Here is a 72,089-nt window from a genome sequence, read left to right on the forward strand (position 1 = left end):
TCACACTTGTGGCGGTATTCCGAGAGGTGCATTCTGGGCAGCTATCCCACAGAGCATCTCTTCTCTTCTGCTGCTCAGACGGGAAGGCAGAGGGGGTCACGAGGCAACCCGGGTCCTGTCCCAATAACCCGTGATGTATTGCTTCACATCCCAGAAATCCCTGTGCTTCCATCTGCATTTGGTGCCATCTTTCAACCATTTGTGTACTGCACACTCTGCCTCTTCGGCCTGCAGGAATGGATCCCAAACTGTTGGCCAGTATGCTGCTCACTCTGACTGAGATGTCATGAGTGGCAGTGGAGTTATTCCTTCAACTACAAAGGCAAGAGGAGTGCTACACTGATCTTGCCATACGTAGTAGCTATGACAAGATTGCTTGTGGCATTCATGGAAGTGCTGACCACAGTGGAATGTCACTTTTGGGGTAGGGAAACAAGCACTGAGTGGTGGGATTATATTGTCATGCATGTCTGGGATGATGAGCTGTTGCTGCAGAACATTCACATGAGGAAAGCCACATTCATGGGACTGTGTGATAGGCTCAGCCCAGCCCTTCATCGCAAGGTCATGAGAATGAGAGCTGCCCTGCCACTGGAGAAGCACGTGGCTATTGCACTGTGGAAGCTGGCTACTCCAGACTGCTACCAATAGGTCACTAACTAGTTCGGAATGGGGAAGTCAACTGTTAGACTCGTGTTGACAGAAGTGTGCAGTCATTAATAGCATCCTGCTCCAAAAGACCAGGACTCTGGGCTATGTGCGTGACATTGTGGATGGCCTTGCACAAATGGACTTCCCTAACTGCAGAGGGGCAATGGCACAAATATTCCAATTCTGGCACCAGACCACCTAGCCACAAAGTACATTAATCGCAAGGGGTATTTCTCTATGGTTCTCTGGGCACTTGTGGATCACTATGGGCATTTCACGCATATTAACACAGGCTGATCCGGAAAGGTGCATGATGCATGCATCTTTCAGAACACTGGACTGTTCAGGAAGGTGGAAGCAGGGACTTTCTTCCTCAACCAGAACATCTCTCTAGGTGAAATCAGAATGCCTCCTGTGATTATGGAAGACTCCATCTCTCCCTTAATGCCATGGCTTATGAAGCCATACATGGGGCAACTTGACAGCAACAAGGAGCAGTTCAACAACAGGCTGAGCAAGTGCAGAATGACTGTTGAGTGTGCTTTTGGCCATTTAAAGGCCTACTAGTGCTGCCTATATGAGAAGCTGGACATGGCTGATGACAATATTCCTATACGTATAGCCATGTGCTGTAAGCTCCATAATATTTGTGAAGGAAAGGGTAAAAGCTTCACTTAAGGCTGGAGCACTGAGGCTCAGCACCTGGAGGCTGAATTTAAACAGCCAGCAACCACGTCTATTAGAGGGGCATAGTGCAGGGCTATAACCATCAATTTTTAAAGGATGCCTTTTGGCTCTCAACCTCTTTTATTCTGTTGTTTAGTCAGATGCCTTTTTTGGGGGCCTCTTACTTTTGAGATATACATTTTGTTTAAGGTTTAAAATAAGCATCTGAGGCTTTTCAGGGCTCCGTTTACTTTTAATAGAATAAAGAATGTTTTTTAATAAAAGACTTGTGTTCGTTTGAAAGCAAACAACTAGAGGAGAGAGAACAAAAAAATCCACATTAGTACTGAGGGGTTTGGGAGGAGGTAGGGGTCCAGGGATCATATTCAACCTTCTCCTTTGGAGTACAGTGCAGTGGGTACTGTACTTTAGCAGGACTAAACTGCAGAGGGATGGGTGTTGAGTGCAGTGGGTACTGAAAGAGCAGAGGAGTGGAATGCCACCTATACAGACTGGACCCAGGAGGTTGATAAGCATATGCTGGCAGTGTTTGAGGGGGGTGCAGGGGAAAGTTTTGTGACATCACAGAGCTGCTCCGTTTGCAGTGCTAGTAGTGGCTGGCATGTCTCCTTGGTACTCCACAACATTTAAGAACCACTCCACATTCTCCTTTCAGTCCCTCTTCGCCCTGTCCTGCCACTCCTTCAATTCTCATTTTTTGGCCGCAGAGTACATAAACTCACACAGAAAGTCTGTAGTTCTTTGGGGCTGTTTTCTAATTCTGCACAGCCATTCACCCAGCAACAACAAAGAAGGAGGTTGGGCTCCTAATGTCATCTCTGTGAAGACAAAACACAACATTTTACAGAAGCAGTATTGTTTGCAACACAGAATAGATTCAGTGATTTAAAACACAGCCAGTACTCATACACTTGTCACCAACTGGATGATCCAAGGCAAACATACACGAGCTACAACATCCCCAAAATGGTGAGTAGCTGCAGGGGCAGGGGAAATCAGTGTCCATGGACCCTACTGTACTCTGGACTTGTGGCTCTTAAGAAGAGCCAGCACTGTGTGGGTGGGTGTGGAAGCGGGGTACTGATAATCATTCCTGTCCCCACATTTTCTGCAGGCTGTGTTCATTATGGAAGCTATCTTGCTACTGAAGGTGAGCAGGGAAATCAAGGGAGAGTCTTCGCCAAGACTGCAGCTTCTGCCATGGCCCTTATGTGGCTTGCCTGTGTACAGTACTGGTCCCTTCCCCCTCCGCCCCCGGGATGGCACAGGAAAGTTACTGTTAATGGGACAAGAAACAAAGCAGCTCTGCAGAAGAACCTGCAGCAGCAGATTTCCCAGTAGCTCCATGAGAGTTTCCTGGAGATCCTGGAGGCAGCTTCCCCTGAAGTGAAGGAATCAGACATCTTGTTTGCCACTCAGATTAGGCATGTTGTGGTATGTGCATCATACAGAGCAGGGCTAGCTCTAGGGGTTTTGCTGCCCCAAGCAAAAAAAACCACCACAGACACACACACACACACACACACACACACACCCCTCTCCAAGAGCACAACTGCCAAAGCAAAAAATGCCCTGAAATTGTGCCACCGCAAGCACATGCTTGGTTTGCTAGTGCCTAGAGTTGGCCCTAATACAGACACAAGTCTGCTACCTGCAACCCTCCTGCTCCCAACAACTTGCTTCAGCAATTCCCAAAGTCAAATCCACATACCGGGGTGGCTCCTTCTGTTTGCACTTTGCTAAGATCCAACAGTTGTGACTGGCTAGCCTCCTCTGGGGTGGAAAAGAGTTCCTGCCTGCATACAGCTGACCTCTGGTTTGTCCCCTGCCTCTGGTTTGTCCCCTCCCGCTTCACATCCTCATCCAAATTGTCTCATCCTGGCTCAGTCCATTCTCAACTGGCACACAATCCACTAAAGTATTCACAGTGGCCTTCACAGTGGAGGTGGGGCCTTTCCATCATGCATTGTAAAATCTGTCCCTAGCTATCATAATTCCTATGGCTGAAGTGCAGCCAGGACTGGACAGCCTCCTCTCCCCCCCAATGCTGATGAGGTCCAGCAGCTAGGTATTGCTCCAAGCAGGGGTGGGGAAAAGTCACCTGCTGTATGGAGCAGACATGGCCACCTGGAAAGGTGCACTGAGACCACTGCACACATCACAGAATAAACAGGAAGGTGACTTTCAAAATTCCAAAGGAATTTATGGGGTGGGGCTGATGGTTGGTCACCTGACCCAGGGCAATAGAGTTCAAACTGATGACCAGAGAGGTGAGAACAGGTATTGTGGAACACCTTGTGGAAGCCAATCGCAATGATGTAATCAACTACAGTGTCTACACTGGCGCCCCAGTGCTGAAAGCTGTACGCCTCTTGTTAGGGTCATTTTTAAAGCATTACAACTGTGCAGTTTCTGCACACTAAGTGGCTTGGCAGTGTGTACACCTTATGAGTTATAATGCAGAAAGCTGCTTTACCATGCAGAAACTTACCAGTGTAGACAAGGCCTGAGAGAAGTGCACTTGTGTCTGAAGGCAGAGATCGGATTACTTCTGGGCATGGACAAAGCTTCCTCACAGTAAGGGCAGCTGGTAGCAAGGTACCTCATGATCCTGCCTTGCCTTAGGAAGCAGCCCAGATCCAAACAGCTGTACTTTGAGTTAGTTGCATTATGTTCCAGTGACAGTAGACCCTGTTCATGAGTAATAGCACTTGTGCATTCTCCTACTTCAGTGGAACAAGACACATGAGTAACAGTTTGTTTGGATGGATGGAAATTTTAAGTGCTGTTATTGCCTCCCTGTCACAGTTTAGTAAGGTCAGTAGCCATACATTTTTCTATGTCCTGTTCATCCTATTGTGTAGTGTTAAACTATTGAGCTATTCTCTATTTCAGGTGGGATCATTTGCAGTTACCTGAACTAGAATATCAGAAAAAGAAACCCTTTCAACTGATGACAGACTGTTGAGGAGAAAGGTAAGGCAAAGTACATTTGTAAAACACTTAAAGAGCTCTTGGGATTTGTTTTAAACATTTGTTTCTAATTTAACTAGATGTAGGGGTCCCTGCTTTATTGCTTAGTATTTGAATAGCAAAATGTAAAGAGGAAAAAAAGTGATAGGTTACCACTACAATTAAAAAAGTTAAACTGTTGATTCCAATAAAGAGCAACCAACTTCTTTTGTTGAGGGTGGGAGAGAAGGAAGAGATCAAGCTGATTCTCTCATTAAGGAGAAAGCAAGTTATATAAATTAACTTCACCAAAACTATTCTGGAATGAATTACAAGAGCCCACCTAAAAGATGATTGAGAATCAACTGTCCACAGCCATGAAGGCAACACAAGATATGAAAGGAATATTTTGTAAATGCACAAAAAAAGCCACCATACACACACTACAAACAGTATGAGTCTACTAATCATATCTGTTACTTAAAATATATGCACTTTAGTCTGAAGTCTCAGTTCTCCAGTTGTACCAAAAAGGTACAAATAGGGAGGCATATTTGCTTAAGGGCATCTATAGCGATGCAGCGACAACTCACCAGCATGGTGCCTCCCACTGGTCAGCCTGGGAATTAGCTCTCTAGCTCCAGAGCACCCTCTGCTGGCTAATGTCCTGCTTGTCCATGTCCTTCCCAGATCCCAGTGCCCCTTTACTTGGAGTGCTGCCCCCTGGCAGTACCCCCACTTTCTGGGTCTTCTCACCCAGGGGAAGCCTCAAACCCTCTATCCCCACCTTGGCTCAGTCTATGGTTACCTCCAGTCACCATCTAGCCCCCACTCACTGGGGCAGACTGCAGTGTATAAGCCATTCATCGTTGGCAAAGAGGAGGTTGGACCTGCTGCCTTTGCCTAAGCCCTGGGCTGCAACCTCTACAACCCCAGTACCTTGTTTGGCCTTGCACAGGACCTGCAGCCTGGGGAGTTGTCAGGCAGGAGCTCCTCTTGCCTTTCCCCAGGCCTGCTTTGTTGCCTGCACCCTCAGCTCCCAAGCAGCTAAGTCCTTTTCCCTCTGAAACTAGAGAGAGGAAGAGAGAGAGAGTGTCTAGCTACTGGCTCATAGCCCTTTTATCAGGGCCAGCTGAGGTCTGACTGGGGCATGGCCCAGCTGTGCCTGCTGCCCCAATCAGCCTAGCTTTTAGCTTGCAGTCCCAGCCCTCTCTCCAGGCTGGCTGTAACCCTTTCCAGATCAGGGAGTGGGTGACCATGCTGCTACAGCACTTCAGGCAGCATCATCTACTAAATTAGGAGAGAGAGAGAGAGAGAGAGAGAGAGAGAGAGAGAGAGAGAGAGAGAGTATGGTGACAGGCACATTAGAAGTATCTAGATACACGTTTATATCAAGAGAAGGCAGGCCAAGCAAAGTGTTTTAACTCCACAGAAGCGCAAGGAGCTATCACATACAGTTCTAATAGACCTAAATGGAAGACACTGTGTGAGATATACACCAAAGAGGAGCATAGTGTGATATAAGTCTTGCCAGCTTGATACTGGAATATAGCCAGCTGGCAAAGCCTCATGTGATGCAAGTCTTCCCAAAACTGTCATTTAACATTTTGAGATACTAGGCCACCCTGTACAGATATCATGCAGTAAAGAATTTTATAAATGCTTTAAGGTTGGATTTAGCTATTCCTCAGTATGCCATATAAGATATCTACCATCGAGTCAGAAGAGAAAATGTATAAAAGTGGCTTCAGGAAACGAGCTTCTCTATTTATGCAGTCATGACTGAAGTACATCATCATCTGCACACCTTCCAGAGAAAGCAGTGCAACATAGCCAGCTATTGAGTGGTAATCTCCCCTCCCATTTCTAGCCCTGAAGAAAAAACCCACTACACTCAAGATGGAAACAGTGACACTTGTTTGTAGAATTGCTGTCATTTGCCCTTAAATGTATCTTGCCTTTCTTGGCTTGTTAGCAGGTGTGGCTTAGGAGAAATTCTCCATTTAAGAGGTGGCAACATAAGGAATTTTTGTTTTGTTTTTAAGAGTGGTAGTTGTTTGAAGGTATTCAGAGTTTAAGAACATTAGAATAAATCCAAGGGCCACAGATAAGTGCGCGTAAAGCAGCTAAAGTGAATACAAGTGAATGAAATTTATCACTAGCGCTGCAGTTTCATATTGCTATCACTTCTACATAGAGTGCATATAAGTAGAACTTGGAAAAGTGTTCATGTGTTACTCTACCCTACTAATGCCCATCCCCTGCATTTTAAAGAACAGTCTCTGTATTTTAATGTTAAAATTAAAAAGTGGTACTAAGCTGTACCACCACTTTTTTCCTAATGATTTTCCTTATTAATCCCCACCCATCCTTTCCTTCTCCTCCACTTTTCTGAACTCCAGTAAACGGGCCTAACTCAAACTGGCAAGTGTTTACAGAATCAGGGCATAAGCTTGTGGTACCACACAGGGCCAGCTCTAGCCATTTCGCCGCCCCAAGCACGGTGGCACGCCACAGGGGGGCACTCTGCCGTTTGCCAGTCTTGTGGCTCCGGTGGACCTCCCGCAGGCATACCTGCAGAGGGTCCGCTGCTCCCGTGGACCTTCCGCAGCTCCATGAGAGCTGCGGGACCAGCAGACCATCCACAGGCACGCCTGCAGGAGGTCCACAGGAGCTGCCTGCCGCCCTCCCGGCAACTGGCAGAGCGCCCCCCGTGGGATGCTGCCCCAAGCATACTGCCCCAAGCACACTGCATGCTGAGGCCTGGAGCCAGTCCTGGTACCACAAGCAAAATCTTGAGCTTCAAGGCAACAGATTCACGTCTTAGACAATAGTTCACACAGCCTTTTTGTAGAGTGCTTCAAATTTTATTTAGGAAACCTGTATAAATCTGGCTAATGCTTATTCACCTTTGTAAAGTGCTTAAGTTTCCCCAGGTGAAAGGGCAGTGCTGAAGTGCCCAACATTAGCCCCCATATCATATGGAGAAAACTAAGGCACAAAGGTTTAGTTAGATTGCTAAGGGCTACTGTGACTGGATTAGGAACTGCCTGTGGTAAAAGACCTACTGCTAGATTCTTCTTGTGTAAGTACTGAATTTGTTATTGCATGTTCACATGAAGCAGCTCCTTAATAAAGTGATAATCCTGTTCAATAGTAATTGCATACTACTATCTGAACCAGGTTTTCAACAGCCTATTGAGTTACCCACTTTGCTGATATTCTCTGCTGCAATTTACCATAGCAACTTTCAAAGTAAAATTAAACAGTTTTAAGTGACCTATTGTACTGCTCATTACTAAACTTCGTTTTTGCTGCATGAGGCAGTACAAACCATTAAGTTGCCTATGACCAATTCCCTAAGGGACATTGAGAGCATCTGTTTATAGGGGACATAGACACCTAGCTATTGCACTGCTTTGTCACTAGGCCCTATAGCACTTTCCACAGCAAAATTTTGCTAACTATAAAGCCTCCAGTGGTTATAGTAAATTTTTTTCCCTTCCCGCTCACCTGTTGAGTTGCATTTTCAGTTTTGGGCAATGTGTTAGCTACAGGATGCTCTTCAAGATTCCAGGTGTTTTAAGTTTCGTGTTCAACAGCTTGCCGAATACTTTGCTATAATTTAGGGCTAAATTCCACACCCATGGAAGACAGTGAAAAGCATCCACTTACTTCAATGGAAGCAGAAAAACAGCCCTTAGAAGTTTAAGCGAAGAGTGTATTTGTTCCTCCTCCCTCCCCCCCCCTTTTTTTAAAAAAAAAAAACCAAAAAACAGAACCATTGCCTGGATGTTCATCATGTCTAATTTTATGGACCTACCTAAGGTATCTATTTTGAACTATAACTATTTGAAGTAGATAATTTAAGGATTAGTTTTCTGTGCTGTATTTTAACCACGTAGTAAAAAGCAGGTCTTCATTACATTTTTGACCACTTGCAAATGTGAAGTAGTGTTTTCTAATAAGAACAAGCTTTTTTTTAAAAAAAAAAAGTTTATTTTATACACCCCATACTAACAACACATTTGAAAGTTGGTGGTTTAAAATCCATCTACCTTTTTGGAGATTTTAAAGAAGGTGGTATTTACACTAAAGCAACTGGAGAGTTCAAGTTTTTCCTATGGGGGGAGGGGGAGAAAGATGAGGGGAGTACCCAAGTTTGCTTGTAATTTTCTTATACCTCAAGGAAAAATAGAACCTTTTAGTTTTTCCATTCTTCTTCGTTCTCTGACCCAGTCTCCTCATCTGCAAAACGAGGATTAGAATATATTAATCGTTTGCCTAGTATGGGACATTAAGAACTTCCATCATAGTTTCACTAGAATTGCTAGCTGATTTGTATTGTAACTAAGCTAGACAGGCATGTGTTTCATTATTGCTGTTTCCTAAAACTTAAATTACAATACATAGTTCCTCATTTAGTAACTGCTTACAAAAACTGATGTGAGTGTGATATAGGGCCTTCAGGACTACAAGGGTTTCAAGTTTATCTCCAGATGATTCTTCCTGTAAATCAGTCAGCCTAAAAGTTACCAAGTCAGATCATAGGCAACAGTGGCAGTCCATGGAATTAAATGTAATACGAGTAATTTTACAAGCTAATTCAGTATCAAAATTACCAATCCAAAAGTCAGGGAGAGAGGAGGGTAAGCAAGCATGAACTGGGATATTAACTTATATAGTGTATTTTCAGGTCAGATGCAGTAGTTCTCAATTACTTGCACCAGCCTTTTTGGATTCAAAACGCATGTTTCCCTCTATAGGTCAGATTAATACTTGTGACCTCTCTGCATTCTCAAATTACAAAAACACCCACTATTGACACTATTAAAGACTTTGGTGGTGGTGGTGGTGGGAGACTATCAACCTGAGTAACCCCATTATACATAGGTGCTGGAAATAGGGATGCAGGGGAGCTGCAGCACTACCTGGCTTGAAGTGATTCCTATCATATACAGGGGTTGCAGTTTGGTTCAATGGTTCTCAGCACTCCCAGTATACAAATTGTTCCAGCACCCATGCCATTATATGAGGGACAGATGCAGGGAGAAAGAATAGTCAGTATGGGAGATTTGAAAACATTTGGAATCATTTCTAAAGCCTCTGTCTGATAAAGTTGTACTTCTATGCAGTGATCACAACAGCAGCCTTGGGGGCATAACAATACATAACCATCTCTAACTTTTGGGGTATCAGTAAGTGGAACAATTAAACCTATAGGCAAAGTGTGATTGCAAGCAAGCACTAAGTCACTAGATCAGAGGTGGGCAAACTACGGCCCACAGGACCTTCCTGCCTGGCCCGGGATGCTAGCACCCAGCCCCTCCCCAGCTGTCCCTCCTCCCCCACAGCCTCAGCGTGCCCTGCTGCTGGCACAATGCTCCGGGGCTGCAGGCCTGCAAGCTCCTGGGGCAGCACCGCTGCAGAGCCTGGCCTGACCCAGTGCTCTGAGCTGTGTAGAGTGTGGCCGTAGTGCCACCAGCCAGTAGTGCTGCAGGCAGTGCGATAAGGGGGCAGGGAGCGGGGGGGGGGGTTGGATAGAGGGCAGGGGAGTTCAGGGTAGTGGTCAGGGGTGTGGATAGGCGTCAGAGCTGTCAGAGAGCATGGAACAGGGGAGTTGGATGGGACAGGAGTCCTGGGGGTGGGCCGTCAGGGAGCGAATAGGGGGTGGGGGCCAGGCCATGTCTCCCTCCCCTAACTGGCCTTCCATGCAGTTTCCAAAATCCGATGCAGCCTGCAGGCCAAAAAGTTTGCCTGCCCCTAGACTAGATGATCCAGACTACAAAGAGAACAGGAGCTGAGGTGAAAGATATACTGTTTGGGTAAGTTCTTCTATCCTGCTACTACTATTGCTATATTCTTAGCCTGACTAGGTCAATCAGGAGTTCTCATTAGACTCTTTTTAAAAAACTTGTCTCTGCTCAGCTCTCTTTTTAAAAAGCTATCTAAATAGACTTGAAACAAAACGTTAAATTTGGTACAAATAATTACTTGCTTTAGTGTTGCATTCCTTCCTTTTCCTTTGCCTATACTTGGTTGATGTACTTGGTTTTTGATCACTTTCCTTATAAATATGTAAGCCAGAAGTTCTCAAACTGTGGGTCAGGACACTAAAGTGGGTCACGACCCTGTTTTAGTGAGGTTATCAGGCTGGCTTAGACTTGCCAGGGCCTGGGTCAAAGCCAAAGCCTAAGCCTGAGCCCCACTGCCTGGGGGAGGGGGGGAGGAGGGGGTGGGCAGAAAGCCCAAGACCAAAGGCTTCAGCCCTGGGTGGTGGGGCTCAGGTTACAGCCCCCACATCTGAGACTGAAGCCCTTGGGCTTCAGCTTGCTCTCCCCACCCCAAGGCAGCAGGACTTGGGTGGGCTCAGGTTTCACTCCACCCTCCTGGGGTTGTGTAGTAATTTTTATTGTCATAAGTGGGTCAAGGTGCAATGAAGTTTGAACCCCTGACGTAAGCTATCCTATCTCAAGAACACCATTCCAGCAACACATTTTTGCAGTTACTTAGTAGGCATTACTCACCAGTTCATGAAATAGCCTCTGTAATAGATACTGGACTACTATTTTAAATTTTGTATTAACTGTTATCTGCAAGTAATTCCCCAAATCCATGCCCACCTCTGTCAGAAATCCAGACTAAATGGATACAGTGAACCTTTTAGAACCAAACTGAAAAGACTGAGCACAGTAGTGTTCCTCCAACTACTATACCAACAGACACTTAAAATTTTAGAGAAAAGCACAATACTAAAGTTTTCTAAGCAAAGAAAATATTTTATAAGCCTACCTGAAGAGTAAAGGGCCTTGTACCTCTTCTGAATAACATCCTTAAGAGCAGCTACTATTTCTCCATCGTTGGGTGACTGTGGTGATGTTGGACTTAGTCTCACCTGTTTAAATAGGAGTGATCATTTAGACTTGTATAATGGAGCTATTAAAACCAGAAATATGGAGTTATGTTTAAGTTACTATTTATTAAGTTGGGCAAGAATGTATTTAGTAAAGATTCAACACGTTCTTTAAGTGTATTATATGATGATTAATTGGTTGGCCAAAATAAGAAATAAAATCTGTTTTAGTTCAATAACTCTGCATTAACTTTGGGTCAGTTTATACAGTATTTGGGAGAGTTACAGCTAGAAACCACATACCCTATTTCAAGCCAGTCGGGTAGCTGTACCATGAAGCTACTGATCTTTGATTGGGTAGTGGAGGTGCAGGTGAAATCAAGACATTGGTGTTCATGCCACTGGTAGGGGATACAGAATTAGTTATTCCTTACTTGGACTTTGTTCCAGGTCAAAAGCCAGGCAGAACTAGTTCTTACTCAATATAGCTGATCTGTACTCAGTGATTCCAATTCAGCTTCAGATGAATGCATCCTTAGAAGGCAGCTTAGGATTGAATACAGTAACTCCTCACTTAATGTTGTAGTTATGTTCCTGAAAAATGCAACTAAGTGAAATGATGTTAAATGAATCCAATTTTCCCCATAAGAGTCAATGTAAATGTGGGGGGTTAGGTTTTGAGGAAATTTTTTGTGGGCAGACAAAAGGCATTATATAATGTACTGCGGTGGGGAGGTGCTCCTGGCTTACCCCTGGGGCTCAGGGTTGGGGGTGCAGGGTCTGGGAGGGAGTTAAGGTGCGGGAGGGTGCTCAGGGCTGGGGCAGGCAGGAGGTGCAGAGCACTTGCCTGGGGCAGTGGGTGTGCAGGTGGCTCTGTGCAGCACAGCACTGCCCCCATGGCCACAATTCTGGGAGATGCCTGCCACTGGCAGACAGGGCCACCCGGAACCCCCTGTCGGAATGTGGCCCTGCGAGCACAGGCTGGAGGAGCAGGGGCAGCCGTGCAGCCAGCGGCCAGAGAAGCAGCACTTTCCCCTTCAAAGCGCCCCTTCTCTCTGGCCACTAACTGCACAGCTGCGCCTGCTCCTCCTGAGTCCTCTGTTCCGTGCTTACAGGGCTGCATTCCGAAAGGGGCTTTAGAGCTCCAGGCCAGGCCCGGGGCCCCCTTAGCCCATGGCCCTGCAGCCCCAAAAGCCTCTGCATTCCAGGTGACCCTACCTGCTGGGGGGGGTGAGGGGGGGCAGCTTCCCTGCTCCCTCCCTCCCAGAAAGTCCTAAACACCGCCAAACAGCTGTTTGGTGGCCAGGGAAGTGCTGGGAGGGAGAAGGAGCCGGAGAAGAGGAACTTGTAAAGTCAGCCAAATGATGTTATAAGGGAGCATTGCACAACTTTAAATGAGTATGTTCCCTAATGGAGCAGTGATGTAAAGCAAGAGGACATTAAGTGAGGAGTTACTGTATATCCCAAATAGACACTCTAGGACAGGAGGAAGCAAACTAAGCTTAGCTCAAGTGCTTGGAGCAACTGCTGCTCTTTCAGAGATAAAAGGTTGTCTCTGATGCTCCACGCCTCATCTTCACTGGTTTTTAACATGACCAGTGTATAAAACTAGGTGTTTTCTCATAAATGTCTAGCATCCTGGGAGGAGTTGTTCCTTCCCTACAAAAGGCTTTGTAATACAGAGAGGGTTGATAATTTCACTATAAATACAAATATACCAAGCCTATCTGCCCTCCTACTGCCTGTTCTGTTGTAAGAGGATTTAAGTCTTTCTGACACCTTACATGGAGCATAGACTTCACTCAGAACTACACAGTTTAGGAGATTTTCAGTCAGCCATCCACCACAGAGACCTGGAATCTTGTGACATCATGGACATTGGACGAAGAGCCTGGACACTGGCAAGAGATACAGTATTTCATGTTAGGACCTGGCAAGGCTGCCCTTTCCATCCACAGTACCATGTGGTGTTCACATTCGAGTCTCCATTTTACAGACAGCCCTTGATACTGTCACTGAACAAGACAAATGAAACTTTGAAACAGGACCACTGCAACTCCTAGCTTTTTGTTGTCCTTTCTGACCTATTGTAATACATGCTACTAACTGTGATCATGAAAGATGTTCATTTTACTAGGCAGTGACTACATAGACAAACAAATGTTTTATACAAAGGGCTTTTAAGGCTTTGGAACTAACTATTTGTAAAAGTTTCCAAATTAGATTAGCATAGTTCTGCCAAAAATACCTCGCAGGATTATATCAATAAACTAGCACTGAGGATTATGGCTATTAGACTCTGTTACTTAACTAGGAATTATGATTAACAATCTGTTTAAGATTTCTTCTGAGAAGAGTTTTGCTTCAACATTAGAAAGTCCAATCCAGATGTGAGGTGGGAATATTACTATTTAAAGTTATTTTTAGAAAGTAATTATGCTATAAGCATCTAATGTTTACATTAAAATGTTACCAAAATGAAAAACCTGATCAAAAAAATCAATCATGATGCACATATGTGCATCTGGGATCACTGTTTATTTAGTTTTAGGCTAAACAACTCATGGGAAATGAATTAATTTGGAAGAGATGCTTTAAGTGAACTGACCCAACCCTGACCTTTTTCAAATTAGGATGAAGCTTCCACTCAGTTATTGGATAAGACCACAGTTTGTCCAATTTTAACCTCAGGATGGAAAATAGCTAGTACACACATTTTTCCCAGATTTGAGCAGTAGACTCATACTTTGCCTTTAAGAGCTTATGAATTGCCTCAAATAGAGATTCAAGTATTTCCTAAATACAAGAAAATATTACCTCTCTATCTGCAGTAACGGGGACACTTCTGCTTTCAGATAAGCTTGGTGTACTTCCATTTATAGTGAAATTACCAACCCTCCCTGCATTACAAAGCCTTTTGTAGGGAAGGAACAACTCCTCCCAGGAGGAAAGATGTTTAGGAAGAACCATCTAGTTTTATAGACTGTCCACGTTCAAAACCAGTGAAGATGAGGCTTGGAGCACCAGAGACAACCGGCAGTTGCTCCAGGCATTCTAACTAAAATTAGTCAGTAGTTTTCTGGCTTCAAGGAAGCAGTGGTGATAGTTGCCCAGCCACTAGGCTTTAGTAAGATTTAATTTTTTTAAGCACAGGAGAAGAGAATCAAAACAAGCTTCCACATGCCAAGGCATTTTTGCTTGTGTAACTACTAGAGCTTAAGCGTCAGGGCTCACTACTTGCCATTTGCTTAGACATTTCTCAGTAAGCATCAGCAGTAAAGTAAAAAAAGGTAATGTCACCAGTGTATGTTTTGTTAATGCAAATTTTTGCATTACTGAGGTTTTCCATCTTGACATGCAGGAATTTGTACAGTACTGTTTCATCAGTTCTCTTCAATTGTGAGTTATTTATGTCAAAGTCAAAACAAAGCCATAGTCTATGATCCAGTTTAACTCTTCCCCCCCCATTTTTTCTAAAATAGCAATACAAGAACATAACAGATCACAACAGCATGATTTTTTAAATGCAAAACCCACCCAAAAAAGCAAAATCTATAAGAAAGTACCATCTCCATCTGTGGTTAGTTGGAGACTGGAACACTTAAGGAAGAATAGAATTATTGTAGAATTTAAAGAGCCCTAGAGGACTCCACCTCCACATGCAGAGTTTTTGCGAGGTCAATCCAGAAGTTGCATGGCTCCCCACCTACATTCCAATACAAGTAGCAAGCTGTGGTTCAAAGCATTACTGAAAAGAAAAAGGAACTAAAGCTTGGAGCACAGCCAGACAAGCATTAGCAGCTTTCAATGTAGTATTCCATTGCTAACGCTGTATTTTTCTATTACCTACAGTAATGGAAAATAGTATGCTCACCACACAGGAGGCAAGGACATTGATATGGCTTTTAATCAGGCTGCAACTTTATTCAGCAAATTGCATCCAAGGTTCCCACTGGGGGACAGTCCAGCAGTCAGTCACTCACACTCCATTGACCTTTGCCAATTCTTGGGGGCTCCCACCACAATGGGAGGCAGTCATCACACTGGGATGGTCTCTAGGAACCAACACTTGCCCACTAGCCTCCCTTCCCATTCCAGGGGTTGTGGTAAGAAGGGACCTTGATCCCCCAGCCAGCACATTCAAGTCCATTAGTGGGATGGTCCCCCAGAGATACAAACCCAGCCCCTGCCTCACCTTTCCCTTGGGGGTTAGGCACAATGCCCCCTCTCATATAGATTGCCCTTGCAGTGTTCACTGTGTTGCTGATTTAAGCTCCAGATACAAAAAGGCAAGTTTCTGCCCTGGGCACCTGTCACAGGGAGGCACCAGGATCAGCTTGGATGCCTCCACCCCACTCTGCACAGGCTATCTAGAAGTTCAGCCAACCTAATACTGAGATCATCCAGGATGAAGTCAGCACCTATATCAGAAGTGCACTCAGTCTCCTTGATAAATCTCAGCTGCATGCTAATCTGATACTTCAGCTACCTTGAGACTCCAGCCATGCTGATTCTTTAAAACTGGCTTTCCTCTGGGCCCTATCCCACCTTTTTTTGTGGGTGGGCAGCAGTCCACCAAATCCTGTGGGCTAGAGTGTCCACCATACTATCCTCACACCAGGGAACAAGTCAACCGGTAGTCCAATAACCCACTTAGTCTCCCAGATCAGTTGGAGCTCATGGCACATTCCTAGGTGGATAAAAAGGATGTCTGGTGTGTCCTGATGGAGCACCAGGCTATAAAAAAGATCCATGGGCTGATCCCACCACATGCCCATCTGCTGTGCCAAAACACAACTCCATCCAGCCTAAGACCCAGCTGCAAGGCCCTTGTTGAATTATGCGCTTTCTTGTAAGCCCAGTGCACAATGCTGTGCACCCAAATCCATATCCTCAGCTGTAGGCATGCACGGATACATTCTGTATGATAGACATGGGGAAGGAAGCAGACACCGTGAAAGCCTGTGGTGATTATGGCCCATCAACTCAATCAGCTTGCCCTCAGGCAACCACAAAGAACTTTGAACCTAAGTCATCTGTGTCCTATAGCCTGGACCTCTGGATGAACCCATGTCCAACTGGGTAGCTGCTATTGAGGTCCCTCTATGGAAGAAGTGGGAGCCATAATCTCTCAGTGGCAAGCTTAAGAATGACAGCACCTCCCACAAACTAGAATTTGAACAAGGGACCCTCACCAGGTGGCCATTGAGCCACATATGCCTGCAATGTCCATATAGGACACAGGTCACTCTCACCAACCCCAATTTGATCAGTTTGTGATCTGTGCACCTTGAGCTGTACAGTCTCACCTCTCCACTGCCTGTCCTGTAGTTCAAGAGCCTGCCCCAAAGAGTCTCCTTTGGCACAAGGGAAATAACTTACTGACCCAGTAAGCCCTGAAGAAAAAACAGAAAGGTTGCTTTAAACAGTGCAGCCTCACCCCTCTAAATGGCAAACCTGAGGAAGAGCCTGAATTAAATTGCCTAAGGATCTGCAAGATAATAAAATAATAATTGGAGATATACCAATCTCCTAGAACTGGAAGGGACCTCAAAAGGTCATCAAGTCCAGCCCCCTCCCTTCACTACACTAGCAGGACCAAGTACTGATTTTTGCCCCAGATCCTTAAGTGGCCCCCTCATGGATTGAACTCACAGCCCTGGGTTTAGCAGGCCAATGCTCAAACCACTGAGCTATCCCTCCTCTTGCTGGCTTCTTGACATTGCTCCATGTCCTAGCAGCCTGGGTTCAACCCTCCTGCATCCTGTGACTCATGAATCCCTAGAACACGGTCTGGATGACCTGCAGTGAGACCACCACAGATAATCAGTTACCTAAAGCAAAACCATGAGCCACCAAATTTGGGGATTCTGGTATAGACCTATCCCCAGTAGACCTTCAGAGCTCCAAAAAACCAAACACACACACACCCCTTATCAAATGTCATTGTGTAAACTGAAAAAGGTGCCTGGTGCACATGGTCCCTTGGATGTGGATACTGTTTCTAGCACCCAAAATTCCATAGAGCTGCCCACCTCTGTTCTGGCACTTCCTTGGCTTCCAGTTCTAGTGCTCTGAATCTGCTGCCTGCAATTGAGAAAGCAGCTATACTGCTGTTAAGCCCAGGCACATGCTTAGCAGCAAAATGAATAGAAATCGGTATGCAATGTTTGGTAATGTTAATTGTTAAATGTCTCTTGACAGGAGAAAAAAAGAGAGAGTGTTTTGAGAGCCGTAGTCACAAAGAATTCCATGCAGATGGACTCACTCCTTCCCTCCCTGTGAAGGGCTGCTGTGCCCTGAGAGAAAGAAAATTGTCATTTCCCTAGGGCTGTGGGTGAGACACAACATACATCCTGCCCTTAAATCGTTTCAGCAAGAGTGGAGTTAAGTACATTCCAGCTCCTGTCAGGCAAGACTAAGGAGAGAGACAAGCCTCTGTTCAGAGCACAATGTGCACATTTCAAAAGCATAGACTATTTGGGGCAAGTAGGACTCCATCCCAGAGGTGGCTCTGCTCATCTCAGAACCTCATCTGCATTCTCCATGCCACCTGAGGGCACACAAGAAGAGATATAGAAAACATTCCAAAGATGAACCATTTCCCCTCAAGTTTCAGGAAACCGGTAAAGAGTGTTCAGTTCATCCAGCAAGTGACTGGTGCACTCACACTGTAGCCAGTCTATGGGTTCATGAAACACCTAACTGACTGGAAGAATTCTGCACTGTCACTGACTGACATGCTTGAGCATGACTGCTATGCAAGGACAGAGACAAACACTCAAAGCCATAGTCTAATAATCCAGACATGGGATGATGGGTTAAGTTTCCACCTACACCAACACCTGGTCTTCTGGCCCCAGTTAGAACATGGGCTCGGGGGAGCTGCCTTCAGATTCTCCCATTCAACAGACCAAACTGTGGCCCTGCAAAGCTGAAGGCTGCACCATGCTTTGGGGACCTGGCTCAGTCTCGTGAGCTCAGAGACAGAGGTACATCAGGGGCTACCATGTTTAACCATATCCCCAATATGGCAGAGATTCTAGTGTAGAGGTGGCTTCTAACTCAACAAGAAGAGTTGCTTTAGCTTTAGAAGCAAGGGTTCATTGAGAGGAATATCACCAGTGAAACATTACACCAGCCAAAATAAGGTAACAACCATATCAGTTCTGTACAACCTCTCCTACAAGTGCCTTCCCTGAGTCCATATCATGTCTGCACCCTTAGATTCCACACTCTCCTTTGCTCCAGTTGGGATGCACTGGTATTAGTCATACTTAGCTTCTCTTATGCTCACTAGTATGAATTAGTACTGGTTAAAAAAAAATATACTTGCCGATTTCAGCTGGATTCCCTTTCTGATCTGACCCATTAAATCCTCTTGATGCAAAGTAATTGGGGTCTTTTCAGTCTTTACTTTATGCAGCTGTGGTCCTCTCAGACTGAGAGTTGATTTATATAGACCCATTGGTGATGCCCTTTTAGAAGGAGACAAAGGAGGTGGCATTGGAGGTGCTAGTGCAATGACAACTGAAGGGACATGCCATGGAGGTAACAGCACTTTTGATGTAGAGGGAGGTGCTAGAATTGCTTTGAGTCCATCATCTGCTCTTAAAACTGGAGAGTTTAGTTCAATACTAGGACTTATGGTTGAACTTTGCTCTGAAGAGGATGTAGAATGAAGCAGAGGATGAGAACTGGATCTTGAAGATGTGGCTGTAGAAAAATGAAGTTATATATTAAACCTACGAGCATATCTGTCTCAGATTGGGTAGGAAATCAACCTCAGCACCTACTCTTGTTTGGCAGAGGATTTCACTTATCAGAAATCTTAAAAGAAGCGGAATTCCAAGGCACTTATCCCATATTTTGTTGTACAATGCAAGGAGGTAGGGATGAGACATTATACAGTCCTAGAGAAAGTCTCAGCTATCTAGCTAATAATACTCTTAATATAGCTAGTCTACTAAGTGTGCCCAGAGTAAAACCTCAAAATGTGAACACTTGTGTATTTTAGGAAAGCTTAAATCCAATCTTTGAGGCTTGCATTGCTCTCACCCCCCGCACACTATATGCCTCAGTATGCCTCTAAACAAATTCTGTATTAAATATGGAAGGAACCTTTAGTTACCTCAGCCTTATATCATGTTTTACTTGCCTTTGTAACAAGGCAAGCTTGTAGATCCTACTTCAATCCAGTATATTACTGTAATGAGTTAAATGCTAAAATACTAGCAAAGTGGTATCTTACTTAAGCTGTATCTAAGTTTAATTTGCACTAATGAATTAGTACCTCTTATCTGGACCTCTTTCTGTACAGCTTCTATTCCTCCTCTTCTCTCAATTGTTTTAAAGATCTTTTCAGAGGTTCTCTTGTTTTTTAGATGATCGTCTGTTACACCAGCCTGAATAAATAGCTTCTTCAGATCTGAATCCAGGATAGTCTACAAGATGATCAGTAAGAGTCACATTAAGCTAGTCCTGTGACAGAACTAATCTCAGATCTTTTCCCACTCATTGACCTTAAACAGTGCAATACAAATGTATGTGTTTCCCTTCCTGTGGTTTCATGGGATGGAGTATTAGGAGATTTCAGCAACTATTAGAGGCAAGCTAACATTTCTTAAAATTTAAGCCAATTAACAAAAAAGTTGGGGGGAACTAAATGGTAAACCTGGCTTTTCAAACTGAGTATTCCCATTAGTCTCCAGATTACACTGAATGCAATACAAGTTTGTGTAAGCCTTCACTAAATGAAATCTTAAAGATAGTGGAATGTAAACTGATTAATAAGTGTAGCTCTATGCTGAAGTAAGTTCATGTTTCTTGTTAGTTCCTTGGCAGGAGTTGAACTTTTTATAGGGTAAAATAGTTGAAGTGACTATTCAGTCTTACAGAGACCTTTAATAAAAGCCATGAGAAATAAGCTTTCTGAAGTGTGATTTATTAGATCTACTGTTGCCTTTACTCTTAAGCTATGTTGCTAAGATGAGTCTTAAGTTTAAACCTCTTAGCCACCCAATTTTAAGTGGATTTTATCGTTAAAGAAAGCCACTCTCACAATTCCATTTTGGACACTCTTCAGCAAGACAGAAGAGGCCTTTCCATTTCGTTCCTCCCCCCCACACACGCCTTTCCTTACAAATTAAAAACTTGTGTTGAAGAAAGTTTCATCTCAAGGAATGCCAAGTTGCAATCCAGTGCAATTTTTAGCTCATGATCAATACTGAACTATTAAGAGTTAACAGAAGTTAACTCTTCATTCTAAAACTGTTCTACACAAGCTGAAGCATTATCAGTTAAGTTTGATAGTTATATTGGTAAATACTTACAGCAAAACCAGTTAGTGGATTCCATCCCATGTGGCCAAAGTGCCTAAGGAGAAAATATTTGTTCATTTTAGCACCACACACTGCAGACATAGGATTCAAGATTAGTAACAGTTGTAAATAAATTAGTCAAGTCACCACCATATACCTTATTTGAGACATATTGAAAATATACAAGAAGTCAGTTTCACTCAAAATTCTAGAATGTCAAGAGTAACAGCTGTATTTGAAGTGATCATGGAAACTTCACCACATGGCCCATGCACAGAAAATAAGAGGCCTTAACATATGATGCACATATGCTGCCTCAGGAATAACTGAAGAATAAGTTTAGATTATGGGTGTATATCCCTATTTTGTCTACTAGACTTTTAGTTGCAACATTTGTTTTGGAGTCTAGCAAGTCCACTTTTTTTTAAGTGGATTCATTTTAACATTATGGAGTGACTTGAAAAGTAACATTCACAAGTTATGGTACATTACAGTAGTCCTAGAAAGAGCCACAGGATATTAAGTCCTTCTGTGCTAACTATAGAGGCTGCCACAGCTAACAATCTCTTTATTAACTCCTTCCATCTTTAGTCATTTTTCATAGACTACAAAAGAAATCAAGACGAAGTGGCAGATTTCTAGTCCCTTTCCCCAAAGTCTCTAAACACAGTGTCAGGCAATAAAGAACAATTCGGATGTGTCAGGAGCTTTTGGGTCTCTTTAGTGGTGTCCCTTTATTTAATATAATATATGGAGATATACCTATCTCAGAACAGAAAGGGACCCTGAAGGGTCATTGAGTCCAGCCCCCTGCCTTCACTAGCAGGACCAAGTATGATTTTGCCCCAAATCACCCCCTCAAGGATTGAAGTCAAAACCCTGGGTTTAGCAGGCCAATGCTCAAACCACTGAGCTATCCCTCCTCCTAGCTATAACAAAAATGTCCTCTTCAATAATCTGGCCAACAGAAAAAACTGACACTACCTATTTTTTGTTCTCTTTCTTTATGCTTTCCATTGTAGAATCCTTCTACAGCATGATTCATGCAAAATCCTTGAACAACCCAGTCCTTCATGTATCATAGTATTGAATACCAGAATGAGCAAATACTATGCAAAGCCCTTACTCGCAAACTGTTGCAACTTTAGAGAAATCACATATACCACAAATAATAATTCAAAAGAGCTACAGTAACTTCAGCCCTGTTCTCCCTATCAGACCAAGGTGGAGTTTAACAGCAGTTTTCCAGGATCTAAGCATATCTCAAGTAGATATTCTCTTTTAGAAGAAATAGATGCTCAGTATCTCCGGTCAGTATTGGCCCTATAGAGGGTTCTCATTAGTGAGCCAGGGAAGGACTTAAAGGGTAGTAATAGTCTGCAGTAACACAACTGTATCACTTCTCAACTGGTATTTAGGCAATCTGACAAAATCAGAAGTAAACAGAAACAGACATGTTAAGTAAAACCAACAAAAGTTTGAGGATGAAAGAAACACTGATTTATTGATCTTTAATTATGGTAGTTTATTTTCTACAGGTGGCAAGATAAGCTTGACCAAATTCTTATATCTTTGTAACTTCAGCTTCTCCACTACCTAATACATCTGCAGCTTCAGACATGTACAAGAAAAGGTTAACAAGGGTTTAAGCATATTCCTGAAAAGTAAGAGCTTTGTATTATAGGTTACATTTGATCTTCCAGTTAACTTCCCCACGTTGCCTTCTATTGAGAAAATGATATTATTTCAGGTCTGAACAGAACTAATTCAGGGCCAAAATTCTCAAGAGCAACTATAGATTTTGGATGCCTAACCTGATCATCCATACAAGGGGCCTAATTCTCAGACAGTCCACCTCTTGGAAAATTGTGGCCAAGGAGTCCTAGATTCTAGTCCCACTTCTGCCATTAACTCACTGTCTCTTTACATCATGACTGCATGCAGCAGTTTGCCATCTGTACAATGTGTGCGTTATTTACGTAACAGCACTTTCATAGACACCCATAACAGTCTGAGGCACTCTGTAAGAGCCAAGTATTTTACTTGAAAAGCTCATGTTCACTATTATGCAGAGATTGCATGTGATTCAGTTGGAGTAGACATTGTACTTACTAGCACCCAATGCCCATTTATCTATTGGCAGCCAGCTTAAAGTACCTGAAAATTTGGAAGTCTAGTTCCTAATCCTTCCCTAGGATACAATAAGGACAGTACTGAATAAGAAAAAGCAATTTTGGATATTTATTAGTAATACAGAAAATGTTGAAAAAACAATTGCTAGTTTTGTTAAATAACTGTGATACCTAAACAATTTGCAAGCTAGATAGATATTTTTGTCCCACTGGGTACTACACTGACCAACATAAGCCAATTTAGTATTTCATCCACAAATAAGAGCTCTTTCCTCACTTACGTGAAGTTGCTTGGATAACTAATGTCATCTTTATTTAGTTTGTTTCTTTTGGGTTTTCCTTTCCATTTAATCCTCTTTTTTGTTGTTTGAGAAACATAAAATGGAGATGGTAAAATTCCAGGATTAGGAGAAGTTAGACTTGTCTGAGGTACAGGTAATGATGATGGCATCTCAAACACAGGTACTGAAACAATGGAAGAAAAGTTAGTGTATGTGTTTGTATAGAATAAATATTTTCCTCTTGTAATTTCAAGAGTTTTCATTAACTTTAACAATCCCTGCTAAGTCTGTTAAGGAATGATTATATCTGTGATACACTGGAATCATATTACCCAGTGCAGGTTTACTATTATCTGTTAACGGGTTAAAAGACTGCCTCCAAGTCTGAAATAACAGGATTATCTGTGCTGAATTTTCAGCTCTTTCCTTCTACATATTCTTTTAGGTATAAGTTTTAAAAGTATAATTGTTAATATAATTAGTTTTCAGTTGCCCAGTTCAAGACAGGGACACCACTTACATTTTGATGGTAGTACAGGTCTGCTTTCAACAGGAGTACACAATTTTCAGTATTTGAAAACTCAAGATTAGCCAGCTACTAATAATACCAAACTATATTTTTGATTTATAGTAGTTTACTATACAGCTAATAACAGAAAGGAATTCACACATACAAAAAATTAGAAGTGTAGTACTGTTCCCCTCCTACCTGCTAAAGGTTTTTGGTTTTATAGAGGACAAAAAGCACCTGCCCTTTCTTAATGTAAATTCAGTTTAAATACAACACACTTGTTAGAGACAGCAACTACTGAACAGAAAAGACTGCTGGTAGTTCTTAACCATATGTTTCTCCCCACAGCATAAAGTCTTGACTATAGACTCAGTAACTAATACTAGTTTCAAACACAAAACTAAAATATATGTTCTTCTTATTATCAATTATCCTAGTTAAGAACACAGAATGAGTCACTATCTTATTTTTTTAAATTACCAGAAAAAGCAACATTTCTTAAAAATGTCATGTTAATAAAATCAAAGCAATACTAATAGTCTCTAAAACCCTTATTTTCACTTTTCTATATTATTAACACACTTTATTACCCAATTTTCATTATATAGAAAAATCTAAACAAGATGACCTGTCAATTTCCTGTAATAACCAATCTCTGTCCGTTGTTAATGTAGTCCCTAATCTTGCAATCACTTACACATGTACTTAACTATAAGCATGTGAAGAGTTCACAGAAGTCAAAAGGATTACTCACATGCTTAAAGTTGAACATCCGCATAAGTGTTTGCAGGACTGAAGCCTTAGTGTATCCCATAGTAGAGTGAAGAGTAAAATACACCTTTGAAAAGAGATTAACTAATATGTGCAATTGGTGCAAACTACATATGCACAAGTGGTTTCCATTTAGAGAATCAGTAAATTAATGTGGCATAAAGTATTAGGTGCACAGACAAAATAGGTGCACAGATATTTGTTGTCTGGGGCTTATGACATAATAATCAGTATACTCTGACTTTCAATCACACTTTTAGAACCTAATCTAAAAGTACTATAGTATTCTATTGTAATGGTCTATGCTTAACTTTACTTATATAAATAGGCCTATTGACATGCATAAATATTTATAGAAAGGTGCTGGATATCACACATATCTCCAAGTACGTAGATGTCAACCAGTGACATGTAATGTGAGTATGCCAGGGCTCATCAGGTGATGACAGGAGGGATAGCTCAGCAGTTCAAGCATTAATCTGTTAAACCCAGGGTTATGAGTTCAATTATTGAGTGGAGGCTATTTGGGGCAAAAATGTGTCTGGGGACTGGTCCTGCCTTGAGCAGGGGATTGGACTAGATGACCTCCTGAGGTCCTTTCCAACTCCCAAAATTCTATGATATATGGACTGGTTCAGTTTGCAAGTTATGTCTGAAGCTTTATATCAGTTACATATGGATCACTTGTTTGATTTCTTAGCAATTATTATTTATTTTACAGAGGGCCATTTCCATGTACCATGGCACATTAGAACAATAACATTCTGAACAACCCAAACTAAGACCTAGTCCTGCAAACTCTTCCAAGAGTAATCCCAATGAAGTCAATGGAAGAACACACATATGCATAAATATTTGGAAGATCAGGTCCCAAATGTTCAAAAAAGGACACTGATCTTGTGATCCTCAGTTTATGGGTGCCCAACATGAGACAGTCTGTGCTTGATTATCAGAAGTACTGAGAACCTGTAGCTTCCTTTGACTTCAATATATAAATGTCTCTAATCACATATACATTTGTATATGACCAAGTGGCCTTTAGGAAGCATTTACAACAGTTCAGAAATCAAAGTAAAAACAAGATCTAAACTGTGAATGTACTCAAATAAGTAGTTTAGTAAATAATTAAAACAATAGAGAGGAAAAGAACTCTTTATTTGTATAGGAGGAATAAAAAACAAGTGAATTCCTGATTCTACGAACACCTAAACACAAACACAGGATGAACTTTAAGCAAGAGACCAAGTTCTTTGAGCTAATAAATTACAAAAAAATCCAGCACCTTGATTTACAGCATCTCATACAAAAAGCTATTGAGTATGATTGATAACATGGTTCTTTTTGTTTTAACCCTTTGTGATGACTCCATAGCAGAGTGTATGTACTCTGTACCTAACAAGGGGAAAAACAAGTTATAGCGCTTTTCTGGAAAAAAGTTTAAAAAAAATTAACACTGCAAAGGGAGTGTGGGAACTGTCAATCAAAGAATTCGAGAGGTTCACAGCTGGGCTGCATAAGGAAATAAGGCCTTATAAAAGGAAGTCTTTAAGACTTTTAAAGCCTTTGGCTTCAACAAGGTCCAACTTCTATTTGCTAAAAGTATTTTTATTTAAAAAATCTACAACAGATTTTTGTAAAAGGTAAGAAACTCTGTATTTGCTCTACATAATAACTTAGTATGTTTGTTTTGTATTCATTTATCTGTATAATCCAGTGTAAATTCCTATTCTAAATTTCTCTATTTTGAGAGAACCTTGAAATTGCCCCTCTCCCACCCCTAATGCCTGCTGAGATTTCTATGAGCCTCAGTGTGTTATGGCTGTCCAGGTGTATGTATAGAAGATAGGAGGGACTTGTTTCTAACAGTGTACAGAAAAATAGGTCTTCAAATAGCACTTTAGCACTACTTTGAAATAACAGCATTGTATGTCATGTCTGAGACTCCAAATGGTATGTTGCAACCTCCACCCTATAAATGATTCTGTTTTGATGCTGTTGTGTATAATTTATGAAGTGCTATATCTTTTTTAAAAAGTACTTAAAATGTATATCATACATAATTTAGACTAAGGTATTCTAATGCACTAATCTATCAGGTATCTAGATATGATGTAAACAAATGTATGAATATTGCTTCCAAAGACTGTATTCTTTATCTTGATGCTTTAACTATTTTCTTTAGTGGTAAGTTCTCTCTCTGTTTCCTTGATGCTTGCTGTTGAAAATTATGAAACTGTTCATGGAAGTCTTGTGTAATGGCTTGTATGTCATAATTTATCTTTGTATTCCAATGTGCTACACTTAACAGGTAACATATTATCCCATGTCTGCATTCTGTATATTGTGTATAATTCCTTAACTCTATTAATTATGTAAACTGTGTAGTGATATATGTACACGAAAAAAGCTTAAAGTTTATTCTTACAATATTTTGTCTTCAAGGTGTAACAAATTGCTATGAAATAAATACATCTAGACTAATTTTCCAAATAGCGAAACTGAGGCAGAGAAGTGAGTCATTTATCTATGGCCAAAGAGACTCGTTCTTTAAACCAAGATGAAAATGAAGGATTTCTGGACTGATTTAGTGGACAGACAATTGCTTCATGCCTACACTACTATTATTACAAGATTTAATGCTTCATGATTTTTCTTCTCATTTGCACTGTTTCTGAATAATTTAAAATAGTTAATCACAGTGACTTGGGCTATGAAAAACCCTGTATTAAGTAAGTTTGAAAATGTCAACACCATCCTAGCTTGTTTTGAGGTCAGACAATACAAAAGTGAATGAAAAGAAAATTATTTAGATAAGCTGATCACAAAACATTAGCCTTGTCTCAGTCTTTTACATATAAATATATCAAGAATTTCTCTGTCAGAAGTATATCTTATCAGTCTTCTGATATTGGAGAAATGAATAATTTTGAGTCATAAATAGACACTGTATGATCAGCATATCTAAAATTGTCCTAGCATGACATAGATTCTATCCAAGTTTTGCCTTTAAGAGTTTTTTTCATTTAGTAGTTCATAAAGAAGAAAAATTGTTCAGTCCAAAAAAAAAAAATTTAGGAACATGTGACTGTCAGACAATGCACATGCCCCAGTTTTTTTATTCTATCTCACAGTAAGTCACAATGTCTGGGGTTTAATTTTGTTTTGCTGAGCAGCAGCATCTGGTTTTTGTTCTGTCCCCATCCCCTCCCAAAAAATTAATACATGAATCTGTACATCCAGATAGTACTACTGTCAAGGAAAGTCACATCCCAGTGCTGATAGATACATATGTACACATCCCACATGTGATTGTATGTCAAGTATAGCTTTTCGCTACTCTGAGGGTCTCATTCTGCTCATTAGCCTGTGCAATCCCATTGATTCCAGTGAGTGCTGAAGATATACAATCAAAAAGAGTAGAGATAAATTGGATTCCAGATTCATTTAATGTGGATTTTTGTCTTTGTTAACCTTAGAAGATTTTCTGGAGCAGCGCAGAATCTTAAATCTGTATTGGTAAAATGGTGCTTACAGTAATCTTGAAGGAGTCAAACTGCGACTTCTGCAGGAAAGGTTGATACTATCTTCATTTAATCTATGGTATCATGTAACAATGACTGATTTGGGTACTGGAATTTGTCTGAATTTCTTATTCTAACAGTCAGCAGAGTACATCTTAAAGTTAGCATTCACCTGGGATTATTAGCAAAATAGGTGTATGGCTACACTTCACTACTTGACATGCATGTCAGTTTTTTTTAAACTGACCTAAAATACAGCACTATAAAACCAACCAATATTGGAAAACTGGCCATGGTAATCCCATTTCAACTGTTGTGACTGGAAATCCATTTGTGATGGGTTTGGTCAGAGACCCCCTTGGGACTGTCACCTGATGTGCTGGAATTACCTCTGAGGCCATTTTCCCTGCCATCTTCGGACTTCAGAACCCTGCCTTGTTGAGCCAGACACGCTAGCCTGCTGCAGCACAGACCCAGCTCTGGTCTATGCTCCCAAAGCTACAGACTTTTTTTAACCAAAAGCTGCTCAGCAGGTCACCTACCTCCAGGTCCCAGTGGGATCCAAACCCCAAATAGGTCCATTTTACTCCGTATAAAGCTTCTACAGAGTAAACTCATAAATTGTTTTCCCTTTATATCACTGATAGAGATATGCACAGCTGTTTACTCCTCCAGCCATTAATTGCCTATGCTGGGTTCATTAATAAACAAAAGTGATTTTATTAAGAATAAAAAATAGGACTTAAGAGGTGTCAAGTAATAACAGACAGAACTAAGTAAGTGACCAACCAAAATAAAGCAAAAACATGCAAGTCTAAGCCTAATAAATTAATAAACTGGTTACAAGTAAAATCTCACCCTGAGAGAGTTCTAATAAGCTTCTTTCACAGACTAGACTCCTTCCTAGTCTAGGCCCAATCCTTTCCCCAGTACAGTCCTTGTTAGCAGACATATTAGGTGGAAACTAGGGGTTTTCTCATGACTGGCAGCCCACTTTGTTCTGTTCCTCCTCCTTTTATAGCTTTTGCCCAAGGCAGGAATCTTTTCTCTCCTTCTAAATGGAAAAATACCAGATTTAAGATGGATTCCAGCCTCAAATGACATGTGTGACTCCAGCCTCCATTCTTCCTGGGCTGGCTCACAAGTCCACAAGAAGGCTTGCAGGTAAATAAACCATTTACAACCAATTGTCCTAGTCGGTGGGGACTATCAAGATTCTAAACCACCATTAATGGCGCTCACTTTGCATAATTACAATAGGATCTCAGAGTTATTTCATATTTCTAGCTTCAGATACAAGAATGATACATGCATACAAATAGGATGAACACACTCAGAGGATTATAAGCTTTGTAATGATACCTTACAAGAGTCCCTTTCCATAAAGCATATTCCAGTTACATTATACTCACATTCAAAGCATATTTTCATAAAGCATATGGAGCACAGCATCAAACCATTTTGCACAAAAAATGGCAGTTTGCACCAGTGCACATCTTTGCTGCACAGATGGGGAGTTAAACCTAAAATAAAGGTTAGAGAAACTACTTTTTTGAGGATAGAATTCCAACATATTGATTTTGAGAAATTTTTTGTATCCTAGGAGGAGAAATGTCAAACTCTGCTCCTTCAGGTAAAGAAAAATTCACTAATGTGTTTACACATCCTGAATCTGATAGCTTTGTAAAGATATTAAGGGCCATCTTGGTGGTTTTTTTATTGACCAGAAGCCATGTTAAATTTACTTAGCTCACAAGTCTGGCAGTTAACAAAATCTTTAGTTACGAAAAGTCCTCCTGGGATGCGTGAAAAATCAAAAGCCCAGTCCTGCTCCAAATGTAATAAATAACAATGCTCTTATTGACTTTTAATGGCCGTAAGATCAAACCACTAGTAACATGCTTTGCAGTAAAGTATAGTGTACATAATCTATTTAGCCCAAGCCTGCAAAATTCTGAGTGCCCTTTGTGAAATGCCAAGCAACCCTAACTATAATGTTGACGTCATGGAAGTTCAGGGGTCTAGGCCCCTCACAGAATCAGGCCCTTATTTTGGCCAGCATATATCTGTTATGCCTTGAAAGGTGTTTGACAATGTTTGGTATTTTTCCTTGAATTTTGCTCAGATCTGATAAAATGTCCAATTTTGTCACATATTCCACATCTTAATCCTCAATTCTGAATTTATCTGCCTGAATACTTCACTGTAGTGAAGAAATCTGCTATTCTGGTAGTTTGGAGCAGGGATATGCAGCCACCTAGCTGGGTTTGTTCTTTCCAGTTATTTAATGTTTTTGTTGTTCTCTCATTTTTCTGTCCGGGTGGGGGTTGTTTCTTTCACTGGTTTGAAGTCTAGTGTTGAGTCCCAGGAATGAAATTAAATGAAAACATAATCCGCTGGTTTTTGTTTTTTCTTAATCTCTAGTGTGGTATAGTACAGGGAAAATTTGGTTGTGATGTCACCAGAAGTCCAGTGTTCACTTTCATGTTGATTATAAGGGGAATTGATCCAGTTCTGCTCTGCATACCCTACTGCAGGACCTTATGTGCACATCTGTTAGCAGAGCTGTAGTGACATAAAGCTTATACATAATATGAATATTGAGCAATTTTATGAACACTGTAGGTGACTGGGTCAGGCTAAGTTACTGTATATTCAGTTAATAAAAATTCCCAAGTGACTGAATTGATATTTACATTGGGAGTAGTGGAATGTTTACTACATGTCTTTAATGCTTGATTTCAGTGAGGTCTCTGCATGAGGGTGACTGAGTGGCTTACCAAATAAGAACACTCAAACACACTTGGAACACAATGGGGCAGGCTGTTGCCTTCAAAGCTCCTGCCTCCAACCAGTGGCAAACCTTGTTTGGCTAAAGGTAGGAATTAGTAAATCAAAGGTCTACAAACAATCAAACCACTTTTTAGACTATAGCAAAGGGGATTGAGTTGCCAGGAGCTGATAGGGAGACAAGCTGACGCAGCTCTGCAGAACAGACCTAACAAAGTTCCCAAGTAGAAGATAGTTACATACTTGGTAAACTAGACATGCATGTAGTCTATTGTTGTTTTTTTTTAAATATGGCTTCTCTGAAAATGCTTTTGCAGTAAATAAATATTTGCTTTCATGAGGCTGTTTGGTAACTGATTACCACTATCATTGCCCCATAGGAAACAGAAGTGAGACCTGCTGAGGTAAATCCCAGTTGATACATAGCATATTGTGACCCAGGGCGCTATGAGAGGTGATGTTTAGAGGCCTGAGACCTAGGCCACGTCTACACTACGCGCGAAAATCGATTTTAGATACGCAATTTCAGCTACGAGAATAGCGTAGCTGAAATCGAATATCTAAAATCGATTTACTTACCCGTTTTCACCACGCGGGATCGATGTGCGCGGCTTGCCATGTTGATTCCGGAACTCCGTTTGTTTTGGTGGAGTTCCGGAATCTATCTAAGCGTGCTCTGGGATCGATATATCCCATCCAGATCAGACGCAATATATCGATCCCCGAGCAATCGATTTTAACGCGCCGATACGGCGCGTAGTCTAGACAGGGTGCTAGAAAGGGTATGCTTCAACTGAGAGAGATCAGAAGTGCTATTAGCCTGGTAGCTGACACGGTTTCTGTGAAGGTTTTGTCCTAATAGGTGTAACAGTAGAATGAATAGGAGTACACTGTTAAAGGGTTTACTGGAGTGTTGAGTGGTTTCTTCATGGTGCAGAGGCCCACACGGGTTGCTTGGAGTGCTTGTCTAATTCTAAACAACCTATATCTCTTATGAGCCCAGGTATGTATAACCTAGGATGTATTTGATTTCCGTGTCTCCAGCATTAGTTTAGTCTGATGACTTTTTTGCCTTTTTCTTTCAAAGACTGAGATTTTTGTTTGCTGGAGGGGAAAAAAATCAATGAGCATTTAATTGTCTAGTGCAAATCTCAGGTTTGGGGCTGGTTCCAATATGGCAGGTTAACTACTGTTGACTGTGTTGAAAAAGTTAGTTGGCTTTCCTTTCTTGACCTAACCCCTCTATTTGCATTTTGATTTCTATCCTATATTTGATAGATTAGCATATGGATTTCATGTTCTGTTTTTCCACCAATTCTATTTTCTAATCATAGTAAGACTTAATTTTAGGTGCCAGACTGAGTTAAATGATTCTTTAGGGTACATGGGGGGGGGGCAGTCTAGAAGACAGGTAAATGCTACCTTGTTCAGTTTCTTCTGAGTATCCACAGGATAAAGATGTGGTTTGCATCTTTAAGAGGAATCCAGCCTGACTTTAAGGGACTATATTGTTGGTCAAACCATGTATTCTAACAGATATTACAAAAGAATTTGCAGTTACTGTAGTTAACATAGATGTCTATTAGTGTGGGTTGAGGGCACCCATTTTTCAGCGTGACTACCTCAGAGTGTCTGAGTTGATTTTAAAATAGGCCTTCCTAAAGCAGTCATTGCTCTTTCAGCATTTTGTTTGATATAATATCTGGGCCACGTGATTTCTTGACTTTGAGGAAAGTGGTGGCCTCATGTGGGGAAAACGTGCAATACATAGAAATAGAAAAACTGCAGCCAACGTATGCAGACGTTTTCCTAACAAGCTCAGGGTTATGAATAGCTCAAATAAAAGGGACTCTAATGCCCAACAAAGGGGAAGGGAACTTATGGAAATGGCTTTCAGTTGTCCAGTTCAATGAATAATATACACTGTCCCCAAATCTTTCATGATTTCAAAAATCCAGGCATATAAACTTGAACTTCTCCTTGTGACCTGTTAAACTTTTAACCTTACCTCCCGCCTTACTCATTGCTGTGCACCACTGAGTACTAAACAATTAACAGTGAAGTGAAACATACATTATTTCACTGCTAGTGGCAACAGAACCATTTTAATAGCTTCTCTAAAGAAATTGGCATGTAACCCATATGATCATCTTGCATTAATTAGATTTAGTTTAACTATTTAAGTCCTAATGTGGCACTAGTTAAGAACTGAACATGACCAGTCATTACCAATGATTCACTGTTTTTATATAACAGCATTTTATTTTTAGTGTCATGTACATTCAATCCAAGTTTGAGAATTTTCTAAGTACTCTAATGCATCTTCTTCCAATGTTACTTTTTATATCAATTTTGTAAAAGGTGAAACTTTAGAAGTGAGAGAGCATGAGTTTGTGTTGCCCTCTTTCAGTTTTAGTAGTGACCTTTCATCTACACATGAAGGACTTCACAGGATTCTTCTGTTCATGGACATGATCTGACTATGCTAGTCCCTTAATAGTGAATCTTTGAGCTGTCTTAAACTTCTATAAAATCAAAACAAAGGTACATACTGATCCAGTCCTGTTAGGGGCTGAACTTCCTCAACTTGGAAACAGGAAAAGAGGTTGTTCAGTGCCTCACAACGCTGGATTCTATGAGCTAAATCCTGATCTCTTAGATCAGGATTAACTCCACTAAAGTTAAGGGCAGATGTAAAAATGGCTTCAGAAGAATCAAGTCAGGTGTAGGTAAACTGATGTCTCCTTGATAAAACTATCAGCTAGGTGAAACTGGGAGATGTTGAGATTCTGGAGTTAGACTGAGCTTTGAAAGTGAGGTACCAAAACACATCCTGTCTACTTCAGCCACCAAATGATATTTCTCAAGATACATGATCACATGTCTACAGTTGATGATGGACCTCCCAGAAAAATTGCTGCTCATGTGCAGAAATGTATTTAATACTTAGTCTAATAAAAAAGGCCCTTGCTGGTCCCTGGAAGTAGTTGCAGAAGCTAGAACAATAAGCTGAAAAGACTGAGGGATACAGGACACGAGTCACCTATTGAGTAGGCCGTGTCAATTTCTCCTGCCAAGGATAATCTAGAAAAGGTCCCCAGTTCTCCCTAAGGAGACCTCCCTTGTACAGTGAGATCATCTTGAAGGACATGGACAGGGGAAAAAGGAAGGTAAAAATTCCATTACCATAATATAATTGTAAATACAATAGACTTAATGGATAGACAAAGGCTTATTTAGAGCACAATCTATTTGGGGGCAAGGACTGACACTTTTTGCACCTGCCACAATGAGGCAAGAACTTTTGGACAACACTGTAAAACCAAGTCTAAAAAGGCAAATTAAAAGTAGGCAGAAGCTAAAATACAATAACAGGTGAGAAAATAAAACAAAGAATAATACAACAAATCAAATTAAAGTAAGCAGACTATTTAAGAACAACTTTCAAGTTGTGCATTAGCTAGTCTAGCCAACCAAGTGATCTTACTACTGTTATCAGTGGAACCCTTATTTTCTCCCAGTGTATGTTTAAACCCAACTGATCCATTTAATTTCAAATTAAATTGTAAACTTTTATGGGCAGGGAATATATATCGCTATATGTCTGCACTTCATGTAGCACAATGCAGCTCTAATCCTAGTGAAGACCTCAGGTGGTTGTTGTAATACAAACAAATTAGATGAGTATTTTGCTTTTATTGAATTTTATTAAATATTTGTAACTAAAGACGCTGCTGGGCACTGCACATGTTTTTGTTTTTTTTTCAAATCCCAATCTTGGTTCAATGGTCTAGCCACAGACATCCAACTCTTATCTTCTCCATGCACATACAAGAAATTACCGATGTGGATTAGGTTAAATCTTGTTATGGGTCAGGGGTAAATGCTGTCCTTCATTTAAGATAGCTGTGAGAGATGGTTAAGCAGCCCCTGATCTGAACAATGGCATATGGGACTCTGCCCAGAGATTTGAACCATGTGGATGAAGAGTTTTGGTTGGCCATGGTTTGGGCAAGAGAGGGTATGAGGGGAAGCAGACAAAGTCAATCAGACAGTAACAGAAATGCTGATGATGTGGTCCTGACAGAAAGTTTTTTGGGTACAGAGTGCTGGATAGAAAGACAGATTTTTAACAGTGAGCAAAGAAACTGTCTCTTCCTGATTGATTCCTATTGTGTTCAGGGAAAGGGGACTTCATGTATAATCTTCTAAATAATAATGGATTTTTTTTAAAATGGCTCTACAATGAATTTCTCATCCAAACTGGAACAACCAACACCCTGAATTTGGCTAACCACTTGGGTCCAAGGGGTAGCAGTATGATGGAAACAAGGGGGAGTTAAAGGGTTGTTTGGGACAGTAGAATTAATTGGGACATGTTATGTAAACAGCACCAAAAATTCTACTGGAAATTGACAGGATTCAGAAGAGTCCTGTAAATGAGGCCCAGCCTAAGAAAATGCCCTCTCCCTGACCCAATCTACATGGAAAATTTGGTAGTTTGACCAAGCTGTTTGCTGCTGACTAGCAGGACACAGTACAAAAGAGAGATTGTGGTCCTATCCAAACACTGTCACACAGTTACCTCCAATTCCAATTGAGAGTTTTCTCCCTAGAATTATGATATTGTCCCTATAATAGCACAGGTTTAAATTCAGCCAAGAGCCCACCTGAGAAGAGCTCTAGTAAATATTTTCAAACCCACAGGAGCCCTGGTGTCTCCCACAGGACTTCAGCCCTGCTGGGAAGTGATGCCAGGGCTCAGGGCTTCAGCCCTGCAAGGGATATTTGCCCCTCTCCATCCACTCCTGGGGCTAAAGTACAGATCCCCAAATTCGGGGGGAGGGGCATTCCAGGATATAATTTTTGAGAATTTAAGTCCCGATAGCATGCATATGTAGATTGGCACTATGTTGTGCCATCCTACTTGTTTCCTACTCAATTGTCATGGTGCTCCCCACTTCCATATCATCTCCTTAAGAGAGATTTTTGCTCTCTCTCCTTATTATCACACTAAACACTGTTTCCTCCAGTGATATTGCTCTGGTTCAAACATTCGCAGCTTAATTTACTTGACAGTTTCAATACCCAGTATTGTATTTAAATACCTACTATCAGAAATGAATACCAGTACAACTGTATTAATTAGAAACACGAGTAGCCTATTGTCTTGATGAATCAGCTGCCCTGATTAAAGGCCATTGCAAGAAGTCTGAACATTCTGACAAAGTACTGTATTGAGTAAAAATAATACTCTTTGCTCTTCATTTTCTTTCAATCCTTCTGGGAGCTGCTGAACCACTTCAGTAACTGGAAGATGCTCACCACCTTACAGGACTGGGATTGTTGTGAGGGTGGTGGAATTTACTGGGATTATGTCTATTAGGAAATTAGATCCTATTAGAACATGACCTGGGGGAGAAAGGGATGTCATATGGAGTGCATAATGTTGAACAAGCCTTGAGGTTAGTGTTCTGTGAAGCTATTTATCCTATCAGTTGGCTGCAGTTAACTCTGTAGTTCCAGGAAGGTTTACCCAGGATGAGCTAACAATGTTAAATGTATAGTGACTACAATGTTTGTTTTACCTAATATTAATCAACACAACTTTGGCTGTGTTTTAACACTGCTTACTTCTCTAGAGAAGACAAGAAGAGGTTTGGGACTAAGGACTGGACTTGTAAACTTCATCTATTAACATCTGCCAATTAACTACTTGGCTGCTCCTGTTAAATGAAGTTTAGCAAATGGTTTCCTTATTAGATATTGGTAACGACTATTCATTATCACTAGGATAACTAGGTTCCATGGGAGATGTTCCAAATAAGCAAACATCCCAGTTAGTTCTAGCTCCTGCAAGGTGCTTAGTGTCTCCTTTACTACAGTAAAGGGAGGTGTAAGTGTTCAGCATCTTGGAGGATGCTGCCTTTTTCAGAATAATCCCTACATGCATCTCATTTAGCTGAAGCACGCTGGGATGTACCACTGGCTTCCTCAATATCCATGTTTGCTTTGTTTCCTGATCTTGGTGTGAAATAGAAAAAGTTAATGTAAAATCATTAAATCATTAAATATTCATTTAAATTTGAGCTGTGCACTGTCTTTAGTTAGCTGCCTTTTAACTGGGTAGGGGAATGATATATTCAATTAGTCATAATGTCTCTTGATGGTTTCTTAAATGCATTGATTTAGCAATGCCATTACTTCTAAATGTTACCAGCAAATTTCAGATGTTTGTTATCCTTCTTTGATCATAGTAGTAGATAATGTAGCTACTAGACATTTGAGGGTTTTATCCTCTGTAGGCAGGCACTAGAGGATGAGATGCTTTGCCTGTAAGTTTTACAGACTTGTTGATGGCAGAGGAATGGTGAGACTTGGGGATGTTGGGTTCTATTCCATTCTCAAGGAGAGTATGCTATAGTGAACAGCTGTTCTGCCCAATCTCAATACTCTTCTCTGGACTTTCTCCTCATCTAGCAAGTTTCTGCTCATCAGGCTTCTCATCCCAGTCTTCTTGCTGAGCAAGTCAGTCTTCCCCCTCCAACTCCTACTTACCCATTCAGTCCTCACCTCACACTGCTCCCAGTCTTCTTGACCAGCCAGTCAGTCTCTCCCAGCTCCTCATCCAGACTGTCTCTCTACCACTCTACTAGCATCCAATCCCTCTCCCACCCCATTTCCCTGCCTGGCTCCCAGTCACTTTTTCTCTTGCCCCCAGCCAGACTCAAATCTGTCTCCCTGCCCCTACCTCTTTGTACCAATCAACTTCCCGCCTGCCCTTTCCCTACTTCACCAGGTCCCTTCTGCACTGGAGTCAGGCAGCTCCCTTCTCCATGCTTAGGGTGACCAGATGTCCAATTTTATAGGGACAGTCTTGAATTTTTTGGGTCTTTCTCTTATATAGGCTCCTACTATCCTCCAGCCCATCTCGATTTTTCACATTTGCTGTCTGGTCACCCAATCCATGCTGCCTTGGTGTTAGGAGGGGGCCATTGAGAGCACAGGAGAAAAATGCTCCCTGCTCTCAGTTCTAGTTCCCAGCCCCACCTTGTCCCAGCCAGACCAACCATGACAGGGAAGGTCCAGTATCGACCTTGTAGCCCAGAGTTGGAGGAAGCGTGTTCAAATACTCTGTGGGGATAGTGCATCTGCATACATGTGAGGCATAAGTGCGCTCAGTGTGCGCACAATCTTTAGACACTTGAGCTGTCAAAATCTCAGCATGTACAGACTGTAATTTTTAAAGGTTTGTGGCAAAATTTGGTTAGATTGACACAGGAACAGCAGAAGTCATATCCCTGACACAACGGCCACCTCCTGCTTAATATAAAATACCTGCTCTGAAGGATGGAGGCACTAGAGTAAAGGTATCTAGAATTTCACATAGCAAAATTCATTTTTCCTAGCCTTGTTCTTGGAAATGGCTGAAGTTTTGGCTGAATTTTTTATTTTTTTTAATGCAGACTGTGGCAAAGGTATAAACAACTGAAAGCAGGGTTTATAATGGGAAGTGTCAGGCAACCCTAACAGGTGGCAATACCAGCCCTGCCTATAATGAGAAGCCATGTCTCCACTTTCACAAGATACAATAGAAAGTGTAAAAACAGGCAAACTCTGATTGAAATATCTGAAATAAACTTTTATAATACAACTGCTCCTTAATTTAATGTGCCACACTAGAGGGTAGCTCTCTAAAGTAGCTTCAGCTTTTGATACTGAATTGTTTGAAAGAGAACCAATGATCTTGTGCAGGAAAACCTAGATGATCTGGGTTTATTTATAATTCAAATGACCTACTGTACACTCGATACAGGAGGAAGTTGGCAAATGTTATACAGCAAGTAAGGGGCTAAGGGCCAGACTGCCCATTGCCTTGCACTTCTTCCAGAAGAGAATGATAGTGTTAGATTCACTCCGCTCAGATGTAAATGAATTCATAAGGTGCAAGGCAGTGGAGAATAAGGTCCAAACTCCACCCTGGTTTACACCTTGTGCAGGCCTAATTAAATTAATGGCATTCCATGGCTAAATTAGGGTTGTGTTTGGCTATATATTTTAAAACTAAATCACTGAAGTTCTTGAGGGCTGGGGAGTACACCAACTCCTGGAAGATGAATTATTGTTTATCTGGCTATTCTATTACTTGTATTTTACCATAACTTACTAGAGTGGATTTTCACCCACCCACCTCCCATTAGTAAACGCTGTATAATGCTTTACATCTGCAAACATCAACCCATGCATCTTGAATCTCCTGTAACATACCCTCACTCAAGTACATGGGGAGAATGACTTGGCAGCTTTGTAAGTACATAAGAATGGCCATATTGGATAAGACCAATGGTCCACCTAGCTCAGTATATTGCCTTTGAATAAGGGCCAGCGCAAGAGCCTTCAGAGGGAATGAAGAGAACAGGGCAACTACTGGATGATCCATCCCTTGTTGTTCAGTCTAGAATCTGCCAGTCAGAAGTATAGGGACACCCAGAGCATGGGGTTGCATCCTGGACCATCTTGGCTAATGGTCTCTGAGTTTCTTTATTCATTTTTTTAACCTATTCATACTTCTGGCCTTCTTTAGTAAAGAATAAAATTGTCAGACACATAGAAGAACATAAATTGTTGGGCAAAAGTCAACATGATTTCTGTAAAGGGAAATAGTGTCTTACTAATCTGTTAGTTCTTTGATGGGGTCAACAAATGTGGACATGGGGGATCCAGTGGACATAATGTACTTAGATTTCCAGAAAGCCTTTGACAAGGTCCCTCACCAAAGGCTCTTATAAATTAAGTTGTCATGGAATAAGAGGGAAGGTCCTTTCACGGACTGAGAGCTGGTTAAGACAGGGAACAAAGGGTAAATTTTCAGAATGGAGAAGGGTAACTAGTGGTGTTCCCCAAGGGTCAGTCCTAGGACCAATCCTATTCAACTTATTCATAAATGATCTAGAGAAAGGGGTAAAAAGTGAGGTGGCAAAGTTTACAGATGATACTAAACTGCTCAAGATAGTGAAGACCAAAGCAGACTGTGAAGAACTTCAAAAAGATCTCACAAAACTAAGTAATTGGCAACCAAAATGGCAAATGAAATTTAATGTGGCTAAATGTAAGTAATGCACACTGGAAAAATAACCCCAACTATACAAACAGTATGATGGGGGCTAATTTAGATACAACGATCAGGAAAAAGATCTTGGAGTCCCATGGATAGGTCCTCGAACCATCCATGCAGTGTGCAGTGGTGGTCAAAAAAGCAAACGGATGTTAGGAATCATTAAAGAGGGATAGAGAATAAAACGGAGAATATCTTATTGCCCTTATATAATGATGGTACGTCCACATCTTGAAATACTGCATACAGATGTGGTTTCCTCATCTCAGAAAAGATATACTGGCATTAGAAAAGGTTCAGAGAAGGGCAACTAAAATGATTAGGGGTTTGGAATGGGTCCCGCATGAAGAGAGATTAAAAAGCCTAGGACTCTTCAGCTTGGAAAAGAGGAGACTAAGGGGTGATATGATAGAGGCATATAAAATCATGAGTGATGTGGAGAAAGTAAATATGGGAACAAGTAAATAACTTTTCCTTAATACAAGAACTAGGGGCCACCAAATTAAATTAATGGGTAGTAGGTTTAAAACAAATAAAAGGATGTTCTTCTTCACACAGTGCACAGTCAACTTGTGGAACTCCTTGCCTGAGGAGGTTGTGAAGGCTAGGACTATAACAGTGTTTAAAAGAGACCTAGATAAATTCATGGAGGTTAAGTCCATTAATGGCTATTAGCCAGGATGGGGAAGGAATGGTGCCCCTAGCCTCTGTTTGTCAGAGGATGGAGATGAATGGCAGGAGAGAGATCACTGGGACACCTGGCATTGGCCATTGTTGGCAGACAGGATACTGGGCTAGATGGACCTTTGGCCTGACCCAGTATGGCCATTCTTTTGTTCTTATGTTTTAACACCCACTGGCAACAAGTTAAAGACTGATGGTGCACTGTGTGAAGTACTACTTCAGATTTATTTCGAACCTGCTGCCTATTAATTTAATTGGGTGAGCCCTGGTCCTTGTTATGTGAAGGGATATATAACACTTCCTTATTCACTTTTTCCTCACCATTCATCACTTTGCAGACCTCTATTTTATCCCCCCCTTGTTCATCTCTTTTCTAAGATAAACAGTCCCAGTCTTTTTAATCTCTTCTCAAATAAAAGATTTTCCATACCCTAATCATTTTTGTTGCCCTTCTCAGTAACTTTTCCAATTCTAGTAATATCTTGTTTTGAGATTAAGTGACATGAATTGCACACAGTATTCAAGGTGTGGGCATATGATTGTACGCTTTTCCTCTGAAATTCCCACTGACATAGGGTGACCAGACAGCAAATGTGAAAAATTGGGACAAGAGTAGGGAGTAATAGTAGCCTATATAAGAAAAAGATCAAAAAATCGGGACTGTCCCTATAAAATCAGGACATCTGGTCACCATACACTGACAGCACTGGTTCAGCTCCACTAGCAGGAGCAATGATTGGAGCACTAGTGCGGATGAGGCTCCAGGAGTCCTCCAGAATTCTAATGACCTTAGTCCCTTATGCTACTCAGGTCTAGAGGTCATTTTGATAAAAAAAATGTCAATGCCCTGTCTATGCTAGCTCTCCTGCCAGTGGAGCTGCACAGATGAGCTCAACAGGGAAGATGCCCCACAAAGGCTAATCAGAAGTAGCAGTGAGAGAGATAATACACATACTTAACCTTTTGGTTGTTACTAGCTTTCTTGAAGCCATTACTCTAGGCAGAGGAGCAACTAACCCTGATGAAACTAATAAATGAAACTGCTTACTTTCTATTCATTACAGCTGTACAGTGCAAAAACATCTAATGATTAGAAGAAAGGACTGGGAATCACATATTGAGTTAAACTCTCTCCATTCTACCAACAAATTGCTGTGTCTAGGGCAAATTGCTTAACTGTGCCTCACTTTCCCCTTCTATAAAGTAGAGTAACTTTCTTCCTGAGGGTGCTGAGGATTAGATGTTTGATATCACCAGATGAAAGATGCTATACCTGTGCAGATCACTGTTAGAAATGCTTATTACTGTTAAAGTACTCCAGGAAGAATATTTGTCTAGAGCTCTGGTGTGGATGAAAGCTTACAGATAGTAAGATACTATCACTGACCTGAGGGGCTTATAATCAAGAAGACTACAAAAATATTCCATGGAGTGGGGAGTAGATCAGTGGTAGGGATATTCTGAGTGTAATTTTGTGGGGTAGAGAGGACAGTTCATGCATATTTGAAAAAGCTTCATATTAGATGGATGTTTTCAGGACAGTTTAAGAAAAATGCCTGAACTGGTCTTATCTGTCTTCAGCTGCCCTTTTTTTTTTTTTTTTCCCCTCTGTACATCCATTTGAAAATCAATTACACTTGCAGGAATCCTGCATCCCTGCAGAGACAGGTTTTAATTATTAGTTGCACTTCTTATGAGACAAGTGGCACAGCTCCTGTTCCACTGTTAAGTTCAGAGAGTAGCTTGACTGAAGGTTGGCCATACTCCATTCCTGTCTCTGAGAACAGCTCTCAGTGATAACCGGGAAATTCTGCAGAAATACTGAATGGTGAATAAGGGCCACTAGTGCCTAATCTTGCAAAGAACTGAGTACCCTCAGCCCTGCTGGTGTCAGTGGGAGTCGGCTATTGAGGCCCAAATCAGGTCCATAATCCACTCCCTGAGGGTAGTAGTGGAGTGGATATTTAATCTGAAACCCAAGAGCGATAATTACTTTGAGATCTGCTGGGTTTCATGAACGCCATAAGTGTCAGTACTGATTTTTGTATGGTTCCCAACTGTATTTAGCAATGCTCTATGGTAACAAGGATGGCCAGCAAAATTTCATGTTTTCTAGTACACCAGACTTTTGGCAAAAACAAAGCCTAAATCACTTTTATTAATCTTCTACCATGCTTGTAATGTTGTCCTCAATGGTGCTTTGGCCACCACTGTGATGGTACATGCTCTGAGACTAACCATGTTTGTCCGCTACTATATCCATATGTTCCAGCGGACAAATAGCGTAGATAGGAATAACTAGTGTAGCAGCTACATTGGTTCAACTCATCCTCCCAGTGGAATCCCACAAAACTCTTGGCCACCCTTCATGCACTTATTTCACTGGGGATTGCTGTAGCTATCTAGGCCCACTGCCGCAGCAGTGTCTCATTTCTGAAATGTGAAAGTGAACACAACAGCATTGTCATTAAACATGGCACAAAGTCACTTAAATTTACCCTGTCTCCCCACTTTCCTCCTGAGAAGCAGTACTTCCCCTGCTGCTCTATTGCATTATGTGGTGAAGGAAATGACGACACTCCACTAGTTGATGGAGGTATGTGGAGCAATATCACCTGGAATCAGACCATTTTAGTCTTTTTTTTCTAAAGAGAAACACTGAAGAAAGAAACCACTGGTATAGCAACAAAATAAAACACAACCTTCTCCACAAATAAAATAAAACCCAATAATTTTGGGGGGAAGAAATGAATTAAGTCAAGCACTACACTTCAAAAACCAAGACCAAAAGTTGTCAGTGCTTACAATGATCTACACTGGACCTCATGGCCCACAGGCAATCCAGCAAGTGGACCAAAGGAAGCTGATGAGGTGTTTTTTGTGTTGTTTTTTCTGTGGCATCTACTCTGCTGCATGCTTGTGCTTGCATAGTGGCTGACCCCGATGATACACATGTACTTTTTTTTCTTCCTTCAGGAAAAATTACATTCAATGCAACAAACAATGGTGAAGAAGTCTAAATAGTGTATATAATGTACTTGTTCAGAGGAGCTGTTCTGGGCTAAGACACAACAACCTATACAACTAACAGTGCTTCTATATGTGGATGTGATGCACTGTGCATCTGAAACAAAATGGTTAGTGTGGATGCTCTGCATAACTGCTGTTTGCAGTGGTTCAGTTAGTGTAGATGCCTGTTCCAAACACTCTTTAGTGTTACCATTCTGATTGACATGCATAATGGTGATGTTGAAGAGTTTGTCCATGTTGTAGTAGTTTAGATTTTGTGCCCTCCCTCCCTTTTTTTTTTCTTGACTTGTGTCACTTGGTGAAAAACTTCTGGAGGGCTAGAGCAAGTGAATCCTAGGTGTTATGACTCAGACTCCTGTCTTCCCTTGAACAGTATTATGCTTTTATCTCAACAAAACGTGTTTTATCCTTGGTTTAGTGGCTGGGTTGTAGTAAGTTCACACAGTTATCTTGATACTATGAATTATTTTAATTAGAATACTTCCTTTAACACAATTTTATTCATGGGAGGTGCACTTACTTGTCCTGAGATGTAAATACCTTTCACATACTACCTGGTGGAAGAAAAAATAATCATGCTGACTTGCAGTAAATGAGCTTGTTACCCCAACTACTGCTGGAAAGTATAAATTCCACTTCCTGACCCAGTGGGGATGTGCTCCTAAAGGACAACTGAGTATTTTTGCCATCACACCCCTTAAGGATAGTGCTAGGGCAAACAGTCCTTAAGTGTGGTTGGAACATTGCAGATGGAGGCTGCCTAGGCCATTACTCAAGCTAAGGTTGTTAAAAGCCCACTGTTGGATGGGTGGGTTGCAGGTGCCATGCATTGTTACTACAACCCCCCTTTCAGGAGGACATTCTACCACAAAGGGCCCTGGATCATGCTGACAGAAACTGGTGAAAACTAAAGCTGAATCTAGCCCATTGCATGAAATTTTGGCCCTTGTACTGCCACCCTGCCAAAGTACTTTTTGCCCCAGTTCCAAAATCCTATAGACATGCTTGTGTATAGGCACCATTATTTTAGCATCTTTTAAAGGAAAACTGTTAGAAAATGTAGGTGCAATACTGCAATGCATGCAAGCTAAAGAAAAATTTCACTTTTGCTTCCTCTTCTATTCTCTTCCCCTATTCTATGCAGAATCTACTGGAAACATGAAACTACATAAATGCTATGCCAATCAAATCACTGCTGCCATAGTTGGTGTTCCTCACCCTTGGGATGGCCTAGGAATTCAACCAGAGGTTCAAATGTGTGGGTGCAGTTGCATGGAGGGGCTGGATTCCACTTCACATTAACTTTTCATTTATGGGCTTGGAAATTGGTTTACACTGATTCGTTCTCTGCTTATCTTATTTCAGTCGACTTCAACTCATTATTGTTTAATATTATATCTGATTTTCTTTGAGTTAACCACACTGACACAGGTGCGGCTCGTTCATCTGCACATCTACCAATGTGACATATGCCATCATGTGCCAGCAATGCCCCTCTGTCATGTACATTGGCCGAACTGGACAGTCTCTACAGAAAAGAATAAATGGACACAAATCAGACATTAAGAATTATAACATTCAAAAACTAGTGAGAACACTTCAAGGTCGCTGGTCACTCACTTACTGATCTCAAAGTTGCAATACTCCAACAAAATTCCAAAATTAGACTCCAATGAGAAACTGCAGAATTGGAATTAATTTGCAAACTAGACACCATTAAATTAAGCTTGAATAAAGACTGGGAGTGGATGGGTCATTACACAAAGTAAAACTGTTTTCCTATGCTAATTCTTCCCCCCTCTGCTACTCACACCTTCTTGTCAACGGTTGGAAATAGGCCATCCTGATTATCACTACAAAAGTGTTTTTTTTTCTTCTGCTGATAGCTCACTTAATTACCTTTCTTACAGTTGGTAAGACAACACCCATTTTTTCATGTTCTCTGTGCATATATATATTTTTCTACTGTATCTTCCACTGCATGCATCTGATGAAGTAGGTTTTAGCCCGCGAAAGCTTATGCTCAAATGTGTTAGTCTCTAAGGTGCCGCAAGTACTCCTCGTTCTTTTTGCTGATCTAGACTAACACGGCTACCACCTGAAATATGTGAATTCTGTTGTTTTGATTCAGCTAATCATGATAAAATACACTTAGAGGAAAGGGCCTGTTATCACTTCACTTAATGATGCCACATTGGTATTGTCCTTTCTAATCGTAAAATTAATCAGGATATTATATTTTATTGTGGTTTGAGATTATTATGGTTCCTGCTTTATGTATACAGCATCCAAAAATCCCCATTTTAAAGAGAAATTGTAAATCCCAGGGCTTTTCCCTGTTTTTATGTAGCAATGTAAACTACAATATCCTGAGTAAAGGCAGTGTGTATTTTAAGTAACTCCATTTTCTTCCCTGTTTCACTAGGGCAGGGTATAAATAGAGCAATAGCTGACATTACATCAGTGTTGCCTTTAGCACAGATGGCTAGGGACCTGAGAGTTCAAGAAAAGGGCAGCAGGAATTGAAACCTCCCAAACCACAAAACTACAGTAAGGTTCAGACAGGGAGTAAAGATCTTTCATTTTAGAAACACAACTACAAAAAGAAACAATCATTTAAAGCTGCTAACACGCTTTTTCTCTCCTAGAGAGAAGGGTAAAAAAAGAAAGGAAACAGGCTGGGCTGGGGGAGGAAAAGAGCCCTCTCTGCCCACTTCATCTACAAGGTTTGCAACAACTGTAACTTTTCAAAAATCTCTCTTCAAGTGGCATTGCCTTACACTAAAGTCACTGTAAACTGGTAAATGGCATACATATATCTTTGAAGAAACAAAGCAATTAATGCCCATTCAGTATTATGGAAGCTACTTACTGAAATTAATCCACAAAAAAGCATTCATTTGATAAAATCAATATAGATTTGCAAAATACTAAAATAAGCAAACCATTGCATGAACATCTTTGCAGCTGTAAAGAACACCAATAGAACTGTTGGACCCACCTGCCATATAGAAGCAGGCAGTGCAGATACCCGTAGCACATGGGCTGCCAAACTTGGTTTGCAGCTTATTAAGGGGAAGCCCCTGGCAGGCCACAAGATGCTTTGTTTACCTGAGCATCCACAGATACGGCTGCTTGCAGCTCCCAGTGGCCACGGTTTCCCTTTCCCAGCCAATGGGAGCTACGGGAATATCTCTTTTGGGGTTCAGTTTCTGTAGGTTCTGCATCAGAGTGTTGCTCTTTTAAGATTTCTGAAAGATTTCATGAAAGCATGCTCCACACCTCATTCCTCTCAGATTTTGGAAGGCACTTCAGATTCTTAAACCTTGGGTCAAGTGCTGTAGCTATCTTGAGAAATCTCACATTGGTACCTTCTTTGCGTTTTGTCAAATCTACAGTGAAAGTGTTCTTAAAACAAACAACATGCTGGGTCATCATCTGAGATTGCTATAACATGAAATACATGGCAGAATATGGGTAAAAGAGAGCAGGAGATGTACAGTTCTCCCCCAAGGAGTTCAGTCACAAATTTAATTAACACATTTTTATAACAAGTGTCATCAGCATGGAAGCTTGTCCTCCAGGAATAGTGGCCAAAGCATGAAGGGGCATACGAATGTTTAGCATATCTGGAGCATAAATACCTTGCAATGACAGTTACACAAGTGCCATGTGAATGCCTGTTCTCACTTTCTGGTGAGGTTGTAAATAAGTGAGCAGCATTATTTCCTGCATACATAAACAAACTTGTTTGTCTTAGTGATTGGCTAAACAAGAAGTAGGGCTGTGTGGACTTGTAGGCTCCAAAGTTTTACATTGTTTTGGTTTTGAGTGCAGTTACATAACCAAAAAAATCTACAGTTGTAAATTGCACTTTCACAACAGATTACACTACAGTAACTGTTTGAGGTAAATTGAAAAATACTTTTTTACCATGCAAATATCTATAATATAAAGTGAGCACTGTACATGTGTTCTGTGTTGTAACTGAAATCAACATATTTGAAAATGTAGAAAAACATCCACAATATCTAATAAATTTCAATTGGTATTTTATTTGTGTGATTAAAACCAATTAATCAGGATTAATTTTTTAGTTAATTGCATGAGTTAACTGCAATTAATCGACAGCCCTAATAAAAACCTTACATGCATTTTTAATCTTATTTTAAGTCTATTTTGTGGTGGTTGGTTTGTTTTGTTTATTGAGGCTCTGCTGATCTTTGGATGCTGACGATTGGCAATATTGGAAATGTGATAAGATTCTATTTATCACAGATATATTCAAGCTAAATCTTTTCCAAACCACAATTTAGGGGTGAGCTATTTACACAGCTATGTAAATCTCTTCATATAGTGTTACTTGCTAATAAACATTTGTTGGGTTTATATTAATATTTGCCCTAACAAATAAGAGTAAATGGACAGAAGGTACCTTGAAACCTTGTTATTACCATGGTAATCACTAAATTTATACTGGTATTGATAGCTTCTGTAAGTCACTAATTTACATACACAGTGTAAACCTGACCATTTTTATACAGTGTTTGGGGTCCAAGAAAGATATGTTCTCCTCCCTCCATTGCTTTCTTGTGAATAGTAAATTTCTACACAATCCAGAAGACTGCAGGGGTGGGTGACAGTTAACTAATCTTGTTTGGTCAAGCTGAAGGAGTGAGTAACTCTAGTTACCACATTTATGTTTAAAACGACAGCTTAGATGAACTATTACTTTTCAGCATGAAATATTTGCATGGATTTAAATGAATAAACTAGAGAGAGAGTGTGTGCATGTGCACTCGCTCTCTTTCTTAACAAAGGCAGAAAGCCCAAACTCCTTTACTGAAACACTGGTTCTGACAATGACTCCACTTATGGTCTTGGCCCACTCACTTAAGTTTTCTACCTCAGTTTCCCCATCAAAACAATTCATAATTATCTACATAATGCAGAAGCAGTGAGGCTTAGTTCATGTTTAGAGTGTTTATAGCAGCCAGCTTTTTCTGCATTTCTTTCAGTAGACAAGGAAGTTCTATTGTTTCTCATTGCTACCAGTCATTTTCATAGGGGTGTCATGTACAAGCTGCACAACTGCCATTAGTGGTTTACACACTGCAGGAGCAAGTTAAACTTAAAAATCCCCTCAAAATAAATCAGACTTTCGCTGACCTACTCGATCAAATTGAGTTTTGAATTATCTAAATTCCTAACTAGCCCCTCCCTCTAATGTGTGAGAATCTTACAAGCCCCCATTCCTCATTTTAAAGACCTTTAGAGGTAGAAAAGTATTCCTCATTTTGCAGAAGCTGAGCTCGGCTCAAGCTATTAAATTGTCACATAATCAATTATGCCAGAACTCTAAGGGTCATTTCAAACCCCACCTAGTCCCGTTATAGGCAAAGCTGCTTATTTCTACAAGGGGGCAAAGTCTTTGTTTTCCGAGGCTAGATCTGTTTTTCGCAAAGCTTTGCTTCACCTGTATTCAAGATAACAGTACCTAGCTGAACTTAGTCTTTAACTATTATTTGAAGGCTTGGCCCATGTTTACTTGTTCCCTATGCTAAGCTCCATGATAAATAATAAAGCCACCCTAGGACTGAGAGTTATTGCAGTACCAGGGGTAACTAAAAAAGAAAAGCATCCACACTGCACCGCTGCAGCTAAAGCCCTTTGAATTCTGGGGCTGAGCAGAGTTAGCACTTTCTGGGGCAGGGGGCTGCCAGCACCAGCTTATCAAGCAGGTGCTAGGGGCGGCAACTCCGCAGCACCGTGGCACTTCCACGTATTCGGCGGCAATTTGGCGGAGGATTTCTCACTCCTGCTGGGAGTGAAAGACCTCCCACTGAATTGCCGCAGATCGTAATTGCGGCTTTTTTTTTTGGCTGCCCCTGGAGCCGGTCCTGCTCTGGGGTCCCTACTATCACGGGAATGTAGGCCTTTGAAGGAGGGGAGTGTTACGATTCCCGCTCTCCTCCTGTTTTAAACACTGCCAGTATCCACCCTCCAGCTCAAAAGGGCACCTGATCAAAGGGGCCAGGTCTACACTTTGCCTCAACCCGCAGTTAAAGTTGCAGCCTGGCTCTCGCGGCTTCCTCGAGGGGAAGGCTCGCCTTGGTGAAGGTCCCAAGGCACGGAGGGAATGGGGATCCGTGGCAGAGGGGGAAATGAACCCAGGCATCCCGGTGCTCACTTCTGGTCGTCTCCCCGCCTCAGGTCAAGTGGGTCGGGGCAGGGCTTCTGGTGCCGCCCGAGGCGCGTCAGGCTACAGGCTGGAGATGCGTGGGCCGCCGCCGCCGCAAGCGGAGAGAAGAGGCGCTGGTTACTCCTCCCCTCAGCCAGGCAGGGGGAGTCTCTGGCGGACGGAAGCAGGGGCTCTTGGGCAGGCTCCCGACCGCAGAGGGCGCTCCGCCTGCCTCGCTTGGAAAACAGTCACCCACCGACCCGCGGCTGCCGTCTGCTCCCTGGACGGACGATCCATGGTTCTCGCCGGTGGTTGTAGCCGCGTGGCCCTCAGCGTCCTGCTCCTGCTGGCCAGCGGTGACTGCCGAGCGGGGGGCGGCGGGGCTGGGCAGAGCCCGCACACCACAGGTTGGCTGTGGCCGTGTGGGGGCTGCTTCTGGTGAACCGGGGCGCGGAGCTGCTGCTTCCCGAGGCGCTTGGCAGGGGCCGAGCGTGGGTGCGTGTCGACAGTCTCCAGGACAGACACCGCGGAGGGTGGGGGGGGGGAAAGGAGACCAGGAGCCCCCCCCTCAGGCACCTTGTTGGGAATCCCCCTTTCAAACGCCACCATCCCAGCGAGGGAGCCCTCCCTGGCGCCTGGCTGGGGCTGGGCGCGGGGGAGCTAATTTCAGTGCTGGCGGGGGCTTGGTTTGGTTCTCTTCAAATGTCCCCGCCAGGGATACACTCTTCAATCTCCCATAAATATAGGCGAGGCAGTGAAGGCAAGGCTCCAGCTACTAGCACCGCTGTGAAGGGGAATCCGGGGAGGCAAGTGGGGGGGGATAGTAAATACTCTATTTACTCAGCAGGAGGGAGTAAATAAACTTTGTCTAGATGCTGGGAAACACTTTCTCGACAGCGAGCTCTATTAGATGATGGAATAGACTCCGTAGGAGAGAGCAATGAACACCCTAAGAGCTGAGTCATTTAAAACTAGATGAAGCTTTGGTTCCAATGATACTCTCCAATTTTGCCTTGGCCGACAGGCTGAGAAGGGATGACTAGATGACTTACCAGGAATAATCATGAACATATGTGTTCCTGTTTCAGGGGGGAGCCATGTTAGTCTGTATCCACAAAAACAACAAGGAGGGACCCTGGTACCTTAAAGACTAACAGATTTATTTTTGTATGTGTTCCTGATTGATTACTTAACAGTATTGACTATTACATCTTTTCATTCTGAATATTCATGTTGTGGCATGTTTGGTCTCAAACATTTAGGCACTAACATTAGATATGATTCCACCCCTCTTCCCAAACAGCTACTAATGTAAAAACCCTCTCCTGTGCATCCAGTCCATTTTCTTGTCGGTCAGAATACATAGGAAGCTCAAATAGACCAGAAGCATATTTGCAAGTGGCCCCAGGGGCTCTTCAAAAAATATACTAGCTGCTGTTGAGCTGGAGTACCTGCTCAAGATGGCTTGAGGCCCCTTTACCACAAGAATTAGAAAAACAAACAAAAATGTTCAGAACATCAAACAACTTAAAAAGCAGCTGTCAGGTAGAAGGCCATGGTTTCCCAAGAGAATGTTTTGGTAACATCATTGATCTTGGGGGGGTAATAGTTTTCACATGATAAACCAAGATGCGCGTTACCTTGTGCTACCTTTTATTACATGTGTTTTGGGTTTTATTTACTTTATTTTTTTTACAATAGTGGCATGCTCGGAACTACTGAGCTAAAAAAGTCACAAGGCTGTTAATGTCATAACATGATCATATTAATTTGGATGAACTTTACAGTCACAAATAACACTGGTGACTAACGCTGCTCTGGACTTTCTTGTTAAGATTTTCAAACATGACTAGTGATTTATGGGGCTCCATTTGTGTTTTATTTATTATTTTTGTTACTACCTGGAAATCTTTAAAGGGACCCTTTTTCTTTAAAGAAGGGGTTGCTCAGCACTTATGGAAATTGAGCATTTTCAAGGTAACAAAGATTGGGCATCCAAAAAAGTCAACACATAAATGTCAAGGTTTACAAAATTGGTTTTAAATTTTTCATACAGCTCTAATAACCTGTTTCATGCAAAGAAAACCTTTGATCTAAGACATCAGGCATAAGTGGAAAATATTTGCAGGAAAGGAGCTTAATTAGGAAGACTAGCTGGCTTGGAGCTCAGGAAAAAGTCTAAAGAAGCCTCAGCTGTTCCTTTAAATCAAGGTCATCACTCTCAGTGCAAGTTAGTTCAGTTCATTTGAGGGGGGGGAGAGAGAGAGGGGAATATTCACAGATACGTTTTGAAGTTTATTAATCAAGTTAGCTATGACTTGTGTCCATATTGATTTACTGACAGTATAAAAAAACACCTGTTGGGGTAGTCCTGGAGGAGTTATGGTAGCAATTATAAATACTATGCTGACATGAATCTGTTCTTGAACAGTAGCAGTTGGTGATGGGACAATTCCCTGATAAGGAGTTTATCCAATCAAGTAACTCAACTAAATTAGTTGATCGTTAGGTAAGAACATTTGGTGATAGTTGAAACAATTCAAAAAAGGAGAACTACCAATAAGCTTCCTAGCAGACATGCCAAACCCATGAAAAAAACACAGAATTTGGGCTTGTTTTTGGCTTCTGAGTTGTATGTTGGCTAGTTTTTGGCTTGTAGCTTGTTGCTTTTTTGGTGTGTAGCTTGTTGTTTGTTTTTTTTGATAGGCTCCCGGACGCGGGAGCAAGGGGTGGGAGAGAGTCAGAGGTGCACAGCGGGCCCACCACAGTCCCAAACTGCACACTGGGGGAATCTAATCACATAAAGTGTTGGGGTTCTTAGGGATTGGCTTGTTGTGGCCTTGTTTTGAAATGGGATTAGCTTGATTTTTTGGCTGATTGTGCAAGTCGCGGTGCTTGTTTACCATGTGAAAGTTGGCAAACTGTGCTTCCTAGCTGACCACTTTATTACATCCCTTCTCTTCCCTCCCACCCTCACCTGATTTTAAGCTTTTCAGAGCAGGAACTGTCTTATACTTTAAAGAACACCTGACACAGTCTAGATTGTGGGCATTAGTGTAATCTAAATAATTAGTCATGAAGTTGAGGACATTATTATTGACAGCTTAGTTTATCTAAACTCATTTGTCAATTAAATTAATAGGGTCTTGGAGATAACAGGGAGTTGAAAATAAATGAGGCTCCATGTGTAGTTTATTATACCTTGCAGCAGAATTAAACAATAAATTTACATTTGTTATAGTAGTCCATCCTGAAATATGTTTCTTGTCTATTTTAATTTAGTATAGATTAGAATGTGCCTCTTCTGCCTTTATTTTAATACCCTACAATTTGTTTGCCTCTATGCTCAGGCCTTTGGTAAGCCTGGATAAACGTTTTTGTTTTTGTCTTTGCGCAACACAGAAGTAATATATGTAAAAGCATCGTAATTGCTTTGCACTTCCTTATTTTAGATAGAGGAAGGAGAACAATTTGTGATTTTGCTTCCTACCCAAACATATTTCTTTATTCCGTAAGAAAACTGTTATACCAGAAGGGAGATCATATGGGTACAATTTGCAGAAGCACTGTAGAAGGCATTAATAAACAAGAATTTCCTGTTACCTTTTGAATATATTTGAGTCTTCATATCAGGGTGGTGTTTTTATTTTTTGTGTTGGTACAGTGAACATAGTTATTTTGCAGAACTAGAGATGGATAAAATATTCAGATGAAGATTAGTACTGGAGAACCATGCAATGAGGGAAACAGAGAGAGGAGAGATTATTTAAACTATAGCAGAATCAGTTTAAAATACAACAGAAATAACTTCTTAATCTCTTAATAAAATATGTTAACTGAATATTTTAATGTACAATAACTCAACATCCATATTCAGAAGGTACAGACTGTCAGAGAAACAATAACACCTGAAATAATTTGAGATTCTCAGACAAAAAGGTGCTTTAAGGGCAAAGTTTTCTACCATCATTGGTTAATTCACAATATATTACATTACCCTTGTTTTGCAGATGGTAAACTGAGGCACATAATTTGTGATGTGCACATGGTTAGACAGTGAGTAAACACAAGTGTCAAGCAGGGAATAGAAACAAGGAAATATTGTTCTCAGTTCTGTGTTGCAACAATGAGTCTGGTTACTTTCTTTGCATAGGTAAGGTAATCTCTAAATCCCAAATCCAATCCAAAGGAGACAAACCTAAAACCATAGAAGTCCAATAAGGAGTTAGTCCCTACCATCTCATTTATTGCCATATTAAGTTGAGTGAAATGGGATAGCCACAGTTTCAATCTTTCAGTGAAATTGTTCTCATAGGTTTTTAGTTTTTTAACTACATTTACTTTAAATAACAGATCCTGACATGTGGTTATAGTGGATGCTTTAAAATATGGCTAATGAAAGTGTCAGAACCTTATAGACTAACAGAAATAAATCCTGAAACAACAAAAAATAGTTCAGTAACAAGGAGTTCTCTCCTCTGCCCACAAAATGTGCATCCCTGGTCTTCACACTTAACTCTAAAGTATGCTGTGGAACCTGATAAATTGTAAAGCTTCTTGAAATCCTCAGATGCAAGCAGTGAAGTATTATCAGCCTACAGAATTTGATGCACCAGAATATTAAAGATGACCTTAAAATGGGAAGGATGAACTGCCTTTTATGTATAAAAATGCATGCAACTTTTTTTTCCAACAGTAGGTATGCAGGTCTCTTCTATCTAACTGTGAAATTGACTTCACAAGAGACCAGACTTAAAATCCCTTACCTTCTTAAATACTTGACTTTAAATTGGATCATATGAATTGCCTACCTAGCTCCAATGCTAAAAATTGGAGAGAAATGATGACTTGGTTAAAGTTGAATCACCTCAAACCTTCAGTTAAGATATGAAAACTCACAGCACATTTCTGAGACCCCCTAGCCAAAAGAGAGACCAGATGATGTTTTTATCATATTTCTAAAGTTAACGTGCAGGAAAAAACAGAAAATAAACCTTTCTTTCTTTATACATGATAGGGAGAAAAAGGAACATCATCAAACAAAACATAATATAAAATTCTTGCAGATCACCTTGAAAACTGGGGAGACCAAACACTGGATTCATTGAAGTTAATAAAAGATTTTTGTCATTGAATTCTGTAGGATTGAGATTTGCCCCACAGTTCTTTAAAAGATACAGATCCATGTGGGCATCTGAATCTTTAGTACATGTTACTCTGATGTATCTTGTGCATCAAATCAAATACCTGGAAAAATTCTATTAAAAGTTTTTCTTTTAACACTAATTTTTAGCACTCATGCAGCATTTTTAGAAGAGCCCTGATTGGCTGATAAGTTTGGTACCATGATCCTTGAAAGTCATTGCTGTATTTGCTAGCAGCCATTGTGATGAAAATAACACCACAAGGAATGTCTATAACTTTATTTTCAAGCAGTTTTCTCGTTTATGTGCCTGGGAGTAAGATTAGCTCTCTCCAAGCAATCTTGGTTGGAGACAGCATATTATAAATGGAAAGCCTGAAGGCTAAGAACTCACCTTAGCTCTAATGGAAATCATTAATTTAGAAGACACAACTGAAATATTATTTATTACATTCTGATACGATGTTTTGGATGACGCTATGCTGGGGGGAGGGGGAGAGGAGGATATGCTGGGTAGCGTTGGGGTCCAGAGTGACGTAGACAAATTGGAGGCTTAGGTCAAAAGAAATCTGATGAGGTTCAACAAGGACAAGTGCAGGGTCCTGCATTTAGGATGGAAAAATCACATACACGGCTACAGGCTGGGGACCGACTGGCTAAGCAGCACTTCTGAAGGAAATGACCTGGGGATTATAGTGGACAAGAAGCTGGATATGAATCAGCCGTGTGCCCTTGTTGCCAGTAAGGCTACCGGCTGCATTAGTAGGAGCATTGCCAGCAGATCAAGGGAAGTGATTATTCCCCTCTATTCAGCGCTGGTGAGGCCACATCTGGAGTACTGCATCCAGTTTTGGGCCCCTCCACTACAGAAAGGATGTGGACAAATTGGAGGGAGTCCAGCGGAGGGCAACACAAATTATCAGGGGGCTGGGGTACATGACTTATAATGAGAGGCTGAGGAAACTGGGCTTGTTTAGTCTAGAGAAGAGAGAGGAGGGATTTGATCCAACCTTCAACTACCTGAAGGGGGGGTTCCAAAGAGGATGGAGCTCTGCTGTTCTCGTGGTGGCAGATGACAGAACAAGGAGCAATGGTCTCAAGTTGCAGTTGGGGAAGTCTAAGTTGGATATTAGGAAACACTATTTCACTAGGAGGGCGGTGAAGCACTGGACTGGGTTGCCTAGGGAGGTGGTGGCATCTCTATCCTTAGAGGTTTTTAAGGCCCAGCTTGACAAAGCCCTGGCTGGGGTGATTTAGTTGGTGTTGGTCCTGCTTTGAGTAGGGGTTTGGACTAGATGACCTCCTGAGTTCTCTTCCAGCCCTAATCTTCTATGATATGACACTAGATGAGATGACAGTTAATGTAAATACATCTAAACGTGTTTGATTTTTGAATGTCTGACTGTTGGTTATTTCCTTATTTTCAGCTTCAGGTGAATCTTGTAGGGCATACACAGATTCTGATGGACTCACATATTCTGAAAAATCCTGCCCGCAATTCTGCTGTGGAAACTGTATCAGCAGATATTGCTGCTTGGATAGGTCATATAAATTTGGAGAAGATGAACAATTTATGTGTAATGTGCTGGATGACAGGTATGTGACAAACTCCAGTGTGTGAGCTACTACAACATTTTTTTTTCAGCATACCAAAAGATGATAGATAAGATATGGTTTTGTGGTTAGAATAGAGAATATGAACTAGATCCCAGAGCTGTAACTAAACATTTTAGCACCCAGGGCAAGCAACATGTTTGCACCCCCTACTGTTTTTCCACCCCATTTTTCTACACTTGCGGCTTTGCGCCCTGAGCAGCTGCCCCACTTGCCCCATACTGGTTACGGCCATGGTAGGTCCTTCAGGTTTTATTCATAGCCATGTCATTGAATCATGGACTTCCGTAAGCATTATTTCCTTAACAGCATTTGGTAGATGGGTAAACTGAGACATAAACTCTTGCCTACCTGACAGGATTTTAGAATTTGCTGAATGTTTATTTGCAAGACTTATTGAGATCCTCAGATGAAAGCAGTGGCGAATTAGTCTTTTTGCAGTATAAACTAGTTGCATAACACTTCACAAACATGGAGAAACTGGATGCTTAAATTTAAATTGTAACCTAGCGTATAATGTTTGTTGTAATGATAGCATAAAAGAAAAATAAGCCATCACTTTGCAAAGATCATTTTTAGGGCTTTCCAGCGATTAAAAAAAATTATTTTTAATTGCACGATTAATCAAAATTAACCATGCGATTAAGTGTGCTGTTAAACAATAAAAGAATACCATTTATATAAATATTTTTGGATGTTTTCCACATTTTCAAATTTATTTTTTTCAATTACAACACAGAATACAAAGTGTACAGTGCTATTTTGTTTTTATTACAAATATTTGCTCCTGTAAAAATAAAATAGTATTTTTCAATTCACCTAATACAAGTACAGTAGTGCAATCTCTTTATCATGAAAGTTGAACTTACAAATGTAGAATTATGTACAAAAAATAACTGCATTCAAAAACAAAACAATGTAAAACTTTAGAACCTACAAGTCCACTCAGTCCTATTTCTTGTTCAGCCAATCACTCAGACAAACAAGTTTGTTTACATTTGCAGGAGATAATGCTGCCCACTTCTTCTTTATGTCACCTGAAAGTGAGAACAGACATTTGCATGGCACTTTTGTAGCCGGCATTGCAAGGTATTTACACGCCAGATATGCTAAACATTCATCTGCCCCTTCACGCTTCAGGTACCATTCCAAAGGATATGCTTCCATGCTGATGATGGTCATTAAGAAAAAATGTGTTAACTAAATTTGTGACTGAGAATTGTATGTCTTCTGCTTTCTGTTTTACCCACATTCTGCCATAAATTTCATGTTATAGCAGTCTCAGATGAAGATCCAGCACATGTTCATTTTAAGAACACTTTCACAGCAGATTTGACAAAACACAAAGAAGGTACCAATGTGAGAAAATCTACGTTTGTCAGTTGCGCTTTCACGATTAAGAGATTGCACTACGGTACTTGTATAAAGTGAATTGAAAAAATACTATTTATTTTGTTATTTTTATAGTGCAAATATTTGTAATAAAAATAATGCTAAGTGAGCACTGTACACTTTGTATTCTATGTTGTAATTGAAATCAATATATTTGAAAATGTACAAAAACATCCAAAATAATAAATTTCAGTTGGTATTCTGTTTAACTGCAATTAAAGCTGAGATTAATTGTGATTGATTTTTTTGAGTTAATTGTGTGAGTTAACTGTGATGAATTGACCACCCTAATCATTTTGTTACTCTGTGCCAGTGTTTACTGCACGTGGAAGACTGCAAAAGATTAAGAATTAAAATAAGTAGACTTTTAGTGTTGTGGCAAGGATGAAGATGGGTGCTATTGGTTTCATTTCCCTGATTGAGCTTTCAAAATTTTGAGGAACAACTGCTTGGCACTATCCAGATTAATATGCACATCGCTGTGGCTTTTCACCAAGAAAAGGATGACGCCTTTGAGAACAAGAATGCAATACTTTGTATCTGTCTGACATTACATTAAAGTAACGTCTATCTCTGTTAACCAAGCCAGATCAAACTGAACTTGAAAATGAGAATGGCAGTTAACTGGATTTCATCTGGCTTTATATTTTTTTCCTATTAGCGAGCTCAAGATATTCTCTTGAGCTGTAGTACTCATGGGAGTAGGTACAGAGTTTTTTCATGTGTACTAGAAATTCCAGAGATAATACACTTACTTCCGAAAAGTGGAAACAAGTCCAGTTTTGGTTGGATTAGCCCTTCCCCTGTGAACAAAATGTCATTGAGAAGGCATGGAATACTTGGTAAAAAGAACTTAAATTCCACTTTTGAGACATGTATTTGTCTTATTACAGGACATATCAACCCATCAAGGAAGAAACGTTGAAGTTGCGTTCACACTTCGATGATGACTGGGAACCTAGACCCAGGTAAATAACTTAAGGCTTAAACCTGTTCTTGTCAAAGCTACACTTCTACCTCGATATAACACGACCCAATATAACACAAATTTGGATACAATGTGGTAAAGCAGTGCTCCGGGGCGGGGCGGGGCTGTGCACTCCAGCGGCTCAAAGCAAGTTCGGTATAATGCGGTTTCACCTATAACACGGTAAGATTTTTTTGGCTCCTGAGAACAGTGTTATATCGGGGTAGAGGTGTACTTTATTAATGTGGTGTACACAACACATGCAAAATTAAAATACTGACGAATCACACCACAGCATTCCCAAGATTACTGTATATTTCAGTTTATATGGAGAAGTAGGAACTTGGAGATAAAAATTGTGTAATGTTAGTGTAGGCCATAATCTCAACAGTATGTAATTTTTCCATCTTGTTTAGTGAATGGGGCTTTTTCTAAGCCATTGTTATTCTTGTACTATATTTCTTTAAACACTGGCAGACTTTTTTTTTTTAGCATATAGTGAGTAAATTTCAAACACTTCTTTTGTTTTAAGAGTCTAATTATTTGTGATATTCTCTGTATATAGAATAGAGAACACTGATAAAACTGGTAATATTTCTCAAACTGGTAAAAGCTTTAAGTACACCTACCTTAATAAACAGTAGTTTTTTTGCTTTAGGTTTATTTATTACAGTTCCTATAATAATGTTAGGTATTGTGTGGTACAAATAAAAGACTACGTTCTTGCACTGAAGCAATTAAAACTTAATTTTGGATGTGATGACTAAAGGAGCTAGAGGAAGAACAAAGGTTACACTAATTTAGTGATGAGGACTGTGATGTCTGCCTTATACTGCTATATCATGTGGTTTTCTAGTTTAAGTATGTGCACACCTTCCTGGCTCCACTAAGTTTATCTAATATTACTTAAAATTGACTCTGCATATGAGCATCATGAAAGAAGGGATTTGAATGAGTTAGGGTCAGTGATGAGACCAGCAAGAAACTAGAAAGACCAGAACTGGGAGGGCATTCCATGTACACCTCTACCTCAGTATAATGCTGTCCTTGGGAGCCAAAAAATCTTACTGCATTATATCGAACTTGCTTTGATCCACCAGAGTGCGCAACCCCACCCCACCAGAGCGCTGCTTTACCGCGTTATATCCGAATTCGTGTTATATCGGGGTAGAGGTGTATATGGAAGTGTGAAAAATAGCACAGAAATGATTCTGGGAAGAGTAGGCAAATGTACAAGAAAACTGACATAGGTGGTGGGAGGGGACAACCATAATAAGAAACAGCTGGATATGTAGGCAGGGTAGAATTAAAGGTCTTGAAGATGAGGATAAAGATTATTTGATGTGGTAGTGAAAGGTAAGCTAAAAAGGTGATGACATGGTGTGATGGTTTAGGGAATCTGTCTGTATTTAACTTACAAATTCTGTTTGATATTGGGGACTCAGTTTCAGTGTTGGGCTGAAAATTCCGTTCTGAATGTGGGGCTAGTTGTGGTCCCTGCCTTTTTAGCTCTGTGTTGGATTGCAAGTATCAGGGGTGGAAACACAAGGAAGGACAGTCTACAAGTCTGTCTTTGAAAGGGCCAACCTTGGCCCAGACAGAGCAATGGGATAGCTGAAGTCTAGGGGGAAACCAGTTGTCTCCAGCTTCTCAGTTTGGGCTGGGGTTTAACATTTTAATTTTAAAATTCATGGAGATATCCTATCTCCTAGAACTGGAAGGGACCGTGAAAGGTCATTGAGTCTAGCCCCCTGCCTTCACTAGCAGGACCAAGTACTCATTTTGCCCCAAATCCCGAAGTGGCCCCCTCAAGGATTGAAGTCACAACCCTGGGTTTAATAGGCCAGCGCTCAGACCACTGAGCTATCCCTCCCACCCATTTGGTGAATGGAAAATCCCCAGCCACAGAGCAAAGTAACTAGGTATTGGCAGTAGAACTTACAAACTTATTGAGCAGAGGGGAGAAAGAGAGGGGCATGCTTTTGTAGCAGTGGGGGGTCCTATTTAACCATTAGCTCTTCTATACTAAATAGCTCTGCTGCCCTATTGTACTAGTTTTCCTCTATTGCACCAAGTACTCAGTGCTCCTTAAAAACCCACTCATGTGACTATAAGACTGCTGTAGAGTTGTGGAGTATATTTTCAGTGATACAATAAGTATATACAAATAATTGATACTCAGCTCTGTTAGTATTGAAAAATAACTTGTTAAACTTTTTTTTTTTTAAAAGTCAAGGTTGCTAAATGGCAATTAATTTTACCCCAACATATAGTTTATAGAACTTAAGCTCCCTATAAAAAGCCTCCCAGAATTAAACTTAGAGCGCTAAATCTTCCATTACCCATGTTATTAATATAAACATTTATGCTTTCAAGGTACAAATAAATCCTTAATTCATCCCATGGTTTCTTAAATTCTGACCCATGGGCTTTTTGGAAAGGGACGTGGAGATAGAGAAAGAGGGCCATGTTTTGTTCATATATCTTATTACCTTGATTTTGCTATCAATATTTTCTTAAATGATACTGTTTAGTGGGGAATAAAGTTAATATATTAACTTTACAAAATATAGTGAAGTATTTATAATTCTACTGTTCAGAACAACTTCCTACCTGAACATTATTAGGAAACAATATATAACACTGATTTTAAAATATGGCTTTATGATGAAAATTGGGTGCCATCTTACCTACAGAGAGGCCCTTGCATCTCCATAATGATGCTTTGTTTTATTTGATGTCTGAACACTTTGGAAAACGTATCTTTTAAGGGTTCCAGCTCTACTGTATATATTTTTTCTGTCACTATGTGCTATGATTCATAAAGCTAGTGTTAATTACTCTGTGCAAGCGTCCTATTTTCAGCAAAAGGAAGTAAATAACTTGGAGGAAGTGTGCACAAAGCAGGAGCTAAAGCATTGTGGTTTGTTCTGAGCAGCTGCTGTATTGAAAAAGCAATAGTAAACTGAATAGCAAGATTAATGGCCAAATGAGATGGCGTATCCATAATTTCAGGGAAGCACTTTCTATATTTCTTACAGCTAAGGAGTGAACAGGGCTTTTCCTTCAAAATATATAAAATGGAAGATGTTAACAGGATATTCAAGGGTTATTTTTTTCTTCTGTTTGTGATTTGTGTTGAGGTTAAGACTGAGTGATACTCATCCTGTGGCTTTGAGTGCACTGTATCTAACGAGAAGGTGTGCTATATAGACTTCTGTTCTATTTGATTTTGTGTCTTATATTCACAGTTCAGCTTTACAATCTGTTTTCTAAGTTTGACCCATGAGCTAACTGAAATGAAGAAATTAGCTAGGGCTGATAACATTTTATATCAGGGATTGGGAACCTTTGGCACCAGGGTAAGCATCCTGGCGAGCCAGGCCGGTTTGTTTACCTGCCACGTCCGCAGGTTCAGCTGATCGCAGCTTCCACTGCCCAATGGGGGCGACGGGAAGCGGCGGCCAGCACATCCCTCAGCTCACGCTGCTTCCCGCAGCCCCCATTGGCCTGGGACCGCAAACTGTGGCCAGTGGGAGTCGCAATCAGCCGAACCTATGGAAGCGGCAGGTAAAAAAAAAACTGCCCAGCCTGACCTGCTAGGGTGCTTACTCTGGTGGGCTGTGTGCCAAAGGTTGCTGATCTCTGTTTTATATACTTAACTCTGAGCAGTACTTGCACAAAGTGGGTGTGTTATGGTATGGTGGAGGGATTGAAAATGCCAAATGCCATACTCCAACATCTACACCCGACTGTCTAGTACAGCTAGCAACTATTTCAGAATATCATTAAAGCAGGAGGAAGTGTGCAGTGCACAGGGTCGGCTCTAGGCACCAGTGTTCCAAACATGTGCTTGGGGCAGCACTTTTCAAGGGGTGGCACTCCGGCTAGTTTGTTTGTTTTTTGGGTTTTTTTGGTTTGTTTTTGGCAGCGGCACTCTGCCCCCCCCCCTTTTTAATTTATTTTTTATTTTATTTCTTTTTTTTTTTTTTTTTTTTTTTTTGGTCACACACAATTTTAAAGGGAAAAGTGTATTTTTTCAATTCCATCAAACTCAAAATAGCCACAATCATTTTTGCTCAAAATTTTCAAGAAAATTCCCCTTCTGTAAGTATCCAATCNTTTTTTTTTTTTTTTTTTTTTTTTTTTTTTTTTTTTTTTTTGCTTGGGATGGCAAAAAACCTGGAGCCAGCCCTGGCAGTGCACGAGCACTGTGCATTGCTGTTAATCTGTGTTTAAAGAAACAACAAAAAGTTCACAAGAAACACTGCAAAGTTAAGTGAAGAAAGGAAGGCCAGGGACTTTGCACATCTGTTTTCTCTCCATGGAAGCTTTAAGGTAAGATTTCCCTCCCATTAAAATAAATGGCAGCATCCCCACTGGCTCAAAGTTCAGCATTGTGCCTTTCCTCTCCTCAATTACTCCAAGATGCTAGGTGAAGGGATGAACCCTGATTGTTTGCAATTCCATCTGGGTTTCTGTGAGCTTGATTTGTGGCTGGCTTGGATTGCCTCCTAGTCTACGTTACAAGTTAAACCTTTTACATGTCAGTGAGAGTTGGTTAAAGGTATTGGAATGGATTCCAGAGTTTGAAAATTGGAAAAAACAACTTTTTGCCTAATAAAATTCTCTCTGTGGACTTAATTTACACGATTCCTCTATAAATTAGGAGAGAGCTGAATTATTCATTTTGGATGTAACTTTTGGCAATTGCTAAGTCACATATGGCTATCGGGTCAGAATTTGGATGAACAAATATTTAAGGAAATTTCTTAAAGCAAATGGAATCTAATTTTAATCTTATGTCCGCCAATCAGTCACAGAAATGGATGTGTTCTCTACTAGTGAAACAAATGTCAGTTACAAGGCTGACTTGTTAAATGGTCACCCCCTCATAAGCTCTTCCTGAAATTTTTTAGATGGCAATACAAAAATATATTAGAAAAAACAGATGCTGAACTTCAAATACTTAGTACTAATAACCTGTAACAGCATGTTAGCTCTCAAGAATTTTTTTTAAGTCCAGATTGGTGGACATGTTATTCAGAGAAAAGTATGTTATTTGGCAAGATTAATCCTTTTCTTTTAGGATCCACCAATATGTGTCGTAAAAGAAGTGCCCTACCAGATAGTTTATAAGTAAACACAGATGGCTTTTTTTTTTCCCCCCTGACATCTGTTGGTATAAGGTACAGCACGCAGAGCACTTCGCCAGTAAATTTGTCTCGAATTGTCTGCAAATCTCAAAGTTGTGTATTTTTGACAACATAGCTGTATAACAGTATCTGTGATTGAATATGGCAAGGGTACTAGTACTGCAGAAACCATCTGGGAGGGAAGTTCAGTGTTTACCAGAGCCCCTAGCATGAAAATGCAAAATCTTGTGCTTTCCCCATGTTTCACTGTAGCAAAGCTCAACAGGATAGATAGTTTATTAAGATCAAAGGAAAAAGTAAACTGTACATGCTCAAGACATTTTTAACTTATTATTTCATATCAACCATTTTTTCAATCATGACAGACATTAGTTTTCATTTAGGACTACATACATGCTAAATTCTAAGACAAAGCAACTCTGTATATCTAGGGATTTGAGCAAAAAATCGGGAATTTGTTAAATAAAAATTACGCTTTACTAAATCAGTTTTTGATAAGTGGAGAAAAAAATCAGTCCTGAAGGTAACTGAGAATAAGTGTTCAGAATGTGTGTCTTATGTCATCATTAGCTATAAATGTCACTACTGTGATGGCATAAGGAAAAAATTATTCTTGTTCTAGTGCTATTACACAGGTTACTCCAGTAGTAATCATCTCCTCCTCTCTTTCCCTAAAATTCTACTAGGTAAATTCTAAAAATTGAAGCATGTTTTCTGAAGATTTCCAGTGCCTTCTGAAGAACAGAATCTTAAACTTTTGGGATTCCTGAATCCATTACCCCAAATACCAAAGCTAAATGCCTGTACCAGTAATCTCTCTAGTCACAATAATTATTCTACTTTGGTATAAATTGCAGGTGACATGTTTCTATTACAACTTCAGTTTGTAAAGGATAATATCTCCATGACTGTCATTCTTGGGTCTCAAGCCTCCAGTATAAAATTGGCAAAAACTTCCATAGCTGAAGAGTTTTGGAGGATGATACCTTTCACACCCATACATGACTATGTGGAACACTCTGATCCTGCTGTGTGAAGGGTGTATCCCAACATACCCTTACTTGTCAGTTCCACAGTCAACAGAAGTGGTGATGCACACAATGTTTCTGGCTATGTATACCCCAAATTAAAAAACATAGTAAGAGAAGCATAAAAGAGCCACAATGGCTAAACAACAAAGTAAAAGAAGTAGTGAGAGGCAAAAAGGCACCCTTTAAACAATGGAAGTTAAATCCTAGTGAAGAAAATAGAAAGGTGCATAAGTACTGGCAAATGAAGTGTAAAAATTCAATTAGGAAGGCCAAAAAAGAATTTGAGGAACAGTTAGCCAAAGGCTCGGAGTAATAACAATTTTTTTTAAGTACATCAGAAGCAGGAAGCCTGCTAAACAACCAGTGGGGCCACTAGATGATAGAGGTGCTAAAGGAGCACTCAAGGATGATAAGGCCATTGCGGAGAAACTAAATGAACTCTTTGCATCAGTCTTCACAGCTGAGGATGTGAGGGAAATTCCCAAACCTGAGCCATTCTTTTTAGGTGACAGATGTGAAGAACTGTCTCACATGGAGGTATCATTAGAGGTGGTTTTGGAACAAATTGATAAATTAAACAGCAATAAGTCATCAGGACCAGAGAATTCTTTGAGGGGGTCAACACACCAGCAGTTGGACCAGGGGATCCAGTGGATGTAGTGTACTAAGATTTTCAGAAAGCCTTTAACAAGGTTCCTCAGCAAAGGCTCTTATGCAAAGTAACTGTCATGGGATAAAGAGGAAGGTGCTCTCATAGATTGGTAACTGGTTAAAGAATAGAAACAAAGGGGATAAATGATCAGTTTCAGAATGGAGAGAAGTAAATAGTGGTGTCCCTGAGGGTCTGTTCTGGGACCAGTCCTATTCAACATATTCATAAATGATCTGGAAAAGTGGTAAACAGTGCGTGGCAAATTTGCAGATGATATAAGATTACTAAAGATAGTTAAGACCCAGGCAGAACTGTGAAGAGCTACAAAAGGATCTCTCAGAATTGGGTGACTGGGCAACAAAATGGCAGATGAAATTTAATGTTGATAAATGCAAAGTAACGTACAATGGAAAGCATAATCCAACACTATGTATAAAATGATGGGGTCTAAATTAGTTGTTACCATTCAAGAGAGAGATCTTGGAGTCATTATGGTTAGTTCTCTGAAACATCCATTTAATATGCAGCGGCAGTCAAAAAGCAACAGACTGCTGGGAATAATTAAGAAAGGGATAGATAATAGAACTGAAAATAATAGGACCAAAAATATCATGTTGCCTTTATATAAATCCATGGTCCCACATCTGAATACTGTGTGCAGATGTGGTCGCCCATCTCAAAAAGATATATTGGAATTGGAAAAGGTTCAGAAAAGGGCAACAAAAATGATTAAGGGTATGGAATGGCTTCCCTTGAGGAGAGATAAATAAGACTTGGACTTTTGAGCTTAAGAAAGAGACAGCTAAGGGGAGATATGATTGAGGTCTATAAAATCATGACCGTGTGTAGAGAAACTAGATAAGGAAGTGTTGTTTACTACTTCTCATAACACAGAACTAGGGTCACCAAATGAAATTAATAGGCAGCAGGTTTAAACCAAACAAAAGGAAGTATTTCTTCACACAACGCACAGTCAGCCTGTGGAACTCCTTGCCAGAGGATGTTGTGAAGGCCAAGACCATAACAGGGTTCAAAAAAGAACTAGATAAATTCATGGAGGATAGGTCCATCAATGGCTATTAGCCAAGATGGGCTGGAATGGTGTCCCTAGCCTCTGTTTGCCAGGAGCTGGGCATGAGGGACAGAATGGATCACTTAATGATTACCTGGTCTGTTCATTCCCTCTGGGGCGCCTGGCACTGGCCACTGTCAGAAGACAGGATACTGGGCTAGATGGGCCTTTGGTCTGACCGAGTAGAGCTGTTCTTATGCTTTCAGTTAGACCAGGTTCAGCTGTACCTATTTCTGATACTCTGGTGGAAACTGATGGCTTTTGTGCACAGAGTTCATGTTCACAATGAACTCTGTGCTCCTCTCTGAGACTCCATACAAACAAGAGTGTGCTTAACCCTCACAGTACTATTAACCCCTGTCCAGGTGTGGTTACTATAGGCAGCCTTGATGGTGCTAATTGAGCAGTAAGTACTTCTCTCAAGCCCTTTCCATGGTGAGTTGCATGCAGAGTACTTAATTTTTAATATGAATTACTTTACCTTTTGATATTCTTTAAATGTTTTGCTTTTTTGACATCAGGTGCTGTTAAATGTGAATGTCTGTCTGAATTTGCAATTGTTTTAATATCATCCATACTACATGGGTTAACAGACTGAGATGTAATTATTGGAAAACAGTGGACAAATTGGAAGAGTCATGTTGTCTTCAATGTGTGCGTATAAACGCACTGAAGACAACATGACTCTTCCAATTTGTCCACATTGAGTTACCCCTGAACTAAGAGAGAGGCACTGTGCCTTTAAGAAGGCTTTTCTAAGCATTGAGGGAGGTGTCTTTCTGCTGATGTCACTGAACAAAATGCAGGTCAGTTTCGTTTCTCAGTGAGAGGGGAGACAGCCTGAAGACTTGCACAGGAAGAATTTCAGGGAAAGACTTTGGATCGGAAGCTCTTAATTTAAACTAAAATGGGGTAAGCTTGAATCTTCCTGTGAGCAGACATGATATGAAATGAGCCTGTGGATTTGCTGTATAAAAACTGAGAAAGCAATCATACAGAGTAGTGTCATAGTAGCTAACCCATTATTTCAAAATTTCCAGCTGAAATTGATTCAACAAAAACAAAGCAAGATCCGTGTATATTTCTTAACTTTTAAAATGGAAATATTTTTGAAGTGGGTTACCTAAGGATTCTTGAACAATGACATGGGGATTTTAACCCATGCATAATGTTTAGGTTTAATGTAGATGGAGATAAGATTTCTTAAACAGTAACTTGTTTCCTGTCTAGAGTAAAGAGCACAAGTGCTGACCAGTATGACACACATGGGAGATTTATTTTCCTGTACAATTCATATATATATGGAATCTCTAAATGCAGAGTATGAAATTCTAATCTGTATGTACAATAGCTATGATGATTCATGTATTGAGCTCATAGAAATGAAGCTTGTGTTGTCTCATTAGTAAAGGTGTATATGTGTCAGGATTAAACTGTTCTGAATTTGGAGATTCAAATAATTACCTATTCTTGCCAATAATTGTATTTACTGTGGGATATAATGTTTGAGTAGCCCCATTGAAATAAGAAATGCTCAAAGGTTGAAGTCAATGGGACAGGCAGTAAGTGTTTCAACCCGCAGTAAATATTTGCAGGATTAGTCTATAATTTGAATTTGTTGCCAAGAGAATTGTCCCAAATTATTTTCATATGGCAGATCTTGTACGTCAAACAGATTTTTTAGTTCTATATTTACTCCTCATATACAACAGACAGAAATATTGTCTAAATATTTTAAGGCATGACATAACCATACAGGGGATAACCATAACCTTTGGAAAAAAGTAAATGCTTTGTTAAATGTTGTTACTATCAGCTCTTCTGTTTTTCATTGCTTTGAGGCTGATTTTGCAGAGCAAATTAGGGCCACACCTATTAGTATAAGTCAGCGGTTCCCAAACTGGGGTTTGCAAAATTACAGGGGGTTCTGGGGAGGGGGGGGGACGAGATTCCCTAATGGCGGACAGAGCTGTCCCTAGGGACCCTGGGCAGCATGGGGCCAGCAGCCCGGAGGCCCTGGATTTTCAAGAGCTAAGCAGATCAAAGCAAGCATATCAATCACACTGCGGAGATTTAAACTTCAAAACTCATAAGAAATGGAAAGGGAGGTGGACATTTTTTGCTGTTTTTAAAAATTAAATAGGCAGCTAGTATTTTTTAAATTATTATGAAGAACATGTTTAAGCTTTGTTGCAATGTGTGTTGTTTGCCTGGACTACTCAAGACCTGACTGCTTGTGTAGGAAGAACACTTTGAGTAGGCTTCTTAAATACAAGCTACAAAAGTGAGATCTTGGAAGAGTGTTGCTGTTTTCATAATGTAATAAAAATACTGTAATGATAAATAATATAATATGTAATAAACATGTCATAAAAACTTTATATTTCCAAGATCACTGCTTTTATAATTTATATTTGGGTAAAGGAGAAAATCCCAGGAAATATTCATTTTTAGGAGGGGGTTTGAGACTTGACATTTTATTGAAAGGGGTTCACAAGTTGTTAAAGTTTGGGAACCGCTGGTATAAATAAACAAAACGGGGGGGAAAAAAGTCCACTAAAGACACCCAGGGATAATATAAACGTAACACATATCAGAGTCGGGTGTAAACTGGGATGATAACTGCCTTGAGTCCCTTACTTCCATGGACCCAGGAATACTATCTACCTATCATGAGATGAAAAAAATAGTATGGGATATGCAACAGGTATCTTGAAGCAGATCTTCCTGTGCCCCACTTTGCAGTTATGGCTAATGCATCAATGGGCCTGATAAATCAAGATGCCATGAGCACTATTGCTATGTGGCATTTTTCTTGCAGTCAAGAGTTAATACTTGATGGACACTCTTGGCTCAGAGTTGACAAACTGATCTTGGACTACTGTTTGTCTGCAATGCCCTTACTCTTGCTGGCAGTCATAAGAGAATTGGCTGGTTACAAAATACTGATGCTCTTTCCAGCTGCTAAATTGAAGTAAGACACACACAAATAAACTTGTTTAATAGCACCTCTCCAAGGAAGCAAGTGGCTGTACTTGTGAGAGGGAAGCTAGAGTGTGGGAGAGGAAAGGTGTCCAGGACTACCTCTGTATTGAAAATATGGTGCAGCCTATGAAGTTCAGAACTCCTTTCACAGTATTGAGGTAGAATTATCAGTGACTATTAAGTAAATTAGATTAAAGTAGCTTAAATGATCTGTTCCCACTTTTCTCAGTTGTGTTTCTCCCCCCCACCCCACCCCCCCAAAAAAACAACAAATTTGGGAGGTGAATCTGCCTTAGGAAAATGGATTACTAGTGACTCTCCAAGTCTCTCTTCCTTTGTGTCATAATTGTTTTAAAATTTGACTCATGTCCAAATGACTTAGTATTTGTATCAAGCTGTTGTCCTGTTGAGTGTCTTTAACGGTGCCTGAAACTATCACAACTCCCAGAAATTATTTTTCATTTAATAAACATTACAGAAGCCTAAATTAGGCTCTAGGTGCTCTGCCATCAATTAGAACTATATACCAAGAGTTTTCAGACATTACTAGTGAATTTTGGGTACCTGATTTGAGACTTCTTAAAGGACCTGACTATCAGAGGATGGGTATATCACACAGTCTGGAGTAGCTCATGACGATGAGTGCCAACCTCAGGGCAGACTATCAAAGGGCAAGGTAGAAATCCCAAACAGATTGTATGTTCTATAATTAGATTTCACCAACCCTTTAAGTGTGAACTCCCAAAGCTGGCAAGCTGGACTTAATGAGGGTCCCTTACACCCAAAATCACAATAATATTCAAGTTCTCAGTCCCAAAGGACCAGTCATTTACGCCAGGTCAATTGGACTCAGATCTCAGACCAAACACACACTTCTAGCCAATCCTAGGTGTATTGACTAGGAAAAAGAAATAAGTTATTTACAAATGTACATACACACAAATGAGTTAGTCTTAGATTTGGAAAAGTAATATAAGCTTTTATAATAAGCAGATGTGTATATATGCTTTAGAGCTGACCTGTGCCAAGCAATCTGGATCTCTATTGCTTATGTTTTGGAATCTTTGTCCCTCAGAGTCCAGACAGCATAAAGAACCCAGTTTCTCCTTGTTAGGGATTTTTACCCCCCTCCCTCCAGAATCCAAGATGATGGGATGAGTTCATGCATAGGTCTTCCCTTCCTGGAGGGAGTAAGGAATGCAGTCCACAAGGCCTCTGGCCTTTGATGCTACCCTGTGCTTCATTAGTTCATTTGCCTTCATTGGGCCATCTTGTATGCAGTTGTGAGCATTTTACTTTAATGAATGCTTCTTTTCCTGTTTGAGTTACACAATTGCAGAGGCTTACAATGTAAACACTCAATATAACTGTACAGATGATATAAGTAGGATTAATACATGCAGCATCCTACAAGCATCCATAAAGTCTAAACACAGTATTATAACACTAATATTTATTTTAACTATAGGTGAGTCAGACTGGTTCCCAACTATACATTTGTCAGCGTTCAGTGACTTGGTATGAGCTGACACATGGTCTGTCAACATCATAGGGTGACCAGCACTTCTTGAACATTAGGCCCTTTTAAAGTGTCAAGTTGGGCACCCAAAAGCACACGTCATAACAAAACTAAACTGAATCAAGGTTTTCCACAAAGCTGCAAAATGCATTTGCATAAAACAACCAGTCAGGAAAACAAAGTATATTACACTCGCCACGTCTTTAGCCTTACACAGATGTGTGTCAAAGGTGGGCTTCGCAGAGTTCTCTGATAGTTTATATATAAAAAAAGGCATTTTGTGCAGGGAGAGGGAGGTTTGACATTAGTTTAGGCATTTGGGTTGGAGCTTCCTTTTTTGTACTGAGCAGGTTTCTGGCTGAGTGTATGTGCTGATCTTAATTTCAGTAGTGTAGCATAGGGGGAAGATGTGTCAAGGCCAGCTTTCACACAGCTGAAACTAGATGCTTTTACAAAATTCAGTCCAGAAAAGAGCCTCTCCCTGCTCCTCTTCCCCTCCCCCACCTGCCCTCCCATGGGTGTATCATGTTGTAGTGCTCCTCACAAACTACCAGCGTTCCCCGGTCAAAATATTTTTGCCATGACACTGTCCCTGAAAAGGGAGAAAGGGTGCTTTCTGTTGGGTAAAAACATTGAGACAGAGTGAATACTTCGTTCCTCACCCCTTTATGGGACTCAATCTCTCACCTACTTTTGCCCAGTCTGGCAGTTGTTCATAATTGGTCAAAATGCCACCCTGTGCGTGATAGTTGAATGTGTTGCTGCTTCCACAATTCATTCTTGTGATAATGTTACTTTCATATTGCGGATTATCACAGATTGCAACAGGCTGGCCTGGACCCCGAGGAGAACTAAATCAGCTGCTTATTTAGTACTTCAGAAGAGCAAAGTGGTTCAAGGAACCAAAACAAAAGAAGGGTCCTATAAAGACTCCATCCTCAAATTCCCCCTCATCCCTGTAGCGGCAGCTCCATTTCAGTGGCCTCATCAGTAGTAAAGGAAAAAAGTACATAAATCTGAAGCACTGCCACTGCTGTATTTAGTCGTCTTATTTTTGGATGTGTTTGGGGAGGAAGTGT

At 40.7% G+C, this 72,089-nt stretch overlaps 2 protein-coding genes across 3 annotated transcripts in view; one reads left to right on the forward strand and one right to left on the reverse strand.

Annotated features, from left to right (window-relative positions):
* Positions 1-8,494: 8,494 nt before the first annotated feature.
* Positions 8,495-43,534, reverse strand: LOC142047856 (uncharacterized). The gene is given in 9 exon segments (XM_075073062.1): positions 8,495-8,538; positions 11,083-11,185; positions 18,480-18,859; positions 19,437-19,587; positions 20,476-20,518; positions 22,877-23,060; positions 23,551-23,633; positions 25,451-25,550; positions 43,489-43,534. Coding segments are annotated over 9 exon segments (1,134 nt in total).
* Positions 43,535-49,671: 6,137 nt separating this feature from the next.
* The window catches only part of SHISA5 (shisa family member 5), an 83,636-nt gene continuing 61,218 nt past the window's right edge, over positions 49,672-72,089 (forward strand). The window contains exons 1-3 of one of the 2 annotated variants that reach the window (XM_032772895.2): positions 49,672-49,835; positions 56,050-56,218; positions 58,522-58,596. In XM_032772895.2, the coding sequence (XP_032628786.2) occupies positions 49,775-49,835; positions 56,050-56,218; positions 58,522-58,596 (305 nt within the window). In that variant the 5' untranslated portion in view covers positions 49,672-49,774. Of the gene's footprint in view, positions 49,887-56,049; positions 56,219-58,521; positions 58,597-72,089 lie in introns of both variants that reach the window. The other variant, XM_075073026.1, reaches the window with a different exon arrangement.

Source organism: Chelonoidis abingdonii, chromosome 16 (genome assembly GCF_003597395.2).
Source record: "Chelonoidis abingdonii isolate Lonesome George chromosome 16, CheloAbing_2.0, whole genome shotgun sequence".
NCBI classification, from domain to species: Eukaryota; Metazoa; Chordata; order Testudines; family Testudinidae; genus Chelonoidis; species Chelonoidis abingdonii.